Consider the following 72,089-nt stretch of genomic DNA (forward strand, 5'->3'; position numbering starts at 1 on the left):
CCACATTCACATTGATCCATAACCTCCAATTCAGCTGCTACCTTTAGCTCTGCTTTTCCATGTGCCACAAAGAGCACTCCAGCCTCAAAATCACTGAGCATCTCCCATCTACCCAAACAAAATCCAAGAATTGGTCATTCTTCTGTTCCTCTTTCCTCACTGCTTTGACCCATCAAGAGTCTGCAGGGGATCCCTACACACCAGGCACCACATAACACACAGCAGAAGCTACTGTTTTCTTTCTAGATACAGCCACCATAGCAATTTTAGTTCCATTGTCAGATCACCCTGCTAGCATGCAAGAAACTTGCCTGCCACCACCATGCCCTAGAGCTCAAATGCACATTAAGCATCTGCTTTAAAAGCCCCCCAGCCTTTGAAGTGTACGCTACTCTCCTTCATTTCTCACTGGAGTTGTTTCACTTGGACGGGAAAGTCCTTGCTTTTCGCTTAACAGGGAGAAGAAAATTTTGAACTCGACTTCCTACTTTCTGCACAGCAAAGGCGTTTTGATTGCAATGGCCCTTGGAGAGAGAAGTCACTGTGCTCCTTGGAAGCACTGTCTTATTTTTGGTTTCTAGCCTAGTTCACTTTCAGTTCTCTTTCATCCTACAGCAGGGTCAGTATCTGCACTGCAGAGAGCAGATAGACACACTATTTAGGAAACTCTCTGGGAGGTGAGTTTGAGTTCCCTCAGGCAAAAGCAATAACTGAGAGATTTCCCACAACCTGGGGGAGTGCTTTAATCACTAGGCTCCTTTTCAAAAGGCCACCCCCACCTACTCTTCTGCCATGTTTTAGAAGAAGAGAGAGACAAGCTCTGTTTTTGGAATAAAGAGTGTAACAGGTAGCTACGTGCTGGTGAAGATCCCACAGTATCCTCAGCATTTCCTAATAGAAAGCTGAGCACTTGATCCTGATGCACCTCGCTCTTCCCACATACCTGTATGGGGCCAAGGCACTTAAGAGAGGTATCTGCTTACCTTGGGCCAGCCACATAAAAGCTCAGCAATATAACACTCAGTGTTGCAGCATCAAAGTCCCACTTTGGATAGAGCCTGAGGCTGCTACCAGAGGTAATTTATAATGTCAGGATTTAAAACCGTATGTGATGCTCATTACTGTAACAACTGACTCTAGCCTAACAAAAGCAGCAATGCCACAATAGTTATTGTTAAGCAATTTAATTGATCCAGACATTTATGCAGAACCATTTACCTGTCGGGGCTCTAGGCAGAGGCTAGGCTACCCTTCTTTTCATTCCCACATTAGATGACTTATAATTTCTTAACTCAACCTGAAGGGGTGTCCTCAGGTTTCAGGGCCTTCAGCAACTGTTCTGGTTGCTCACCTCCAAAACTGACTCTGCATGTATATTGGTATATTGTGCTAGTCACCACAGATGACACCTTTTATTTTTGGCTGCAGACACTTTACCTTAATTGTGTATGCAAGTCATTGGTCTGTGAGGTTCACCTTACTTCACCTCCAAAGACTTAGTGAGGTAATACTGCACAGTGCACTGCAAAGATTTTTTTAAGGCACAGAGAAATAGTACAGTCTCCTGCCTTCTTGCTTTCTGTTGATCCCAAAGATCTATGAGCAAAATCAGTGAATTCACAAGACAAATAGGGACCACTAACAACAATCACTGCTGAAGTTGTTTAACTTGCATTTTCTTCAGGGAAATAGATGACAAACAGTAGACTGGTTTATGGGCCAGGTAGGAAAACCTCTTGACCTTCTCAAATAAACCCAAATAAAATCTAGTTTTTACAAAACTATTCAAATCCCCAAATTTGCTTTCTAATATAGTTCCCCAGACTAACTGCCTGTAACCTCCATTAGAGCCAATATGGAGAGCAGGTATGCAGCACCAAGAAAGGCTGCTGCATTTCCAGGCAGAAATCTGGCTGAGATAAAGAGGTTTTAGCCTGCCTAACACTGATTTCGCAAACACTCATCCCTGCTGTACATAAAGGAGAGTAGCCACTGAATGCATTACTCCTGTGAGCTCACCAGGTGAATCAATGAATTTTCAAAATGTAGGTACAAATTATAAGCTAGTGACTTCAGAGGAAACTCAAGGGGTATAAGAAAAGTCTCGATTGCTTGACCTATGCACTGAGCAAGTGCTAGCAGAGCTGACTGCCAAGGAAGAAATGGGCATCACTGCACATCCCAACAGTTCATAGAGATCACACTCATTTGATTCCACTTATTTTCCCCTTCTGGGCAGCATGGGATTCTACACAAGTACTTTACTTGTACATGGAAATAATAAAAAGAGAATATCTAATGTGGTAATATTAATCAAATAATCTCTATCATGTTCTAACATCAGTTGAAGTTTCTGTTGTACCTACAACCTTACTAGGCATAAATAAATGTCTTTAGACCCATTCTTCTTATATGGACTATTAATGTCTCATGAAGCAAGTTGCACTTCTTTTATTCCCTTCTAAAATGAAATAGGACTTCTAGGTAGTTTTGTGGCTAAGGCAAAACTCATCTGATGACCTAGTTAAATTGTATTAATATCTTGCTACATTTCTATGTTCTTTACTGCTTTTAATAGCCGCTTACACAGGCATACTAATCAAAAATACATATAGCTGAAAATCTGAAGTCATTTCCTCCCCTTGTCTGTTGATGTAGTGGCAGAAGAACAGATGGTTGAAATTAAAGAGCTGCTTCGAGATGTAGCAGAGCACATTAGAGAAGGAAAGCAGACAGCTCTTCTTTTTGAAAAAAACTTTCCTCTGAGCAAACCAATGAACAAACCTAGGTTACCAAGGAATTTCTTCCTCTAAGAAATTAAATCCAAGTTGGTACCCACTAAAACCAAACCAGGCATTTGACTTATGTGGGTAGAGAATCGTGCTTTCCCTCCCCCTGTCAGGATCAGGTCATCGCATTTTTTAGAAAAATAAGTCTAAAATAAACAAATAATTTCCTTCCAGTAGCTATACTGAAACAAGAACACCCATGCTGTAAATCACTTAATGCCAACCAGATTTATAGCTGGGGTGAATCGGATCCAGAATGTTTCATTCCCCATGTTCCAACAAAATAAGCCATATGCAAAGATGCGTTGGTGTAAAGCATGGTGAGCAAAATAACCCCTTCCAACCCTGCTGACTGGTATCACATTCATCCTATTGTTAGCAATGACGTATTTGAAGATAAAAACAAAGACACATTACGTGTATTATTAGGGAAAGCATGAAATCATGGGGTGGGATGGACAAATTCATAACTCCCCTTTCTCTTCTCTCTCGCATCTTCATATGAGGTGCCTCCTTCCATCCTTCTATTTAGCTCTGTTCCCAGCTCTTTAACTTTCTTCTAAACTATGACTACTCCAGTTGATCCTAATTCAAGATAATATCCTGGTCATACCTGCCATGGAAATGTGACAAATTTATCCAATTTGATACATTTTTTTAAACTGATACTAAAGACTGTACATATAGAATTCCATGCATCAATTTAAAAGCACAAGAAGTTCAACAAAGAAATTATGCTTTCTCACTTCCCATTCTCTGACATTACAATTAATTAAATTACATTTTAAAATTTTATAAAAATTGGGCCTAATTTTGATTAAATGTCCTTCCCTCCTTTACCCTTTTCTGTTTCAGCCTCAAACAGGAGCACAAACCTATTTGCTTCAGCTCTTCTCTTACAGCCACTTGAACAGGTGATTTCTGCAGTGCTCCAGAAATTAGGGTGTATGTCAAGTTCATGAAAGAACGTGCTGAAGGAACAAAGGAATACTTGTACAACAAAACCCAGGTCAGTGATAGAAAGCACTGAGGAAGGAGGAAGGGAAGTCTGGACATCTTCTACATAAACACTTTGAGACTGCTTATGAAACAATTAATCCATGCGCTCAGTTTCACTCTTTGAGCCCCCAAGCCCACACACATTGGATTGAGAGTGATGACTTTTGGCAGCTCTGGTCATTCTGATAACTCCACAGGCACATGGGTGGTACAAGACACTTGCAGCAGCTCTAATGTTTTCTTTGCTCAAGACAGTGTATGGGACACAGAAGTAAATATAACACAAACTTTTCCATAGGAGCACCTCAGGGTGTGGAAGTCATGAGATTGGCCACTGATGTCTGCAGAACAGAAGCTGGGCCAACTTAATTTATTACATTTACAAATACCTGCCAGTTCCAGGTGCAGAGGAAGAGGATGATCTGAGAATTATATAGGAAACTAAATCACCTTGACTTTGGTAAGTGCTGAGTGCCCAATACCTGACATGGGCCTGATTCACTCACGCAATTCAAAACAGGAACAATAAAGGAAGAGCTAGGGCAACAGAAAAAGGCCTGAGACCCCAAACAAACCACGTGGCTCAGGGCCAACTGCTAAAGCTCATTGAAATTATTTAGAATACTTACAACTATTTCAGAGGAGACAGAACAGGTGAATAGTCAAAAAAATAAATTCATCATCACTTGAGACAATGACCAAAGAGCTTTTCTCTCTGAAGGATAATCACATTAAAACCATGCAGAGGAGTTGAAACTATACTCAGAAGGCAAAAGAGATACTGCAAAGGTATTCACTTAGAACATATGAATCTCTCACAGTTCCAGGTTTTGCAAGCTTCTGAGTAATGTCTGTGTCTGCAAAACTTGTTTGACTACAATACACCTTATTTTTGTAACTTAATCCTGTATTTTTTGCAAAGGTGGTTCAATTAAAAGGGGAAGAATCAACTCTTTTCTACATGACTGAAAGACATCAAAGTAAATAAAATGAAATGTTCTACCTCTGTTACCTCCAGAAGCTAATCTTCCACAAAACATGGTACTCTTTGAAGATCTGACATACTCCTTTTTCTCATAGCACCTTCCCCATTATCTATGTTTGTTCCTTTTTCATATATTTTCTTTTTTTATTTCCTGCTTGCCACCTTTTTGCAAACAATTCTTCATTCCTCTTGGAACACAAAACAGTGGTGCACTGCCTCAAAACCAATAGTGTTCAATGTCTGTCATATCCCTGCTCCTGAAAAAGAGTGCCACTATTTTATACCAGCAGAAGGATTTCTCCCACTGCAGCAAGATCAAATAATTCAAAATTGAAATGGAAAAGAAGCTATTTCTCTCAGAGACATAAGCTATTTCATGGCACTATTTCACAGTCTTTGAGTGGACTGTGAAATCTTCACTAGAGATTTCTCATCACCCTCATGCAGAAGGACTCTCCCTGCCATTAACCCAGGAGGCCAGACTCCATCATTGTACTCAGTAAGTTTTCAAACCAGTAATTTAGGGCTTTCTCACACTGCAGCATTTTTCTAGGAGGATCCCTTATGTTCAAAATTGCTGCCTCATTGTCCTTCTCCACAGCTGTCCTCTGCTCTTCACTTGCTGATCTGTCTCCACCTGTTGTCTTTTGTTTCTATTGTAATATCTTTGAGAGAAGAAATGACTTGCACTCTTTTTCTACTGTGCATAGCACAAACCATCTGAGCAAGACGCAGTAATAAAGGCAAGGAGTAAAGAGACACTCTGTGGGTGGCTTTCCTAAGCTTTCTGTGAGGCTTTTTGCTGACCTCACACACATGGATGGGAATCCACCAGTGGGTGCATTACAACCAAACAGGCATCTAACACGTGCCACAATGTAACACAAAACCACTGCATTAAACAGGTGGGATCAGTAGAGGCACTCCAAAAGTCCATTCCCTACCTCCCCATCACATGCAAATGAAACTGAAGTTTAGCCAGAGCTGGATCCCTTGCAGGCTGAAAAGCCACACTTGAGGCTATATTAATAATATTCTATTAATTCTAACCATGAAGAGAACTCCTTGAGTTTTATTCAATTGTACAGCATCATGTTGAAAACTTCTCATAACCTCTTTACCATGAACAATAAAATTCATTAAAGAATAGATGAAGGTGCAAAAGGATTGAGAACATCAGACTTAATGATTCCTTGTGCAAAATCATGTTAGCCTTCCTTGCACGTCTGCATTCTGCAGTGACATGATAGCTGATTTTCCCAAGGACCTCCGCCTTATTCAGCACTCAGAATCGCCAGCACAACCTCTTAGAACAACACTAAACCAGCATTCATGAATGGATTCACAGGATTTTTTTATCATACTTGTCATTAGAGCATCTAAGAGGAAAAAAGAAAAAAAGGAGCAACCTAATGTTAATAGATTTATAATCACAAAGCATGTTTCCTTTGAGAAAGGAAGAGTTGTCCTATATCCATCATATAGATCAGAGCTGAGATACTGGTGCATTTGAAAATTACCCTCTAATGTTGCATTCTCTGCTCAAAAACACTTTTTTCCATGTTTTTGCAAGGTTTCCTATGTTTAAAGCTTAACTGCTACCAATTTATGGACTACTCCAGGGCAGCATTCAATTCCATGGACCTCTTCTCACCTTGTCTCATGTGATAGACACTCACTAGAAGAGAACAGCACATAGACGCGTGATTAGAAATTACTTCAGAACACACAAATGTCACAGTTCTGCTGTAAGACTGCACTGATAACCCTTACTCAAACATGCCCTAATGCCTCAACTCTTAACTTTGCAACCCTCAATCCTTTCAAAGCAACTTTCATTTTTTTGGTACATTCCTCTCTTTGTACAGGCTGTGCTTCTGGAGACATAATATGAACATCAACACTTTTATCCCACAGATCTGTCCTCTTTCTACAGCCTGCAGCTCCAACCTTTACAATTTTAGCAGGGAAATATGGATAACTGGTAGCTGTCTTTGGTACGAGCTGACCGAGGCATCTCTCTGCAGGCATTTCATACAGCTGCTGAAGGATAACAGAGCACTGTGACAAGTTTGGCTCTGTCAAATTTTTTAAAACTTTTTCTTCGGGCTATCTTACCTTCATGTCCATGCCTATTCTCTCTGGTCTTTTTACAAGGTCAATTAAATGCATATGTCTCAGACAGCATTCCATTTCCAAGTTAAGATTCAAGTCTTTGCCCAAAAGCAGTGAATTTTCCTCCTAACTCCATTCTCAGAAATTGTTGAATCATTTTTTTACTAAATGTTACAAAAATCACAACAAAAATCTATCTTAGCCAAAGAGCTGGCACAGAAAATTTGAGTCCCAGTGGTTTAAACTTTGGCAATCTTATCAGCAATTGCAACAAAAATCATATAATGAATAAAGTTAGTCAGTCTTAATTATCTGTGTCATTACCAGGTCTGCCTGTAATAACATGGTAGCTCAGTCTCCTGGTCTCTTCCAGATGACACTTGACATACAATTCTGTGGGAATTTTTAATGTGTTACTATATGTTTATGTCCATCTGTCATCATTTCATTATGAGATTAAAATTATATCCCCATTCATCAGAAATAATGGCCCTTGAATACCCATTGTTGTTGCTGCAAATTGTAAATCATGCAATGAAAAAAAAGAAACAGAACAATTATCAACCTGAAGTTGCTCTAAAAGAAGGATCCCCTTTGGTCACATAGGTGAATACAGTCTTCAAATATTTCCACTGTTTACGTATCTATGTGCAATGCAGCAGTTTCAGGGGGACAAGTGAGATTTGCTAGTCATCACCCCATGAAACACTCAGGTAATGATGAATGTGAGAAAACAAAGCTCTTATCCCACCTACAGATTGAGCATGGAGGCATAGGAAAATTGAATTCCTGACAAAGCTCACAGGCAAAGCCTGTGGCAGAGCAGAGACTCTGAAGTCCTGCATTAGCTCGTTAAGTATCCACCAGCATTTTTTCCCCCCCTCTATGTCTAAGTCTCAGATTTTATTTAAATATTTCTTATTTTAGAATTGGTTTTCAAAAAGTCTAGACAAAAGCTAAAATATATGCTTTACCTTCACAGAAGAGTTAGGGGGAAAATGATAGAAAAACACATTTGAAATGCTCTGATGTTTTGCCAAAACCTGTCTTTTGGGGAAAAATGGCTATTTCTGCTGATTTATGGCAAAATATGATAAATTGGTTCATCTCAGCCCCACAGTGAAGTTGTTTTAGAGAGGCTAAAACAGTAACAAAACAGTAAATCCTTACATTTAGCACCATAACCACTTAATTATAGAGGATAGCATTATGACATTGGTGGTGTTTAATGCTGAGTTCAACTCCATTCTGCTACAGGAGTGGAAACATACACACATCACCTTTCCTGGAATGCTTTTGCTTCCCTTTGGATAATTGTATTTCATCATGTTCAGAGCTAAAGCAATTTGAAAAGCTAGCAGTGTTGCTACAGAAATTGAGGTTAAAACTAAGCTCCCTTCTTTTGCATGCAGAGAATTGCAAGACAAAGTGTTTCATTATTAAAAAGAAACCAAATCTCCTAATTTTAAAAAGTTATTCTAATCTCCAAAGAAACCAAGAGTGTTTCGATATCTGGCATTTCCCAACTGTTTATTTAAAGGACAAGTTCTGCAGCAAGTTTTCTTTTGTCTCTGTAATTTCATCATATCTGGAACTTCCTGAAAATGCATTTTGTATATACAACTCTTAGTGAATAGATCTTTAGCACACATTCAAGGCCTCTCCACCCACACCTCATTAAAAAAAAAAAAAAAAAAAAAAAAAAAAAAAAAAAAAAAACTAAAAGGTGTAAGTATGATACCAAACAACTGAAACATTGAGGCAAACACTCCAAGGACCAGTATTGCTCTTAGGATCCGTTCTGGTTCTGGCTGGGAGGGAGTTAACTTCCTTCACAGATACTCCTGTGGTGTCCTGCTCTGGCACCTGCAGCAGTGTGTCAGCTGTGCTTACAGCATCAAAGCTTTCTCTCCTCCCCACAAGGCAAGTGGGCTGTGAGTGGGAAGGAGGTTGGGAGGGGATGTAGACAGGACACCAAATGAACAAAGGGATACTCCCTACATCTAACACCGTGGTCAGCCTGTAAAAGTTCAGGGAAAAAGGGGGAGGGAGGGGGTCTTTGGCTATCACAGCATTTACCTTCTCAAGCAACTGTTACTTGTGCTGAGACCCTGCTTCCCAGGAAGAAAGTGGATGGGAAGTAATGAATTAATTCCTCTGTCTTTGATTGCACATCCAGCTTTCACTTTCTGTGTTAATCTATCATTATCTCAATCTACAAAGCTCTTCACCTTCTTTCTTTTCCTATTATACAGAAGAGAGGAATGAACAAGAGGCAGGGTGAGTGTTGTGCTGCTGGCCAGGGTTAGCCCTCCACAGGTTCCCATGGATGGGTGTGACCCATCTGGCACTTTCTGTCAGGCCAGGCAAATGCACCTCTTCAGCACCACAAATCAGAGGCCTAAAGGTGATATATAGTTATTTCCACTCTCAGTAGTGTATGATATAGAATGTTTTAGAAATTTGAAAAGATTAACAGCTCATTCTCACCCCTGTATGTTTTTCAAGATAAATAGAACAGCTGACAACTGCTGTGCAGCACTGTGCCCATTTTACTGTCTCCCAAAGAAAAACAACTGGTCAGACATGCAGGAGAAGCCTTTTGCCCTACAAACCAGCCATATCATCTTGACTTTTTCTTATCCATTAGAGCTGGCCAGAGAATTGTTTTCCTTACAGGAAATAATATCTTTCAAAAACTTCCAATTTATGTCTGAACACTAAAGATTTTAACTTCTTGACTTAGAGTTCAATGGTTATACTTCCTGGTACGTGCATGCACTCTCCTTTATCAATGAGACTGGCTGGCCAGACTCCCTCTCTGGTAACACCTGATGGTCTCACTTTCTGCTGGCACATAGTTGTTCATCATAGGGCAGAAACATTTGTCCAAAAACTTGAATTCCAGTGTATAATAGAGCACACTGGAGTACCTGCCCCTGCAGTTCCTGAGGACTATGACATAACATTTTCCATTTCAGCTGATTTGCTGTTATCTGAAAATGAAAACTCTAAGAGATTTCTATTAAACTTTTTTACAGGAAATTTTAAATTCTTCCTGTTTTAATCAAAACCTGACTTTTATCACATTTTTCTTCCTCTCCTTAGCCCTAATATTGCAATAAAAAAGAAGTGAAGGTAAGTTTCTAAGGCTGTTTAGTTTCAGGTTCTGTGTTTCCTTTATTTGCTGACACTAAGCATTAATTTGATGGTTCTATGCATTTCACAAAAGTTCCTAGTAGCACTTGCAAGTAGCATTTCATGCACAACATATGGCCAGTATCTAGTCAATCTCTTCTCCACCAGTTTCAATAAAATCCTTATCTATTTTCTTACAAGGAAAAAGAAAATCCCTTAAATTATACCACATGAAGAAGATCTAGACAAAACTGGCTGAGCTACAACAAACTGAGACTAACCCAAACCACATCTTCTGTGCTGTGCCAGGCACCACCCTGTGATACTCCTCCTTCACCGGCCCCTACAGACTGCTGGGTGTATCAGAGAGAGAGAGGTCTCTGTGGATTGCCATCCTGTAATATGATGAAGAAGCTGTCTGTAAACATGGCACTCTGTTAGAAATTAATCTTGAAATTTGCACAAATCATCATAAGCCTTTAGCCTTGTTACCATCACTGTTGTTTCGCTTTCCCATAAAATAATAGCAAAAACAGCACTAAAACCAACCTAATAAACTTCTTCATTTTGGTGCTCCAAGGCAAAAGCATCTGCTTTTATATCCTTCTTCAGAGATATTTACCCACCTTTTCTAAACTATTTCTTTCCACTTACAGAAACTCTGCTACTACTCCAGGCAATCACTATTCTTATTGCTATTAAGTATTCCTAAATATCTACTCTACCATTTAACAAAATGCAATTAGAGCCTGATATGAACAATAACAGCATAGAATCCTATGATTTTGTACTAGATATAATTATATCCCAATTAGTCCCAGAGTTTCTCATATATTTGAGGACCCTTATTAAACTCTCTCTCCCTTTGAGATCTTCCATTCTTTGGGCGGAAATCCCCAATTCATTCAATCTCTTCTTACCATTAGGTTTTACAGATTTTTGATAATCTCCTTGTTCACTTTGGGTTCTCTCCAATTAGCTCACATCCTATTAGGAAGGCACAGCCCAAAATCAGTTCCAGTGCTCCAGTTGATGCCTTATCAGCATTGAGTGAAGGAGGATTACTTCATGTGTCTTGTCAGCTGTATTCCTGTTTGTATGTCCCAGGTTGGCAATTATTTTTATTTTTCCTTTTTAAACAGCATTCCCAACTCATGTTCACACATGTGATCCAATACAAGCTACAAGATTTTATTATTATGAAGAAGTATTTCCCAGACACTTACTTACATCAGCTGATGAGTTGGTGGTGTTCTTCACTAATAAACAGTGCTAAAGCAACACAACTAAAGAGCAAACTACCCCTCATCAAAACCTTGATGCACAGAATCTAACATGTTACTTCTGTGTGTCCTGGGAGGTTTCTTTGTTTGCTTTTGTTATTTTGCTTTGTTTTAGTTTTATCGGGGTCTTTTTGTTCATTTTGAACGAAGCTGTTGGGCAGGGATAAGATACATACAGAAGAAGGATCATGCCATCAGTAAGTGCTCTTTCTGACTACAACATACCTGCATAGCTGCTATGTGCTCAGTCACAAACTCTTTCACGAGGCCATGAGGACTCTTCTGTCCCTCAGCTCATCTTTAGTAGCTGCTCCCTCTGCCCTGACAGAGTCACTTTTTGCTGACCATTTGCATACAAATTACTCCTCCTTTGTACAATCAGTGTACTTGCACTGGGCATCAATGTATGACCCAACAGAATAATCACACGTGATTTTAAAGTGATAGTCCTGTGGTGACCAGCTTCCTTGACCTCAGGAGAATGTCCTTATTTTCCTAGACTGACCAACATGATCTTAGGTGATAGCCCTCTTCACTTACACCAACTGACCAACATAGCTACTGTATATTTGTGCTAACAGGCTCATTGTTTAAGAATTTCATGGGTAGACAATCCAGATATTTGAAATAAAATTTGTGTTCCACGAACATTCCTGAATTTCAATGCACAGGGTCACTGAACAGGAGAGACAGAAGCTTAAGGAGAGAGGTCTTATGCTTGCAAGGAGAAAAAAAAGTATTCTACAAACCCAATTGTCACTCATAATCAAAGCCACTGGACTGACTGAAGTTAACACCTGGGTCTTAGGTAGAGTCTTCACACCATTTTTCAGTTAGAGAAGTTTAAGGTCTTTAGGACTTATGAGGCTGGTATTTGCATGGTGGGTACCTTTGGATATTATTGAAGAGGCTTGAAAGACAACAAATGGCTTCAAGAAATTTTCAGTGGCCCTGCTCTGTAGTAGAGTTACAGAAGATGAAACTATGGTTCATAACCATGAAGATGAGGGGGAAAAAAGAACCTTTCTCATAACAGGAAAATCTTCTCAGTCTTAGGTGGCCTTCCTGTGTCAGAATGAATACCAAGTTTTCTCTTTTTAAGAGAACTGTGCCATGAAACCAAAAGAATCCTCCCTGTTTATCAGGCAGCAAAAAAATAACCAATGACTTCAAATACGTCTTTAATCTCTACCATCCCTACAGAAGACTTCTTTTTACACATTTCAGCTGGTTTATTGCATAAATATTATGTTAGCAGTCATTCTTCAGTGTGTAGGTGGGATTGCCAGTAGGCAGAGACAGTGATAAATGAGTCTCCAGGTGTTGCTGCTCTTTTTAGAAAATCCTTTAACAAGCATTTGTGAAGATTGAGGTCATTTTGTAAACTTGTAAGAGTTACAGTAAGTTGATTCACAGTCACTTCTTTTTTTAAAAAGTGCTGTCAGAGTTGGTGAACCCAAAGTGGGTTGTATCTTTCTACTTAGCTCTGTTTACAAAACCCAGGTGATTATTTATATGCATTTAGTTTTGAGGATGCATTAAAGAGGTCAGGGATGGGGATTATTAGAGTGATGTTTTCATTAATTTCTTTCCTGGCTGCAAGAAAGCAAATCTTGCAGTCCTGAACGCTCAAACAAATATTTTGTGCACTTGATAACAGCACAGAGATGATGGTCTATGTCATTAAGGTAATTATTGTAAACACCAAGAAGCCAGGAGAGAAGCTGCACAGCTCAAAAGATGAGAGTCTAAAGCCTTCCACCTTCAGACTGCAGATCCCACCAACAACCAGGCTGAACAGGTTCATTCAAGTATCAAACCTACACTGAAGTGTCCTCCCACCCTCAGCACTCATCAAACCAAGTAGCAACTCACTGGCTCACTGACTGACAGAAGAAGGGAAGGACCACACAGGGCAGACACTGGGATGCATCGATCCCAACACAGGCACTGTGCTGGGCTGAAACTCTTCTTGCTGCAATGGTTCTTCAGACAAGATTGCTGGCAGCCTTCCTGAGGAGCAAATGGATGCAAACTATTCTCTGGAGCACACCACAAAGGAAGATGAGGAAAAACAACAATTTCAAAGCAGCATGACACTGTCCTTATCAACACCATCCTCTGGCATGGGGAAAGGCATTCAGAGTGGGCAATTCCAGGCAAACATCACCCAAAATACCAGCACTTGATATCAGGTAGCAAAGAGAAGTGTTTTGCAGTGAGGATTAGGACTTAAGGCCTCAGCTCTAAGGATGCAATAAACACCACATGGAGGGAACACAGCCGTGGAAAACCGTTTGGCATTTCATAATCAAGTCCCCCACCTTCACGCTTAAGTAATATTTTATCGTCTAGCATCGTGCCTTGGCACAGAATTCCACAGGCTGAGATTCTTTTGTAATTCTGTGCTCTACAATGTTGTTCCCCCCCTCCACAAAGAGACCTCTGTCCAAAGGTGGAACACAAACAAGCTCCATTCTGAGTCATAAAAACATAACACATGCGTAAGTGCATGCAATAATCTTTTTATAATTTGCCCCTTAGTCATTGTCTAGTCCTATTATGTAAATCTGAAGCATGCATTTTTGAAAATAAAGGGTTTCAGTAAAATAATTACTGTTGTAATCCTGGAACCACACCCAATAAACAGTTTAGCAATCAACTGGCTCCATATATTTGAAAGCTATAAACAGATTAGTATGAAATTAAACCAGTAAGGGCCAAAATCTCAGCTGCTGGTATAAATTAGTACTGTTTGACTAAATCAAATTAGCAGTTTGATTGACTTCAATTAAGCTACACTAATTTACAGAAAGCCATCATCTCTCCTTTCTTTATGCATATTCATCTCAGAGTATGTATATGTGTGTAAGATATCTTTGTGTTCTTTGGAGACTGTGATCTTTAGCACAATAATCTCATTTCTCTCTCTGCATATGTAGATTCATGAAACTTAAGTATGGCTTCAGGCACCATGGGGAGAAGAATTGAAGGACTACCAGAAAAGACCTGGTGACTCCAATCTAATAATTTCAATAAACTCCTATTCATTTTCTTAATAAGAAATTTGCTTGACTATAGAAGACAGCCTGAGACTGCCCTTAGCAAGCTTCATTCCAAAGGACTCTAGAAAGGATCCATTAACAATTTTTCCACAATTTGGAATAATCGCCATTTTTTTCAAAAACTAATCTTGTTAACTTCACAGTATTCCAGGGCAAGAACTGCACCTGACTTTTCATGTCTCTCCCTACAATTCATGATGTGACTTTGATCTCATAGTAAAAATAAACCTAATTTCAATGGTTTTTAATGTCACAAAATTGGCCACAGTAGGATCTAAAATTGGCCATAGAAGGATCAGATGGTTGGGACCTCCTTCTCATATGGAAAGGGAGCCATTTATATTGCACTTTCATTCTAAGCCTTGTGAAATATGTGAGTCCTTACCACTATGCTCAGGCTGCATGTTGGAAAAGTGAGGCACAGAGTCAAGCTATGTGCTCAGCTCACAGGGTGGGAGAAACAAGAAATCAAGTTTAAGAAACAGATTCTTGTGCCTCAGCCACGTTCCAAAGCCACACTTTTTCCTTAGATCATCCGTACACCATTACACTGCCAAACTAAAAATTGTCTCACCACTACAATTCTGGTGCTCTGCCCGAACAAACCTTTTTATCACAGGGGCAGGAACACAAGGGGAGAGGAGAACTGTGGAAAAAAGTTCTGGTGTCTGAAACACACATTGTATCTGGGTGACAGGAGTGAGCTTGTCCTCCTAAATACCCTTTAAGCAAGCTAACAGAGAAAACACATGGGGAAAAGGAACAAATCCCACACAGCCCAAAAAAGGCAGAATGGAGGACTGAGGAAATGAAACCTTGATTTAATTTATTCCCAAGCCAATCAGACAAAAATGCTTAAACAGATATAAGCTACAAGGAAAGAATATAAAGGTACCTGGAGAAATTTGGGAATCAAGGATTCCCCAAGAATTCCCCAAGGATTAAGGGGCATCTCCTCTCCAGGGCTGAGAACAGGGACAGAAATGTCAATACAGCCAATAAAACTGTCAGCATAGTGGCAGACCACGGCTGCCACTTTGGTATCAGGCACAAAGTAAAACATCGTCCATCTTGAATTTCCACTTAATTGTCTCTTCTGGAACATCAACCAAGAAAGATGAACATTGTAGCCAGAAGTAAAAGGAAACAGGGAAAGCAGCTGCTCTGGAGAGCAAGCAGACATCCTGGTGAGGAGATACAGGTCCTCCTCTGCTTCCATGCTGGAAGCTGCTGCCAGTGGCCATACAGATCCTGGGTCTAATTTAGATTTCTTTTTTGGTACATATAGCTAACCAGAATTCATCTCCACATTGGAGAGAGATGGATTCAACAGGTGGACTGTTAGGTGGATAATCAACTGGTTGCCCAGTTCCATCCAGAGGGTTGCTGTAAATGGCCCAGAGCCCCAAAGGACATCAGTGACAAGTGGTGTCCCTTAGGGGTCCATATTGGGACCAGTACTGTTTAATATATTCACTAATGACATCGTCAGTGGGATCAAGTGCACCCTCAGCAAGCTTGCAGACGACACCAAGCTTGGTGGTGCAACTGAAGGATGGCATGCCAACCCACAGGGACTTGGACTCAAGAAGCGAGCCCATGGGAACCTCATGGTTTAACAAGAGCAGGTGCAATGTGCTCCACCTGGGTCAGGGCAGCCCTAGTAGTGACACAGGCTGGGAGAGGAACTGATTGAGAGCAGCCCTGACGAGAGGGACTTGGGGGTGCTGGTGGATGAGGGGCTGGACATGACCCAGCCATGGGCACTCACAGCCCAGAAAGCCAAACGTGTCCTGGGCTGCATCCAAAGCAGCGTGGGCAGCAGGGCCAGGGAGGGGATTCTGTCCCTCTGCTCTGGTGAGACCCCACCTGGAACCCTGCATGCAGCTCTGAGGTCCCAGCACAGGAAGGACATGGACCTGCTGGAGTGAGCCCAAAGGAGAGCCACAAAGACTACAGCAGGGACTGAGCTATGAGTAAAGCCTAAGAGAAGTGGGATTTTTCAGCCTAGAGTTAGGGTGACCTAATTGCAGCCTCCGGTACCTGAAGGGAGCTACAAGACAGATGGACAGGGACTTTTCACAAGAGCAACATGACAAGGGGGAATGGCTTCAAACTGAAAAAGAGCAGGTTTAAGGATTAGATACTAAGGGAAAACTCTTTACTGAGAGGGTAGCAAAGCAGTGCAACAGATTGTCCAGAGAAGTTGTGGATGCCTCATCCCTTGAGGTGTTCAAGGCCAGGCTGGATGGAGCTTTGAGCTACCTGGTTTAGTGGAAAGTGTCCCTGCCCATGACAGCAGGGTTGAAACTAGATGATCTTTAAGGTCCCTTCCAACAAAAGCCATTCTATGATTCTATTATATTCTATTCTAAGATTCACAAGGACAGAAGGAAACAACCCCACACATGATGGGTTACCTGAAAGCAGATGCTGAGCACAACAGCTGCCATGTTGTGTTGTCATCTTATTGCAAAGCTCTCATACCTTCTGGTGATTTCTCATGGGCAGCTCCTCACAGCACTGACTCATTCTTCTTCACAGCACAGCCAACAACCTCCAACTCTCTTTTGTAGCACTCGTCTTCTTATTGGACACAACTGTGGCCTATTAAGGGCAGGCCTGTTCCTAATCTTTGGTGATTTGTACAGCTGTAACTCCTCAGGTGTGAGACTACCATCTGCACTATTCTCTTACATTCTACCCCTCCACAATGTTGCTGCATAAGTATTGATCCCACACTGCTGAGTGTAATGCGTGCAGCCAACGTGCCAGCAGCAGGTGGGGGCTTGGTTCAGCAGCCTTCATCTCTGGCTCATTTCACCCCTTTGATCTGCTGCAAACACACCGGTTTGACTGCAGTGCCCCAATAATATCTGGCACCTTGAGGCACGTGGAGGAACACGACTCTTTCTCATCATTTTTTCTTTACAGAAATAAGCCTAAGGAGGGGTCTCCCTTGCAGCATCTGTCATTTCACAATTGCTGCTGAGTAGCAAGTTAACAAACATGAAAATCTTTGTTTGAGAGCCCAGCATAGGGCTTGTATCCAGAGAGAGGGTTGTTCTGTATGTTCTTGTTACTGTGATGTTATTTATATATAATATATATACATTTATATAAATATACTGACATGTTCTGGGCTGGGAAGGCAGGGAAAAGAAGCATGTATTTAGCAGCATGTGGCAGGACAGTGAAGAAAATGCTGTGTGTGCTGCTTTCCCACTCTAAGCTCATCTTTCAAAGCTTGGGCTATACTATACTATTGACAGCTAGGATCTAATAAATGTTAACATCAAAAGGAATTCAAAAATATATTTTGTAAAAGCATTTTTTACTCATTTTATGCTATCTGTCACAAATCCTAATAAATTTAAGGGCAGGAACATTTGCAGAAACAAATAATTCTTGTGTAAAACATTGTAAATGCTCAAGGAATGAGAACTTTGAATTAATACACATGACAATATGATCCTGAAATTTTGAAGGGTTATTTCCATCTTTCAAGGAACACAACTGAACCATAAGACTGCCCATAACTGGTCAAACTTGGACTAGGCATGTCACATTTAGGTGACATTACAGAGCTGCTGGCCACATCACTAAGGATTTCTATGATCTTTCAGCTTTACACTCAAGGTTAAGATTTTTTTCCTTTCCTTTTTACTTCTTCACAGAACTTCAGGTTTAGAAAAGCAACATAAAAAAAAACATTGCTGAGTTTTAGAGTTTTCAGGAAAAGGTCAACAGACATTTCTATCTAAGTTTAAACTCCCACATAGCACTGAAGTGTAGAGATATATTTTTTTAAGTCATCTGGATGTCTGAATAGACTGAGAAATACATATTGAGACTGTCAAAATACCTGGCTACTTCTTCCAAAAATTAACAGGTGATGTTTGCTTAGGAACACATGAAAAATCTCATCATCTTATAATCAATATTTTCAAGCTCTTAGATTATTTTCCTAGAAAACAGCTTACATGGAGTCTCACCTCTAGGACTTGCTCACTGGGTGCTGAGCAAACCTCATCACTTTTGGTGCTTGTTTGTCCCCTATGACCACAGTAAGGGTTCTGACAGCCAGAGCAGATGTGCTTTTCATCACAACCCATCTCAAAGTGTACCATACTAGCTGGGTAATATTTGGAAGCTGGCTTCTGCAGGGTAATCCAATTAGGCAGCAAGGCAACACTTTGAAGCTGATAGAATGATTTCCATTGGCACCAGTGGACACCAAATCAGGTCTAACAAGTGGATAGACTTGAAATGATATGTGCCTTTGAAATACCTATATATAAATACACACAGGGACATAACCAGTCCATCTGTGTCTGAATTTCCTCATCTCAGAAATATGGGTAACAACAGCTATTTACTCATTGTTATAGAAGGCTGATAGTATTTAAAGCAATTGGTGTGATGACTAATTAGCTAATATTTGAAATTTTAAAGCACTACATAGCTGCTAAGTACTACTACTAAATTAAGCTAACTCTCAGTAAAGGCAGACAGCCTGATCTTCACTGCTTGTTGACACAAGACCAATTATAAATAACAAGTTCCATGAAGTCTAAAATACGTCATACATGGAAAAATTAATGAAAATTCAGATGAATAAGATGGTACATTATCATCATTCAATATTAAAATTTATTTGATTTCAGACTTTTAATCAGCAATGTCTACAGTAATTTCCCATTCTATATGCACTATACAGGTAATAAAGCACAGATGCCTTTTTGAGTGAAAAATAAGGCCTGTGTTAGCCTTGTGCCATCATGCTAATGTTGATATTGCTAACTTCTGAATCAAGAGACCTGTTCATCAGCTCATTAAGGTCCAGCTAGGTTTGCTGTCTTCCTACTCCAGCTGTAAGATTGTAACAGAATCTCATTTTTAGTCACCTCCTAACTGCAAACCTAATCCATTAATGACCACTCTCTTTCCATTTGGCTCTTCCCAGATTGCACCAGAAGCTCAGTTATCCTGTAGTCAATTAGCATATGCAAATCTTTCTCTGCCACTTTCTTTCCCATCTTGTGCTGCATTTTTTCCTAGGGAACAGCCATTTCCACTATAGGCAGAAACCTTCAGCCATTAAAAATTTAGTCTGTTTTTATTATTCCTGCCCTCACACTCCCTGTATGGGAAGAATTGGACATTATCTCTACCTTGACAATGCCTCCTTGTCTCGTGCCAGCAGAGAATTTCATAAGTCAGCTCCAACCTTCTACACCCAAGGCATTAAGGAAAATGTTAAGAAAGATCAGTCCCAAGCTGGTCTGTTAGGATTTCCACCAAGCTTCCACCAAACTGGCAGAACCTGTGCCATCTCCCTGGTCCCTGCCCACCTTCCTTCCAGCTTCCTCAGCTTAAGAAAGAAGGTACAGTCTAGCTCACTCTTTCTATACATCTAAAAAGAAAGAAGAGAAAGGAACATGAACTGAAGAAGTCTCACTCTTGACTCCTATAGTAGTCTATCGTTGCTATCCTAGCATTTCACTCCTGCTAGAGCAGTTTAGCAAATGAAATCTGAACATTTAAAGCTAGTCTACTTTATGCAGACATCCCTTGTCATGATCAGGGATATAGTCCAGTTTTTCTAATTCCAGAATCATATAAAACAAGAACAGTTACTCTATGCCCAGCTTCAGAAATGTAGAGGTAAGTATAGGTTCTTCATAAAGGTTCAACCAAAACATTACCTACTGTGTTTCAAAAAACGTGGGGAATTATTCCTTTTCAACTGACTAAACAATTACAATTATTGTCTCTATTTTGACAGAACTGGTTTAACACATTCTTAAAAAAATACACAACTTATTCTTTTTGATCATCACAAGTGTCATCAGCCTACCACAAATATTGTATTAAATAACTCTGCACCACAAAGAAACATGATCCCCTAAACGTTGAATCAATGTATTTGCTAAGGAGGTGTGTATCAAGTCAAGCCATCTCAACGTACAACTGATCCCCCAGTGGGAAGCAAACAAACAAACAAGAAAACAGAATATCTCACCTTTGAAATGCCAGTTCATACAGCTCCACAAGCCCAGTTCTTCTCTAGCATATACCCCTGAGAGGCAGCTGCTGCAGGCACAGAGCTGCTCTTGCAAATGGCCTTGTCTACAGCTCTAAGCAAGGGTGTTTGCTGCTCACACAGTCACCAGGGACCCCACAACGCTCCCCACCAAGACAGGAACAACCAGGCACTTCCTCCTCTCCTTTTCCTTCTTGTTTTTAAAGCCACACATAACCCCTTTCTCTTCCTCTCCCTCTGGGAAGCTGGATTATTTTATGATGGCAAGTGGTCATTCTTTCCCTGATCCTCCCTGACATCGACACAACTGTTGTGTTTCAGAAGAATGTGGGTAAAACTGCTCTGTAGGGGCAAATTCTGTCCCTTGTAAGAAAAATCCCCTCCCTTAAGACAAATAATCTTTATTGAAAAATCACATTTTGCCTGAAGGCATCCTGGTTTTTTAAGTCTTATCCTTTCCTTCCCAGAAAAACATTGAATCAGCCAAATGGCTCTTGCTGCCCCTCCACTGGAAGGAAGGAAAGTAACACCCAGAGGATAAAACACAGAAGGAAAAGCATGACTAGTGAAAAAAGAAGTGGTAGCACTGACCTCTTGACTCAAGGGCAGTGTAGGGAGGAAGGCGGCTCAGAGTGGGAGGGAAGTGGCAGAGGGAGAATAGTTTGCATATGTGTGGACACACTTGCAGATACTGATTTACCAAAGCCTAGTGAGGAGGCGTCAGCCTCCCTGTTGGCACCAGTTTGTGCAGCCTGCCTTCCTGCATCTTGTGGAACAGCCACACAGCAGCATGGCTCAGCAGCCTCCCACCAGTCTGGGAAAGGGCATTGCCTGTCCTCAACAAATGCATCAGCATCTACATCTTCACATGGGAAGGGGCCAGTACAATTGGAGAACACTGCACTGCATGTGCTATTTGCAGTGAATGTGCAACACTGCTTATAAGCTTACATAAGGAACAGGATCTGATCCTGCATTTGTTCCACGTCTGTAGCTCCTGGAGACTTGTATGCAGACTGACTCTAAAGCTACAAGCTTGTTTTCCCTGCAAAAGGGAAAAACAATTAGAAAACCTTTGTATTCTTTGCACTTAAAAGGGCAGGTCCCCTTACACCAGATACTGCTCTTTCAGCAGATCTTTGTGGGTGGAGATTTCATATCAGCATGCCTGCCAATTCCTGCCAGAGTTTCATCCAAGCCACAATATATAGAGTCAACATTAATTAGCATTAATTATTATTTATAAGAAGCAATATTATCTGCATTGCTATCATTCACACTTATTTTTATGCCTTACATAGGGTACATATACATGGTATCTCATTGTTCAAATAGAACAAGGTCCCATGGAATCTGCAGACTAAAGCACACTATATTACCATCCTTAAACGATTTTGAAGATGTAATTGTAAAAGCTAGGAGATCCCCTTTTCTGTGCTCCCATCAATTTGCCTTCTACTTTCCATTTATAGCAAGGTCAAGATTTTTCTTCTCTTTTTTCCCCCTCACAAACAGCGAAGTATAATAAAAAAACCCAAACAAACAATTGCCTAGAGATCATAAAATCATTTTCTTTCTAACCAGAAAAACAGAAAAGAACCAACACAAGAAGAGCATTCCCCCACACCATTTGGAACCATCTAAACATAGTGTTTACGGTTCAAAACTTTCAAGTGAGCCTTCTGCACTTCACCAGAATGAACTGGTTTTATACTACAGAGAAAACATGCTCAATGAATTTATGTAAAATTTATTCCTCTATTCATTTTGTTGGCACAAGCAGGAACTTTCTTAAGCACCACTTAATTCTGCTTCAAATCTTGTCTCCAAAACCAGAATTGTCCTGTATGAAGTGGAGTTGTGTTAAGCAATGGGGGTGATTTTATTTAGTTCCCATAAAAGTGAGAAAAATTGCAAATATTACAAAATTCAATTTAAAACAGTTAATTAGCCCAGATAGCTATTATTAGTACCATAGAAGTTATTAGTATTGTTGATAATAACTGCTCATAAATAATGATTAGCATACATTAAATTTAGTTAGAAGAACTTATGAGCATTAGCAAATCCTATAATGAGCATGGTCCATATTCTCCTTCTAATGAAATCTGCTTCGCTTCCAGTTTAAATAATATTTTTTACCACTTTGTTTCTTGCTTATTTTTTTGCTTGATGCAATACACAATAGCAAAGGCACCAAGATTAGTTCAGTAAATTCAATTTAGAAAGCCACTTTTACATAGGCCAAGTTTAATGAAAATACTCTTCAGTATGTTAAAGTGAATTTCCTTAGCCAATCCAGGCTGGTTGGAGAAACTACTAATAATCAGCTGGAATGGCTGAGTCAAAATTATGAATGAGATGGAAACACTGAACACATTTTATGTGCTCCCATTGCTTATACTCTATTTGAGATTGTTGCAATCACAAATTATGCACTGCTCTGAAACACTGCATACTTTGACCAATATGAATTGCAACATTTTGCTGAGGAGTCACAACATGTTGTGTCACACTGCATACACCTTTCAGCCAGAAGTATGAACTGAAAAGAGCAGGAAAACTTTGCATTGCCATTTGCTGTTGAAAGCCAACCTCCATCTGAAAACATTTGTGAGTAGTTTGATTTCTATTGAAATATACATTTTATTTGCTTTACTAAGAAATCAGACTAGGCTTATTTAAATTTCCAGATACATAAGAAAAACAACTTTAAAACCAGATATTGTTGGCAATAGATTATTTTCTAATTTTCCCCATTGTTCACACATGCATTGAATTAATTTGGTCCACAAGTTATCTAATCAGAGGAAAGAAACCACACCATTTTGCTTATACAAATAGCAAGTATGCACATTACAGACATTATAAAAGGGTTCTTTGGTTGTTGTTGATTTTTAGCTAAAATAATTAATGAATAATTTGTATAGAAAGGCACCTGTGAATACTGTTTACAGCACATGGGCAATTAATACACAGAAAAATATTTGCAGAAATTAATCATTATGATTGTCTTGTTTCAATCAGTTTTCTACCTCTGAAATGTTGTACTCTTGGTCATTTATACGAAAAGACAGGAAGAATGCTTCCAGGATAATACAAACATTCTGGATGGGGGAAAAAAAAGTTTGATCTTCCTTGTATCTATAACCAGTAATTATCATGCCATTATATTTATACCAACAGTCAAGCACTTTGCTGGCATAAACAGACACACCTCTTTCAGCAGCAGGGTTGCAATCACACATGCTGGTAGCTATCTTCATCCAAAGTGCACTGACAGTTAAATGCGAAGAATGTATAAATTATTGTCCAGATCTTTAGCTGGTTCATCACACAACACTTCACTGAAGTTAATAATGCTGTACCATCTGATAAAACATGCCATTATTCACAGCTTAATTAAATTGCGCATGGAAAGTTAACAGAAGGAGGTAATCAACCAATGCAACACAAACAACACAAAACTCAATGCGGCAAGCTTAAGCTGGCTCTGTTAAGCAACACATCAGTAATGGTGGAAAGAACACTTTTGGAAAGCACTCAGTGTCAATAAAGACATCCCTTTTAGTATTGATGAAGCAAGGCAGCTATCAGGACACATAAAAACACATCTTAACTCACCTTTTCCTGGAGCAAGCACTAATGTTCAAGCACTTCGCAGAAAGATGTTACAAAATAGCCTGATGGGAAACATTCTTCTGCACAAGTCATAGCAGAAAGGACTATAAGCTAGTGGCAGCCAGGTAAAGGAAGAAAATATCTGCAATGCTTGAGGTGGAACACAGTGTTCAGCTTTTAAGCAGCAAATAAAATTTGAGGGGCAATCCCTCTCACCTTACACAATGTTTTGTCTAGTTCAGCATGCTAAATCCTATATTAATGTCAGGATGAAGTTTGATTTAATGATGAAAGTAACTTTTCTTTTCACAATCAATTACCTTACATAAATAATCTCTTCATAAATAATCTTAATAAATGAGCAGAGTATCTCAAGCATTAAAAACCAAGGAACCTCCATTTTAGGTACTTCATAGGAGAAGACAGACCAACTGAAATTGACCTTAAGTGCTTTTCAGAGCTCTGTAATACATCCCAGGTGGTCACCTGGGAAGACTTAGACTTCCTTTCAGCTGACAGAAATAAGTACTACAGGGTGAAAATCACTTCATCAACTACAGTCACCTGTTTTGGGATGAGATTATAACAATTCCGTGGTGTGACAACATGTGCAGGCATTTAAAATTTCAGGCAGCAGCACTGAGAACCCACTATCTGCAAAGCAGAATCTACATAGAAATCTTTAAAAGTACAAATTTTCAGTCCAAACTGACTATTATATATTTGGTTCTTTGGCTTTATTTTCTCATTGCCTGTGAAATTATCAGTGTTCTCCACTGTTTAAAATAAAACCACTCTTTCTAGTGCTATAACTTTTGAACACTTTAATAACTTAGCCAATAGTTTACTTGTAACAAACTGAAATGGTGTTTATAAAAAAAAAATTAGGCTGCATCAAATCTTACCTCTGAAAAGGAAGACTCAAAATATGCAGAAAAAGACTGCTTTCCTGCAATTTTCTTGAGCAAAACTCTTCAGCTTCACTGGGACAGAAACCCAGCCAATACACCCCCAAAAATACACTGCTGAAGGGAACAACAGTGCTGCTCTTTCCTGTCAAGAGCAGATGGGAGCAATAATACTTTATCAAAGCTTCAAGGTATCAAATGAACACAAATATTCATTTAAGTTACATTTTGCACTTGTGATTGTCCACACTATTTAACTAGTAATAAGCCTCCTGACAAGGGCTGTCCCTCTAACCCAGCACTTTCTCATGCCACACAGAAGCCTTTGGTCAGGAGATAACACAGATGAAGAACAGTTCCCTCTAGACAGCACAGATGAGGCCACTTCTTTTTAAGGAAGAGAATTTAGCCATGCTAAAGCCTTCAGGGGAAGGACTGGGTGCTGGCCTGTTTTTATTAGAGCTAAGGTAGCCCTAAAGACCGATGGGACATTGTGGGCACCTTTAAGTGCAAGATCAAGATTGTATCTGGAAGATTCACCATACCGTGGTGTTTCAAATACTAATGAATACATTCATGCACAAGAGCAATTTTCCCAAATTAATTAGGATTACTCCTATGTATAAAAGTATGCCAGCGTAGGTGTGTGCAGAAGAGGGCCTGGAATGTCAGTCATCATATACCCATCAGTTAAAACACACTCATAAATATTTTTGTTTGAAAGATTGTACTAACCTTAATATAAAATACATGTTTTCTGGGTCTGATGACTCAAGAAGAACTTGCAAGTCTATACTTTAACTTACTCATCTTATATAAATAAACTTTCCTCTTGTGGGAGTCCTATGACATTAATAAATAGGGATCTTTCTCAACCAGACTCAGATTCTGTAAGAATCACTTAGGAACATTTAGACTAATTATTTGTTGCGAATTTTTCACTTGACTCTGTCTCTTCAATCAAGAAGCACGGCACTATTTCTTTCAGCAGCACAAGCCAGTATAATAGAATACTCTCATATCCAACACCATTTAATTAAAGTCTCAACTGGGAATAGTCATGGGTCTTGACAAAGTCTTGAAGGTTTGAATGCAGGCCCACTGGAGTGAAAGCTCCACCTATTCAGTTTGCCTCTGCTCCTCACTGGAGCTATTTTCCTCATGGGGCCAAACTTTAATGATAGTACATTTAAAGGCCAAACTAGGGATAAGAGGGTACTGGGTGTTACATCCTGCCTTCAAAATAAACTCTATCCAAGTCACCAAGATTTACTCACAGAGATGACTATTTTTTAAAGTAGCACTGGAGGAGGCCGTTTTCCCCACACCACTTAGATAACTCTTAAAAAAAATCTTTAATTTGTGTTGGGCCATGTTGAGTTTCTTGGCACTGACCGTGTGTCAGATGGAAAAGGTAAAAATGGACTGTCTTCCAAACCCTTATGGCATAAATAAATCAAGCTATGAATAAGAACTCTCATAAGTGATGAGTAAATATCTCCATTGCCTGATCCATCAATGTCAGGTGCCAGAGCTCATAAATGAATACTGAAGTCTGCAGATCTTTGAATCCCTTTGTGTATGTCATGCTCTGTTTCTCGTTCACAATCTCCTGTTCTTAACAGTTGCTAGAGATTTTCACTAGGGAAAAAAAATAAAAGGAGAAAATATTTTGTACAGAAATTACAAGCAGAAAGAACTTTCAAACTGATGCACCCCAACCCCTTTAGGAATTACATACTGATGTTCAACCTTCACTTTTGCTTTTTTTTTTTTTTTTGTAATTTTTATTCCATGTAAAACAAAACAAAACCAAAATCAACCACAAAAAAAAAAAAACCTCCACTCCTCAACCACCCCTAGCCATGAAAGACTGGAAAAGTATACTCCAAGAGACAAAATGTAGATGAAAGACAATCACTTCCAAAAGCATCATGGGAAACGAAAAGCCAGAGAACTCCCTAGCCTGAGGAAAGCTGTTGAGGTAAGCAGTCCAAAAAATTACACCAGCAGAAACAGTCAAATTGGAGATTGTTGGGCATCCTGAAAATTTTCTGCAGTCTAAATGGAACTGCTCTGCAATGTGTTCTCAGTTGGAGCTCTCTACTCCAACTTTCTCCTCATCTTCACCTCTTCATCTCAGCTTTGCTCCCTTTTCTTTTTCCTATGCTACATTTAACCTGCCTGATTCCCTCCCCCATATATTTCCATTAATTTATTTTTTACAGTGAAAATAAAAAGGTTCTGAAATGTCATTTCCATCATGAAAAAAATGTCAAAACCTCCCAATATTTTAAAAGGGAAAATGATCCATGTAAAAAGAAACCCTAAGCAGCATCTGGTGCCACAGTAGAAATTACGATCCCGGAAAAGTTAGGATCCTGTTTGTGCTAGACTCCCTCATACTCACCCACTCCCTCCTCACAGTCCTGACTGACTTAGAGGGAAGGAGCCATTGCATTAAAGCAGATTTGGAGATGTTTAGTAAGACCTGGTCATAAGCAAACAAATCAGGACTGCTGACAGGTTTACAGGGCAGAAGATACTGGGTGTGACACACCAGAAAGTCACTTGCAGACATTAAACTGGCACAAATCTGTGGACTATGTTTTACTTACCAGTCTTGGGCTAACACCCAAGACTTTTCTCTCCTTGCAAAGGTATGACGTCAGGCACATGGCAGTTCTTGAGATTCTGTATAAGCCAGCATTGCCAGAGGCTCTGTGCAGGTGTGGTTAACAGTTATTTAATGATTCTTCACAATTGCATGTATCTGTCTGAACATAAATACAGTCTGATCATAATCTTTCTTTTCACACCATGAATTTGCCCTGGTGCTTCCACCCTTGCAGGTTCCCAAATGCCCAATGTCTGTTATTACAGACCTGAGATTCACTTCATCATTTTGAACCATTCACGAGCACTTTGCTGTCCTGTTGGCTCAGTAAGGTGAAGAGAATGAAGGCAGTGTATTTAGTACAAATGCTCCAGTTCTTCACTTAAATTCTGGATGTTTGGCTCCTTGATGACTCACGGGACTCTCCTCCCTTCTCCTTGTTTATGCAGTGATGACAAGTATTGTTAACTTTCTAAAAGCAAAATTATCAAAAAGTCCCCAGAACACTGGCAATTCCTGGGAGAAGCTCTCTGTCTTTCCTCTTTCTCAGCAGATGCAGGAGCCCGAGCAGTTGCACAGTTCAATTAGTTAAAATAATTTTGAGTGATAGTTCAACTGTTTCTTTTCCAAAAGGTAATAGTTTTCCTAATTAGTCACTTGCTTTGATAAGGCACTGACTTTTACTCTAATCTAAATTAACAAGACTTTATCTACCTGCATCATTTAAACACACCCTACTTGCAAATCTGGTATGACTAAAAACCATGACAAGTGTTCGGTTTCATTTTACATTTGCTTCAAAGTGCCCCACTTGGAGGTTAATTATTAATCTACTAAAGTATATGTAAAGGTTCAGGGAAACAACAGGGTTAGTAGGTAGAGAAGTAGTGGAGGAATTAGGAAACCCATGTTCCATTCCCATCTTAGATCGTGTAAGTTTGGCCAAGACATTCAAACCCTGTGAACCTTTACTTAGAGAACCAAAATAGCAACACTCTGCACAGAGCACTCTGACATCCGTAGGGAAGAAATTTCATGGGTGTGAGGCAACAGGATGTTTATTCACACCTTAAAGAGACTGAAACTCAGCTAATCCCTTAAGAACTCACCTAAGAACTGGAAATCAAATACACAGTGCATGCAACTTAACAATTAATGATTTTATTACAGCTGCAGCAACAGAAGGACCAGCTCTCCAAGTATTTGCTATGTTTCTCTCAAAGGTGGTGAAAACATGCTCAATTTTTAGAACCAGTTTGCAGGACATAAATCCCCATCCCTCACCCCCCGAGGTACTGCAGTGCATGTGCCCTCGGTATAACTCTGCTCTCCTGTTCCAGGAGTAAGACAGCAGCAGCATGGACCAGATTTTCAAAGATACCAATGGTTCTGGAGCTGTCTGGGGGGGCTGCAGAGAATGAAAACAGAACACAGCAAATGGAGGACAGAAAATGCACCAGAGAGGTACAATTTAGGGGTAGTACTGCCAAATCCTGCCTACCACAGCAAAGTCTGACTGTCAGCAGCCTGCTCCCAAATAGCTCCATTTTAATGCATTTCACTTGGTCTTGGAAAAAATAAAAATCAGGAAGGTTTTCACACCATTATTTATTCATAGATTTGGCTAATGCCTATATAAATCATGGGATTCCACCCAAAAATAGCTTTTTGAAAACAAAGAAACAACTAAAGAAATCCAACCCAGAAGTAAGAATGTTAAATACTTATTGCTGTTCAACTGGAATATTATTGGCAAGGTGATTAATTTGTTGATCCACAGTGCTATAAATAGTACTCGAACTTTGTTGAATTGAAACATATTCTTCATATCTCAAGTCACTGTTTACCCATGTAAAATATATGTGGGTTTGAGTTGGCTTAGGTGTACTCCAGCAAGGGCTAGCAAAGTTCAGTGAGTCTCCATCACATATTCAAAGTCCTTCATCCCTCAGTTAATTTTGCTGTAACTCTCTTCTTACAAGGTTGTTCACTTTCCTCCATCAATGCATGGACTTGAAGGCAGTGAGAGGCTATTGTAACAGCTCAGCTGGTGTTTCCTCATATCACGGGCCAGTGATAGCAAGCCTCTGGCATCAATACCAAGTTTGATGCCAACAGATATTTGGTTCGGCACCAGCAAAAACAAGCTATGATGGTTTCTTTTTAAGTTTGTTTGGCACCAGTAGCAAAAACCATTCACTATGCTTGGCAGAGAGCCACAGAATTTCACCAAATGGCTTCTGCATCATAACTTCATAACAAGCATAACACAGCTTAACTTCTAATTGCGGTGGAGCCTGCCCCTTAGCAAGCAATTCTCTCCTGGCAATTATGTATCCAGGATTATCGATACATGTGCTGCTTTCCAATACCAGTTTCTTCCTTACTGTAAGAAAAATTTCCTTGAAGAGATCCACAAGTCCCTAAGTCCATCACCATTTGGATTTTGTCTCTCGTGGTGCAGTTACATGAAACCCTGTAATCAGCCATGAGAAAAGCCTTTGGGGACAGTTACTGAATTAAGTCATCACAAAATATGTTGTAAATACTGTGTTGATTTAACCTCACCCTGCACTCTTTTATGTCACGTATTTCTCAGACTGCAAACCTGCAATATATTCCAGAGAGGTTCATCTTATGCCAGTGTGGAACCTCATTCAAGCCCTGGAGGCTTAACACAGCACTAGTAAAAAGCGAGAATTAGCTATAAATTATCTGAGTCTCGAGACAGAGCAATCTCCATTTTGACAGCTCCTTGCTAAATAGTACAGCACTTTCCAGTGAGGCCTTGTGGTGGATACCTCAGTGGACACAGCCCAGGACAAGGGCTCCAGAGAGCTCAGTTCTACAGACAGGGTTGCAACTGACTTACCAAATTATTTTCAGCAGGACTTGCCATCATTCCTTGTTGCCTGTAAAATGGGAGAGCTCTGAGATTTGTCGGTGAAAAGGATGGTGTAAGAATCTGGATTTTTTTTCTCCAGTACTAAGCATTAATAACAAGAACAATAATGTCACTTCCTTCACAGGAGAAAATCTGTGCCTGCCCATTCTGTCACAATCCATGGCTCTGGAAAAAAAAAAAAAATTGCTTAGATGCAGACATTTTTTATGGAACATGAAGTGGGCACAGGGAGGAAGTGATACCAAGCTCTCAGCATGGGAAAATTTCATTCTGAGTAATGTCTCCCAAGAAAATAAAGACTGCATGAAACAAAGTTGAAATGGAACTCCCCATTGTAAATTCAGCTCTTAGTACCTGCCAAAGACACGAGAAAATCTCTACCCACAGGGAATGGATGTTCTGAAAAAGTGCCAGTCTTTCCCAATGAGGGAATTCACGCAGACATGCATTCTGCTTCAGTGATCAAACTCTTCCTCTCAAGGTCTAAAGGAATTTCCACTAACCTCCTTTCCTACGGCTTGGTCTCTAGCTGGATTTCCTTCAACTACAAAAATATACATAGTGCAATTAGCCAGCCCTCACAGACTGTAGTTCATTTATGCATGCTAGGCACATCTCCTGCTGCGAGCAGCCCATCCAGAGCGAGCTCTTTGAACTGCTCCATTGTTTCTCACGTCGTCGTGTATTGCATTGTCCAGGCTGATCGCCCATGGCAAGGCAGTGCACTCCTGCAGCCTGCCACAGGAGAAGAGATGATGGAGCACTTTGTCCAGCTGCTGTGCTGCACATCTCAGGTGCACCAATAAGCTTGCCTGCCCCTAACTATAGGACTTTCCAGACACCACAGAGACTTTTACTGACCAGTTGTTCTTATATGACCTTACTTGGAAACCCCCCTCTCTACTCTATAGTTAGTGGTCTGGAGAGACAGAAGGCAGAAAAGAGAAGTAACAAAGAACTGAGTGAAAAAAAGAAAAAAACTAGAAAAAATAATTTTTAAAAAGAATTTGAACCAAGAACATATCGTGACACAGTTTTGAATGATGTTTGCTGAACTAAAAAACACATATCTCCATGGTTTAAAATACCATGGAGACAACATGGATCAACCAAAAATACACTCACAACTACCAGACAGCAAAGCATTTTTCTACATTTAGTAAGGAATATTTTTGTAATTGGTAGCTTAAGCAAATTGCAAAGGACTATACAACCTCATTTCCAAGTACCCATTGGCAGACTATTTCTGAATTAAATGAGTGAAATACTACAAAAAATGGGAAGCAAAGCTGATCGCGTGATTTTCAAGTGACCATTCACGTTTTGCCATTTGTCTTTGACTGGATACTGTTTTGGGTAGGAAAAGAGGGGATTGTACATCAAAAAAAGTCCTGCTCTGCTGATCTAAAGAGGAAGAGACATTTCATTTTAGAACAAAGAATTAGATTTTTTTTACCTTGCTTCACTGGAGGTTTTTGGAGCTTTTTCTTGGGGTGATGGGGGTGGGGTGTTTGGCTTTGCTATAATACAGCACATCAAAGTGCTTTTGATGTGAAGTTTACTTAACAGAATCAGTTTTTCCGATGATTGTGTTAATCTTTATAAACCTGAAGGCGATACTGTGCCTTTTTAAAAACTATAGCAGGAAAAGACTTGAGGTTACATATACTCTCAGTGGTGAGAGATGGGAGTAGTTGGATTATTTCACCACCTCTTACAACTTTGCTTGTGTTTCATTAGCAACATTAGCAATGGGCTTGATATTGCTCTCACTCAGGCCAGGAAGGCTCTGTTTAAACCCAGCACAGACTTTTCATAAGCACCTTTCATATATTTTCTCAGGTCAGAGCCACCAGAGATTTCAAGGTAGAGTTTACAACAGGCACTGGCTCAGAGATAGCAAAGGGGCCTTGAGCCACAACAAGAATCAGTGCTGATCTCAGAAAGGTTCCCTGCTCCCACCCATTAATAGCTATCTTTGTATTATTTTGAGTACAAGCTTCTGTCCCCTCTTGAATCTTGTAAAACCAGCTTTGCCATCCACTCCTAGTTTTGAAGTATGGCTGTGAAAAAGCTTCTGTTATGTCTGACGTGTTTACCTACAGCATTTGAATGACTTTTTAAGTTCTTTGAATAAAGATAAGAGACAATGTGTACATTTTCCACACAAATAGTGGAACGGTAATAAAATAAACATCAAAGGCAAGCTAGCAAATCATCGCTACTTCACTGCTATTTACAACAAAAGCAGGAAGAGGAACAAACCTACCCTTGCCATTGGCATCATCATAGAAAATATGAGTTTTGGAAGGAATGATACCTTTTTCCCATACCCTTAAACACAAACATTGGCACCTACAGCTAAGACAACACTTTATTGAAGGATTTCAGTTTACATCACATGGAGACAACAACAACAATGAACCAAGAGAGGTCTCCCTCCTCTTATTTTTGTCTTTCTGAATTGCCTGTTTTCTCAAGTGGTACAGCTTTTGTGAGAACAGCAAGACATCCAGTGTATTATTATTTCTATTAAAGTTTTCAAGAGGGGGACATAAGAACCTCTCAGTCTTCAGTATTTACCATGTAAACTCATGCAGACTGAAGAAATGGCAAAGCTTTGAAACAAAATACAGGTGTGTGGGGGGGAACATATATTCTGTTCAAGAGAGATCAAGATAGAAAGTAGGGCTGTTTGTTTCTCCTCTTAGTCTTTTAAACCTGCATTTTTTTCATCTTCCTCTCCAATACTTCTTGAGAGCCAGACCACAGTGGAATAGTTCTAACCAGAGTGACTCTGCATTATGTATTTATTCTAAACTAAGGTCTGATTTAGAAAGACTGCTTTTGGAAAATATGGAGCAATCCAACTCTTACTCCAGGACACAAAATTCAAAGCATACATATGAGAAATAAAACATAAGCACCACACTGGATTTCTGCTGATGTTATTGTTATTGTTTTGCAGACGCCAGCGCTACTGCCATATGAAGTGAAATGGAATTTTGCAATGGACGCTGAACAGTGAGCAGAACAGGGAGTTTTCAGAGAAGCTGCTGCCAGCTAGCTCTTGTCATTGAGTTCTTCTACCTAGCATAATGTTGAAGGAGAAAAAAAAAAAAACCTCTGAAGGAGGGCAAGACCCTGACAATTTAAACCTAAAAAGAAACCCAAAAAGGATAACTAATTTTTTTAAAGAAGAAGAATGTCTAGGTAAAATTGCAGAATACATAGTCCCAAGTTTTATGAGAAATTTACAGACTCACAGTGATTTTAAAAATGTTAAAATTACCATTAAAAACACCCGAACCCAAAACCTACACAATAAAAGATTTTACTAGAGAGTGGCAGTTGTAAGAGAGAGGTTACAAACACACCATCCAGAAGAGCTTAAGCAATGCTACTACAGAAACAGTAGCACACGTAAAACTGAGGTTAAGGCTTTGACTAACTCTCTCATAGCAAAACTCCAAAGCATTGCCTACCTGTTCCCATTCTACCTCTGCACCAGGTGTGCTTATGACAGAAGGAAAGAGAAGACCAGGACTGAAACAGTTTTGTCAGGCTACATAAATCATTAGGAATTCACAACTGCAAAGCCATGTATTATTTTCCAACAGGTTGTTGAGCTGTCATATTACAACTTGTTGCTTTGTACGGCGCTATTAAAATAAATCACTGCACGTAACAGGTTCAGCTCTGCCATCTATAAGTCATTCTGCATTTTACACCTGGGAGGCGGGCCGGCTCTGCTTAGTCGCGCCGAACTGCGGCTTCGTTCGAAATACCCGGGGAAGGGGAGGGACCTGGCAGGAGAAAATACAAACAAGTTTCGTAAAATAACTTTCCAACAAGACCTCGCTGTCATCTTGGCTAATTATGGCTCTGATACGGCTTATTAGGGCATACCCACCTTTGCTACCTTGCTTCTCCACCCACCACCCTTTCAGATCTTTGTCCTGGCTCCGCCTCTCGCCGGCGTTATAATGGGCTGGTCTGAAAGTGGTGGAGAGACACACAACCACAGGGGAAGGGAGAGATAATGACAATAACACTAATAACCCTAATAACCCATCTACTGCCCGCCACGCAGCGAGGAGCCAGCCCGGCGTCCCGGCACTGACAGGGCTCGAAGCCGGAGAGAGCGGAGTATCCCCGACGGCCCTCGAGAGCTTCTCCCCGCGCCCGGGGTGCGCCGAACGGCAGCAGCGGCAGCGCCCCCGAGGAGCACCGAGCCCGGGCGGACGCGGAGAAGTGCCGGCTCCGGCAGCCGCCCGCCCGCCCTCTACTCGCACCGGCTCCACGGGGACCTCCTCGCCCCTCTCCTTCGGCCCCATGGAGCAGCGAGAGTAAAGAGCGAGAAGGACAAAAAGGAGGCGAAAGGAGAGCGAGCACCCCAGTGGGGAAGAAGGAGGTGGAAGCCCGGAGGAATCGCCCGGTCCCGAAGGCGGCAGGGCACCGCAGCCCGTCCTCGGCGCCCACCGGCCGCGAAGGGGCCGGCCCGTGCGAGCGACCCGGGCACCGAGCGGGGCTGAGGCGGGCGCCTGCCGCCGCGGAGCTGTCCAAGCCGGCGAGAGGACCGAAAGCCGCTGGGTCGCCTGGCTGCCTCCCGCCTCCCTTGAGGCCGCGCCGAGGGGCGGGGGTCGCGCCCGCCCAGCGGAGCCGCGGGGTGCGGGGGGGCCGGCAGCGGCGCCGCCATGAAGCTGGAAGTGTTCTCGCAGCACTATGAGGACAAGCTGAGCACCGGCAGCGACCAGGAAGGCAGCGGCTCGCTCTCCCCCGCTCCGGCGGAGAGCGAGCTGGGCTCGGACGGTGACTGCGCGGCCAACAGCCCGGGCGGCGGGGCCGGGCGGCCGGGGCATCCCCCGCCGCCGCCCCCCACGCCGCAGCCCCCGCCGCCGCCGCCTGCCGAGAGCGCCAAGGGGAAACCCTACACGCGGCGCCCGAAACCGCCCTACTCCTACATCGCGCTCATCGCCATGGCCATCCGCGACTCGGCCGGCGGCCGCCTGACCCTGGCCGAGATCAATGACTACCTGATGAGCCGCTTCCCCTTCTTCCGCGGCGCCTACACCGGCTGGCGCAACTCGGTGCGCCACAACCTCTCCCTCAACGACTGCTTCGTCAAGGTGCTGCGCGACCCGGCGCGGCCCTGGGGCAAGGACAACTACTGGATGCTGAACCCCAGCAGCGAGTACACCTTCGCCGACGGCGTCTTCCGCCGCCGCCGCAAGCGCCTCAGCCGCGCCGCCCCGCCGCCGCAGCCCGCCCGCCCCGCCGCCGGCGTCCCGCCGCAAGTGCCGCAGGAGGCGGCCGGAGCGGGCGCCGCGTCCCCCGGCGCTTCCCCGCGGTGCTGCTGCGCCTCCTCGCCCTGTCACTGCGCGCCGGGAGCCAAGGAGGCAGCGGCGGGGGGCGGCGGGGCGAGGCCGGCGGGCGGCGGCGCTGCCAAGTTCTCCAGCTCCTTCGCCATCGAGAGCCTCCTGCAGCGGCCGACAGGACCCCGCGCCGCCCCGCAGCCGCCGCCGACCCCGCACGGCCGCCTCCTGTGGCCGGCACCGCCCGCGGCCCCGCACCTGCTGCCCGGCCCGTACCCGCTGCTGCCCTACCCACCTGCCGCGCAGCCCCCGCCCGCCGCCGCCCTCTACGGCGGGGGCCTCCTGCAGCTCTGCGCCTACGGGCTGGGAGAGCCCTCGCCGCCGCCGCTGCTGCTGGGGGGCGGGCGGCCCGCGCTGGCCCCGGGGGAGGCGGCGCCGCTGGCGGAGCGGCCGCGGGCGCCGCTGTTCCACGGCGGAATCCCCAAGGGCGGGCGGGGGCCGCCGCCCGGCTCCCCGCTGTACGCGCCCCTCCGGCTGGCCGGGCCGCTGCCGCCGGCGGCGGGGGGCTCGGCCTCGTTCCAGCCGTACGCCGTGGAGACCCCGCTGGCTTAATGGAGCCCCCCTCCTCCCCTGCGAGGGACCTGCCCGGGGAGGCGTGGAGGGGGAAAGGAGGAGGCTCTGGATCCCGCACTTTAAACTTCAGAGGCGACCACAGCCTCCAAGCAAAAGCCTCGGTGACTGTGCCTTAGTGAAATGACAGTGAGTTTAACTTAAGCCAAAAAAAAAAAAAAAAAAAAAAAAGGAAAAAATAGGAAAAAATCAAACTGTCGGTTTGGACATAGCCATGAGCCTCAAGTGCTTCTTACTGTTCGTTGAGACTACTTGACTTAAGCCAGTCCCTCGCCATATCTCCTTTCTATGCCCCTCTCTTGTCCCCACATCTCCTGCTACCGAAGCCTGGGGCAGCAGGGTGGGGGTGCCCCGCGGAGGGGCGCGGTGGCGGCCGCTGGGGGATGCGCTGTGCGCTTGGGAGGGCGGGGAGGAGGGAGGGGGCCGGGAGCAGCAGCGAGAGAGTAGGGGAGGGGGCCAGGGTCTGCTGAGGAGCCGTAGGTCTGTACTGCAAAGCAATGCATCACTGTGCCAAAAGAAACCTTTTCTCCTGTCCGGCAACTGGCATTTCCTGGGAAGGGAGGATATTAAATTATTTATAAAAGTAGTGTTTTTAACACAAAGAGAGTGCAGCTTTTTAAATTAATTATTGGAGGGGGCGGGAGAGGGGAAAGGGCTCAAGGAAATGTCAGGCGTTATCTCCTGTACTGGCTGGCGTTCTACGTTTATGGCCAAGACCATTGCTACTGGAAAGAGAAGAGTAAATGTTTTCGTATTTTATTTTTGTGTTTGTATGTAATATATGTGCGTGTGCATTTTATTGACGCTCGGCCACCATGTTTTCCTTTCTCCTTTCCCCCGAATAAAAGCTGCCCCCTAAATAAAGGCGGTAATAAGGAGAAGAGCGTGGTGTCTGTGCTGGCGTGAGGGTGGGAAGCCTGTCGTGGGACAGCCTGGGCCGAGAAGCTTGGCAAGGGCCGAGAGAGCAGCAGGGCTGCCCACCCTTTCATCCCCATCCCTGCCGGCGGGTGGAGGTGCCACCTATGGACCCGCCTTATTTTGGTCTCGGGAGATGAGAGGTTCTCCTCTTGGGCTGCCTCCAGGAATGAAAGTCCTCTGCAATTCCTCGAGTCAAATCAGAATTTCTCGCCGGGGCTCAGCCCTGCAGAAATGCTGGCGATTTGCAGGCGGAGAGATTTGCAGGCAAACCGCCTGACGTAGGGGCAGCCTGTGAAAATCCTGTACATCTGCCTTTTTTTTTTTTTCTTCTTCCCCTCGGTTTTTTTGGTTCGGTTTGGTTTGGGTTTTTTTGTTTGGTTGGTTGGTTTTTGGGGCTTTTTTTGTTATTTTTTCCACGAAGGACAGCAGGCGACATGTAATCCTGTTGTCATCTCTCGGTCCAAGGAAAACTCGCTTCAGGAAGGTCACTGGCACTACCGGGCCCCGGTTACTTCTGGTGGAGACATCCCCGGTGGCACTTCCAGCGGGCGAATCCTCAGCGGGTTGAAAGCTGGGGAGATTCTGTTGGTAATAAAAACTTCGCACGCGTTGCCTTCTCCCGACGGGCGTTGTGTTAAGGCTGATTTGTGTTGTCAGAAGTGATCAGCAAAGCCTCAGAAAGGCTAAGTCGGGTAAAAGGAAAGGTTAGGGGGCTAACTGCCTGTCCTGCTGAATTCAAATCAATGTCATCCCCGAACTCGAAGAGTTATACAAATGCTGAAATGATCATTCGGGGTTCGTTTGTTCGGCTGCTTGCTTTAATTAATACTTTTAAAAGTATGAAAATCGGCGGGTTTTTTCCCCTTCAAGTCCTCTGTAAGCACAGGTTACCTAAAAAAAAAAGATGTCAAGGAGAATTTTTAATTACATCTATTTCGGACCTCGGAGTTTCTCTCCCACCTCTTTTCCCCTCAGCGCCGAGATTCAGAGGCTGTCTTCTGCCCTACTCGCAAAAATTATTCCGAATAGCAAAGGTGTGTTGTGAAAGGAAAGCTTTAAACAGAAAAATCTGCGGCCGAAAACACCGACTTGTTTCAATACAGCTCAAATAGATTTCACGGTGCGTTAAGCTCAGACCTTAACATCCATCAGAACATTGCGAGAGATTAGTGACTAATGTATGAAGTAATCCAGCCCTTGAAGGAATTGGTTTTTATGTACACACGCGCACGCACACATACACACACACTATTTCGACATCATTCTGCCTTCAAGGCTCTGTGCAAATATTAATCTACCCTTCCATAATCTGCTCTTTCCTCTGGCTTGTATTTTACCATCTCTTTTTTATAGGAGTCCGTATGACCTGTTAGCATGCAACTCCTAATATCTTTTGCTTCTGTCCATCTGTAAAGGTCATATTTCAGGGTATGTTAGAAGTATATTGATGGAAAGCAGAATTTGTTGTTATAGCCACAAGTGTGTATTTTAATCGGATGTTTTTAAGTGTGAATAAGGATGAATTGTGTGTAAACGTATGCTTAACAGGATGACATTGAGCTTTTTACTTACAAAAAAAAGAAAAAAGAAGAAAAAAAAGCCTGCAGAGTTCGATATATCCCTTGTTTACAAGTATTCTATTCTGTATTTATCTTCTGTGAAACTCCATTTTTTGATACGTCGAGAAACGTATGCCTCCAGCACAGTAACAGGGATATCTGTGTCCTCGCGATGCTTTCTTAGCCCTTGTTTGGACAGGGCTAAGACAATCTCAGACAATCTTTATCATCATCATCAGAGATGAGAGTTTAAAGTGGTGCGGGGCGATGGGAGCAGGGGGCGGGTATCGCCTGCTGTCCGGAGCCCGCTCGGCGGCGGGGCTGTGCGGCTTTCGGTAGGGATGGTCTTCTCCGCCTCCTCCTGCTTGAGCATCATCCTCCTAAGAGGAGGCAAGAGACGAATTTCCCCCTGTTGACCTTTGGGTGGGAATTGTCCCATTCGCGCTACTTCTCAGAGCACGCCGACTAGGTTTCTTCCGAGCGAATGAACGCATGGGCAGGGAGAAGCGGCTGTGCCGGTGCTGTGGCCCCGCACACACGGCGGAGGCACCGCAGCAGCCCCGCCGGGCGGGCGGAGCGGCCGCAGGGACCGGCCGGCCCCGGTGCACAGCCATAAATCCGAGCTGTCAGCCCTGACAGACGGCTGGTGAAACACAGCACCTGTCCAAACACTTTCCAGCAGCAGGTAATCAGAGAACCGACACTTTACATTTTTGTGCGGAACAAGCGCATTAACCATTTCACAGACCTTCCCAAAACAGCGATGTTTGCGTGTCTGGGTACTTTGTCTTTTTTAACGTCTAATAAATCAGGGTGACAGAAGAGAGACAAAGCCTTTTGCCTTGTGATATTTGACACATCAGCAGCGAGCCAACACTTTGGCGCCATGGGCTTTTAGTCCTACCAGTGTCTGCATCACCCACAGCATGTTCGTTGGGTGGGTGCCGTTTGTGATGATACTTGAGGCATTTTTACACGCTGCACAGACAAAAATCAGGTCAATAGCAAAGAAAGCCTGACAGGAACAGGGAGCAAAACAAGTCTGTCACCGTGTGAGAGGACCTGAAAACATCCCATGCTGGCTGCTCCAACTCCACTGCAGTTTCTTCAATGGAAACACCAGCCCGAGCAGAAGTGAGTGTGAATTCAGATTCAGACCAGGCTCTGGTTTTAAGCACTTTTTTGAGGAAAGATTTAGCTTTCCAAATAAATATATTTTGTTCCTGAGACTTTTCCCCTCTATAACTGATTCATTTCTTTCAGGCTTAAATGTTTAAACGTGCTTTAAAGCAGGGGGAAAAAATAATATCTGACAATCAAAATATTTTCATCAAATATTTTGGGCAGCTTCTCCATATCCTGCTCCAACTATGGCAGATAGTGATTAAAATGGTTACCTGAATAATGTTAGTCCTAGCCACTTTCCTACATCTCTTCAGATTTTAAACTGGTGAGCAGCAGAACTGCATAAATTTCTCCTGAATGGAATAAGACCAAATTAATGCAAAGGAGATGTTTAAGCAGAATTTTGTGTACTTGAGGAATTAATGGCTGCCAAACAGGAAGTCCTAGAAGAAATAAGCTTGCAAAAATGATCTGTAGATAACAGCTTGCATATATTAGATAGAGTCCACGCAGCAGGATAATACAATAATACTGTGCCTATTCTCCTCTGCAGTGGAGGCAAAGTGTTTAACTCCTGTATCTCAGTGGAGGCATGCCAGCAGGACAGCCTTTTGATTGTTATTTTCCCGTCAGATTAATTAACCCAAATTTTCACTATCTCAATTTGATGAAGCCTGAAATTTGCTTTCAGTTTACCTTCCAAATCACCCATAAGATGGCATAAGTATCCTGTCAGTATCCATAATGCTACTCAGGAAGGAATCCACTGAAATCAATTTTATTCAACAGCTAGCTCAGCACAGCAGTGCTAGCTACAAAACTCAGTTTAACACAGATCTTTAAAGAAGGCTTCTGAGGAAAAAAGTGCTGCCCTTCCTATCATACTAGATGCTGAGAAGACCAAAAAAAGTTGGGTAGAATTTTGTCTTGGGAATTTGCAGGTTTTTCTTCCCCAAACCATTTTTCGAAATGGTGATTCTTAAGAGCTGGATGTTTCAGGAACAGAAGACCCTTAGAAAAAGAAATTCTGCCCCAGAAAAGGCACATACAAAGGACTCAGATTCACAGGGCCTTCATTTTTCACACCATGCCTTAAAAAGCCCAAGGTGAAACTTCCTACACAAGAGCAAGGAGAACAACCACAGCCCTGCAAAGAAGGGTAGTGCTTCTAACAAAAGCCCACGTTTTGCACAACTCTTCACTGGGCTGGGGAGGTGTTTCATTTAATAACAGGTAAGAGAGTCAGTCCTTTTGTTGTGCCAGGTTTTTGCCTTTTAAGTCTGAAGTAGACAAAAACAAAGTTGAAATCCACCTCCAGCCAAATTCGAGGCACTAAGTTGTGATTTAGGCAAGAGTGCTTGTTGCAATTTTGCTGAGCACTACAGTAGCTCTTTAATGATGGGGTGAATACAGTTCCATCTTTCGTTTACAACCTGAAGAGGAAACATTTTCCTCTTGACTAAATTGTCTTCATTGACTCTCAGAAGTCTCAAAACCAGCTTGAGAAGACATCTATGGAGTGCAAACACCCTATCATAAAATCAGACAAATAGCTACAGAACACATAGTCCCTTCTAAACATGCAAACATATTCATGATCATTTTTCAGGTTATCTATTCTGAAGTTTTCTGACAGCTTCAGAAAGCTACTAATTCAAATAGTTTCCAGCCCTGCATAGGAGGTGAACATTGCTGTTGCCTTCAGGAAGTTATACCTCCACACATCTGGATGGACTAGGACTTTGTCCTCTATTCCAGGGCCAGAGGGGGAGAGTATGAGGAGGGATTGAGAGAACACAGTCATTACACATTTGTGCTCTTGCACCATGCTATTGTTTTCTTTCTTATGACCTGTTTCAAAATGTCAGAGCTCTTTCAAGCAGCATGGCACACTAATAGCCTCCTCTGCTATGGGGAAAAGCAATGTTTTTGTGGGTTCTTTCCCCTCCTTAATTGCAGAGAATATTCAAGATGTAGCAATACAACTCTAGTCCTCTGTACAAAGTCTTGAGCAGAGAATGTGGGACCCAGGACCACAAGGTAGAAAAAACATGTAAGGGGGAAAAAACAAGAAAAATAGCCTGACACCCAGTTCTCTGAATTCTGCTGTAGTTGCTTCCTGATTGTAACTATTCACAGAACACATGTTTATATGCAGTATGTGTTCATAAATGTTTTAATAAGTATAATTTAGCTGGTTTAGGGTCCAATGGGTTTATTTTAGCTGTGTTTGAATTGCTGTTGTTATTTTAAGTCATAATTTGGTACTGGAGTATAATTCCAATAACATTTGACAATCAGCTAGTAACCCTTCACATAAATAGTACCCTTCTTGTTTATCCTTAATATTGCTAAAGTATTTTTAGTCCACTGTAGAGAAATAGTGTTAATAAATAACATACCTGAGCCAAAATAGTCTTAACTACAGGCACTCTGTGGGTCCATGAGGTATCCCAGGATACTTTACTGGGAGGACTCTTCAACAAGACTGCTTCTGTGAAATTCATTTTTTATTTGGTAGATCTTTAACTTACCTGTCTTAAAGATCCAATGTTTCAGCAGAAACCTGGGACTCCCTTTTCCTGGCCTATTACTTTATCCAGTAGCTGTTACAAACAGGCAGATGAACTTCAACATTCCAAGTAGAAGCTGCCAATCTTGAATTTTTTAAAAGAAATTTTCTGTAAAACCTCAGAGATTACCTATGGTCTTTCAAACCAGACATATCACACCAAACTGTCAATTTCAGTTCCTTCCACAGCATTTACTGTTTAAAATCACAGGATCTTACTACAGAAATAGCTTCACTAGATTTCCAACAAGAACGTATAAAAAATATGGACATGAACATCTTCTGGAATCGCCCAGTTACTTTCCCTCCAATTCAGTTTCTTTCAGTTTATTTTTAATAACTTCTGAAGCAAGGCATTATTTAGTAGCTATGTGTAAAGCATCCTAAGCAATGAAGAAGAAACCCTACAAAGATATTATTTTCTTTGTGAGACTAGTTAAGTTGCATAACCAGGTGACAGCAGATTTTTAGTATTATTCCTAAAACAAGAGTATAATGCAATTCTCCTTCAGCATCAAGCAACTTCTGTTGCTCTGGGTACTTCACAGAGCCATCTTCAGTACAGTGGTAAGTGCTCAGCACTCATCCTCATACAACACCAGAGGAATTCCCCTCACTTCGGCTTACACAAGCTTCAATTAGTTGTATGTTATCATCACATTCCCCATTAATCATTTAGCAGAACTCTACAGATGTACAGCAGCAACTTTCCCAATTCTTTCCTCGTAAGTCAGTCCAGGAAGCCCCCAAGTCATTTCTGTGTTTCTCTGAACTTCTCTGGATCATCTCTTTCTGACTAATTGTAAGAACATGGCAAAGGCATAGCTTTCTGTGTCACAATACCTGGAGTCATATCAGGCTCTTCCCATGCCCCCCAGCTCCAGAAGAAGCAGGTTAAAAAAGGACAAAGAAGTTATAAATTATATTCAAAGCAGCCAGGCTCACATGACAACAGAGTACAGACTGCAGTTACTCAACCTTCTCAGCAATAATCATCAAAAAAACCCACTTCAGTGTAACATTTCAACAACCTTGTTCAGTCAGAGAAACAGCCTTCCCCTTTCATTTCCCTCTGCTCTCTTTTCTTGCTTGCTCTTATCCAAAGCTAACCTTAAGCAAACGTAAACAATTTTGCCCTCAAATGTAGTCTACAAAACACTGGACACAACATGACATAACTTGCCATAGACTTTTCTCATTCCTTAGCATCCTCTGCTAAGAGGACTTTGCCCCAAGTCTCTAACAGACAGCATCTGTCCTTCCAGATCCTAAATTTGGAAGATAAAGCAAATAAACTGTATTTTGTCTGGTCAGAGCTCCTAAACCAAAGCCCACTCATCCTGTAGCAATGTCACTGCTGAGACCTTGGCCAAAGCAAAACCACAGTATAGCACTGCTCATGCCAATTTCCCAAGGATATTGGGAAATCCTTGGGTCTTCCCCAGCTAACAAGCTAACAAGATAAAATGCACATCAGAGCTCCCAAGGAGAATTCAGGTTAGAATTTTCCTGTTCCACAGGAACTAGGTACTGCTCCCTGTTTCTTTATTCCATACAAAGAAGATTGATTTTATTCTTTGCTAGGATCTCCCATCCCATACTGTTACCAGTGGATGCAAGGGAGAATATCCTCTTTGCATTATTATTTCTAGCACCACAGATGAGAAGTTCAAATTGAGCAGGTGACTTGACACAATTAACTATCATCTCATTGTTATAACATCTTCCTCTCCACTACAAGCAACCAGAGCAACGACTGTAAGATTACCCAAACTTTAATTAATGTTAGCATCAGGAAAATTTATGTTAGACCTTTTTGTTCCTTGCCCAACTGAAACCTCAAGACCAAGAGATGATCTGTGCAAACAGAAGTGAAAGGTATAAATTTTCATAGCTTGATTTAAATGTTGGGGAATTGTGCTGGGGTTTCCTACAGGGTGGAGATGACTCAAACTAGGAAACAGCTGAAGCAGCTAGAAGTCAGTCAGGTCACCCGCAGGTTTGTGAACACTGCAGTGCTGCCAAAGGCCTGTTGGAAGAGTAAATCTGTATAACAGAGAAGAGCATGGGATATAGTTCTAGGGCTAGTACTTGTGCTAATTAGCCAAAGCTGTAGTTTACTCCCTTTTTAGTCAGGTCACAGTGTGGTATCAGCAATTAGTAATTATTTTCACATTTATATGTATTACATTAAAAAAAAAAGCGCCTACAATAAAACATCTCAAAGCAAATACATTTTAAAAGTGGACCAGTGTACACCATTATTTTAGCACCTTTTAATTCAGTGTACATATCACTGTAGTGAACTATTTAAATTAAAGGACCACACCTCTTCCTCTAGGATTGCTGCACCATCCAATATAACTAGTTGTTGTGGAAAGGAAACTATCTTGTGGAGCTAAAAGCAAAATTATTTTCAGGGCCCTGACTCAGTGGAAGTCAGGAGGTTTCTCCAAGTGAGAATAAAAACCTCTGAAAAAGAATAAATGTTTTAAATATTTAAGTCATAGTATTATAGATGTACATGAACATAGAAGAACTAAAGTCTTTAATTTCTTTTTAGCCAGCTTGGTGTCAGGATACATAGAAACCTGTTGTAAACAAAGACCTTTTTTTATTTGGAGTACTTCTGATAGTTGGCTTTTTCACGAACACACAGAGTTGTATTACTTTACCAGAATCCATTCTAATACAAGGGATGCTGCTGTGGAAAAGCAGGGCTCTTATGGACTTGCACACTCTGTCATAGTATCCTTATGAAATGAGGTTTTGCAATTTCTGAGGAGTCACAGGCACCCAGACTTGAATCTAACTCAGATAATAATCTAAGCCGTGGGACCCTTCCCTTTGGCACAGTTCTGCTCTTCCTTACCAGCACAAGAAGTCTGGCTTAGCAGGCTGGTGCCTACAGGTCTCCCAGATGTGATGAGGGCTGACAAAGCCATATCATCATATTCATTCTTATTTAATTGCTTGCAAAACAGGATTGAACACTGCTCGAGTTCAATTTATTTTGGTTGGCTGCTTTTGTAAGCAACATCCATCCATATCCCCTGACACAGGGCCAGCAAGTAACATCCTATGATCAGGGATTGTGCCAGTAGCCTGGATCTATCAGCCACCACTACACAAAGTGCAGCACAGGACTATCACAGGATCTCCATCACAGAAAGAACTTTGGTGTCATGCACTTATTACTGGAGTATGTTCCTCTGAGTGGCACATGCAGCCCCCAGACCATGCCTACACAATTTCTACTCATATCAGTCACATCCTAGCCACAAAAGCTTGCAGGCAGTAAAGAAAACCTCACCAATCACTCAATTTCATCACTTCATAACAACTGTAAAATGTTTCAGTTGTATGGATATTTCCCCTCAAAAGGGCTGGGTTAGGATTGGTTGCACATAGTGAAGTTACTTCTAGTTATTTGATAAATTTCCCATTCAATGACATAAATAGACCGAGAAAAACAGAAAACATTTCCATAGATTGACTCAGAAGTATGTTCCATTTGACTTCAGTCTCAAAATACATTTCACAATGGTGAAAAAAGTAAAAAAGGTCCATTTATTTTCAAGATAGGCACATATCTAGCTACATGACAGATGACTCCAGCTGATTTCAGCAGGAGTTCTCATGGACATTAAATATCCCAGTCACTCAGCTCTTGTTGGGAGTGGCTCAAAACCCAGCTGAGCCAGGAACTAAATGTGAGCAGCTATACATTAATCTTAATTGCTATTCTATAAATAGCCTGGGAAAGAAGGAAATGGGAAACCCCAGTCAAATTGAGCAACCAGAGGCATGAAGGGGTATTTTTGTATCCCCTGCATTTTTAAAAGGCCAAATAGGTTTTCAAATTAGAAGGCTCAAACACTGACATTGAACTCTGTTTTGAGCAAGAGACTTGTTTTGGCATGAAGCCAAGAAATCCTAAAAGTAAATTTTACCTGATCATTTATTACATATTTTCATATTTCTCTGTTGCACTTCTTTAAACTTGCCTTATAACAGCCAAATTTGAGATCTCAAGATGCTGAACAGAATGATCACTTGCATAGTAACTGTTTTCCTGGATCTTCAACTTATTTCAAAGAGCCTTATGGCCACAACCTTATGGCAGTGAGCTGGGAGGAACCAGAGGGATTTCAGGGTGCTGAGCTTACCATGGGCCAGGCTGCATCCTGTTCTTCTGAGGTTCTCGGCATGGAACAGAGAATTCCACCTCATACAATGCCACCCAGAATTACATTCAGTGCCATCCTTACCATAGATAGAAGTTTTACTCCAGTGGGAGGTGAAATCAATGAGCAACACCTGGAATGTCTGACAGACCAAAGCCTTGCAAGGGCACATCCCCTTAATGGGAAGAACAAAACTGCTTAAGCCTTCAAGATACACACTAATTCTTCAGGGAGAGTCATGATAGGCAGGAGTTAGTCAGATACTCATGGACAAAGACACATCATCCTTTAACAAAGAAGGGGAAAATCTATGAGAACTAGGACCTTAGACAATCCTGAGGTCCAGAGGGTCACGGATTCCTGTTCCAACTGAAACCACCCCGCAGGATATCTGCAGAGATAGAAGCTTTGTCCAAGCCCTGCCAACCCCTGCTGCCTCTCAGGACAACCAACTGCCAAACACAGCAGCTACTGGAAGGAGCCTGGGAAAGGAGGAGGAAACAACTCAGTCTCCTGAAGGCCTTGCTGCAGCTCTGCCTGACACTATATCAGTCACAAGTCTAGAGGATTATGAGCTTCCAACCTAAACACTCTTATCACCATGTATGGCTCTGAGCCCTGGGGGTTCCCTCCTGCCCATCAATGCATGGATATGTTATCATTTTCTATCATGTAAACTCAACTACTGTTTGAGTTGCACTGATGCATGATAACCATACAGTGTTGATCACCCATATCAGGCTGAAAACATACCTGAACTCTGAGGTGTTTATATGTACAGAATGGTAGAGAAGCTTGACTGGTGGCCCTGCTTGCATAAGGTTTCTTCTTGCTCTGCTAGTTCTACAGACTGAACATACAGGAAAAACTAAATATTTAACTAGAATTCTTTTTTTTTTTTCCATTAAAATAAAGTTATAGTGAGAATAAAGCCAGAATCTGATTTTCAGTCAGGAAGGGGAAGAAATATCCTATTTTAAATTATTCACATTTCAACTTTGGTTTCTTTTTCAGAGACCTGATCAACATTGTCAAAACTACTTTTCATTTGCTTGATTTACTCCAGTACCTACTTAGTAACTCCACACAAAATAAGGAGAAAAAAACCCCATTTTTTTAAAAATATCATCCAATAAAAGTAATAGCAAAAGGCCCATCAATACACAACCTGAATAATACATCAAAATATTATCTACAAGTAAAATTGTCAATTATTTGGCTAATCACCTTTTACACTTATATGAAAAAGAAAGCATAACATTTTTAAGGCTGCAGAGATAAATATATATTGGCATTCACTGAAATAACAAGTTTGTGTTGGTGAACAGCTGTGCAATATGACAAAGTTGAAATATGGATTAAATGTGGCCATATTTGCACTATGAACACAGAGATAAATGCTAGGAAAAAATACAGGTCTTAAATCTCCAAGTTTCACTGATGTAAACGGGAACATGAAAAAATAAAGGTTTTGTATGAAGAAAGACCTGCAGAGCCAGTTTCTTATTCTGCAATCAGAGCGAGACCCACATGCTACAGAGAAGAAGGAATCCATCCTTTTGATGTGGGCAAGCAAAGGAATGTGTCCTTCTGGACAGTAGCAGGCAGCTGCACCACAAGTGGCACGGGTAGCTATGCTGTTCATCCCCCAGGGGCCCGCATGCTCCACTTGAACCTGTGAGTTCTGGAACATCTCCCAGCCTGTTCCTGCATGGGATGCTGAAAGACCCAAGCAGGGAGGACAGGCTTGCTGGACTACCACCAGCATGGCCTGCCAGGTGAATTAGCTTTTCCCTGGCTGCTCTGTCCAGGAGAACTCCAGCACATTCCATGCTGCTGAAATACATTTTACTAAAAGTTCAAATTTACAACAAACATGTATAGAACTTTCTAAATGACCTGTAATTGGTGCAAAAATGTCATGAGGAGCACCAAGCTCGATTGTGACAATTGTTATGCATCTTTTCATAGGAAGGTGTGTAATTCCAAAATCCTTTCAGATATGTCCAAAACTCTGCCAGTCCTATATCAAAGAAGAACTTTGGTTAGCCCAAGGTCCTGTCTCCAGTACACCTATCCTCTATGGCTTAGGGAATGGTCAACAGCAGGTAAAAATACTTCCACATTTTTCTTTATTCTACATGAAGATTAGGGTACTCCTAAATCAAAGCAGGATTTTTGTACTTCATAGCCCTGAAAGTCTTTTCTTTAGCAAACCTGTCCTATCACTTCTTGAGCCCATTCCAATTTTTTCAGTTCAATTTCACAGTCAGTTTTGTGTCATGTAAAGAAGGACCTCTTGCTATTTTGTTACAAAATGCCTCCTGATAACAGGCCACAGGATCAACTGTAGCTGCCATCTGGGAGAAATTTGCAACCATTGCAAATGGTTGAAGCTCTTCACTCACAACTTCAGACTCGCATTTAATCCCCTTACAAGGAATCTCTTGAAGAGTTTTGATAAATTCATCCCTCATATTGATCATACCTTATTCTACCTTTACTATACCTTGCTTTGAGAAGTAGAGGTGGTTGGCAAAGGTTCAGGGCTGGGAGGCCTCCAACCACAGACAGGATTTGAGAGTTGAGTATACCAAGGACTCATATTATGCAAACACAAGTGAACTGGTAATCATGAACAAAATACCTTTACTGGTTGCAACTGTTTTTGCCAGTTGCAGCTCAATCTGGACTTTCATTTTTCATTAGGAAAATCAAAGCAGCACTCCTGTATGGGAAGTGTTGTTTCAGAGCCTACCTGAAGCTCTTTTTTTCACCATTAAAATTGCTCTCTTTCAAAAAGCCAGATATACTTCAGCTTTGGTAGGGAGGATTGGACCTGTCTATGCCATCAGTATTGGGCTGTGCAGCTCTGTCCCTTTGTCTTTGATCAAGTAGCATGCAGACCATGCAGCACATGCTGTCCCTCAGGTCCCTGTGAAGACCACAAAAGTTGGTGGGGGAGGGTGAGGCTAACAATAAGTCACATTTGAAATCCCTCCAGACAATCCCCCACCATTCTATCCATACCAGGATCTTTCATAGTTGTGCATTCCATTCTTGAAGCCTCGTCTACCACATGTAAAAGCAGAAGCTCTGTCCTGCCAAAAACCAACTCCAGTTCTCCACAAAAGTTTTCTGGTTTTGATCCGTTCTTCTGACCCTGAAAACAGACCACAGATGACTTGAATAAGTAACTAGAAATTTCTTGGGTTTTGACTAGAGCTGTCAAAGAAAGAGCTCATGGTTAAGCTGGATGGGGCAAAGTCATCAGGGACAAGAGCGATCTTGTCCACTTTTTACAGCAAAGGTTGACCAAATTCTCTCCGTCCTTTCTATGAGTCTGGATACTTTTCGCAGTCAGAAGACCTCCTCTGTTTTAATATTCTTTGTCTAGAGCTTTAGTCTTTAAGAGTGATCTGTATTTTATACCAAAGTATTCTTTATATCAAAACTTAGTCCTCACCACTGCCCAATCTGCTGAGAAGTACAGTGCTGTGTGTTCCTGATTAGCTAGAGAAGCACACAAGGAAGGTTTTGGAAAAGCTTTCTAGTTCATATTTGTATCTGTGAATGAGCCAAAAAGTATTAAAACAAGGAAAAGGATTTTCAGAAGAGCAAATCATCCATCACAGCTTTCCCCCTTTCCTCCAACAACTACTTTTGCTTAATGCTAGCTTCAGTAACAACAACAACAAAAAAAAAAAACTCATTACAAATTACCCAAGCTACAAGATAGCTTAAATATTAACAAGCATGTAAAGCCACTGGGGGTAAGAGCCTGAAGCTGTATAATAATAAAGCAAGACTCAGCGAGATTCCATAATTATTTGTTACACAACCCAAGAAACTAGCTAGAGCATTTCTAAGATTACACACCTTGCTTATGATGCCTAACCATGCCAGAAATTACATAAGGCTTTTTATAACATAATCATTTATCATTAAAAAGGCAAAACAAAGGGTCATTATGACCAGAGGTGACAATCCAAGAATTAGTTTACTTAGGACCTGATCCAAAGCCCATGATAGTGATTTGCATACATTTCAACATGCTTTGGATCAGACATTGAGTATCCATGTTGTTCCCTTTTTTGCTTCTGTGGAACTAAAGGACTTGAACTTGAAATTAAAGTGGACATATATTCCTGTCAGAGCTGAGAAATCAGAGTTGGCACTGATTTTGGTGGTGGTAGTATCTGTTTACATCCTTCCAGGGGAGGGAAAAAAAAAAAGAAAAAAAAGCAGGCCATCAATTCATATTCCTAACTATAGGTTTGAATACTTTCTAGGTATTTCACTTCAGGAAATGTTCTGACCTGTGCAGACAATCCTAGCAAGATTTGCAGGAAGCATCTGAAGCTGTTGAGATACAAGTAGATATATCTATTCCTAGGAAGTTTTATGTCAAGAAAAATGCAAAACACATGACCAGCTGTACTGTTATAACAGGAAAATTACATGTGCAGCATGGAAATGGAGTCCTCAGCTGTAAGTCTAGCTCTATCCATCAGGAAGTCCTTTTGGATAAGAGTGGACACTCTAGTGAGACAATTTATCTGTAAAGCTGCAGGTGAGGACTCTACTTGTTCCCTTCCTCCAGACTTGTTAAGGGCTGTGGGGAGTACACAACTCTGGGGAAATACTATGAGAAAAAAAAAAAGAAGAAAAACATTCTCTCAAATACAGTCATATATATTGACCTAGAAAACCTAAGACTTCTGCATAAAATCAAAGCAAAGACTTTGAACTTACTTGATAGGTAATAATCTGCAGGATCAGGCTCAAAAATACCTTGCTGTGGAAGTGCTGCTCTGTAGCAGTTAAACATAATTAACCCAGAGTCAACAAGTGAGTGGGGGAACAGAAATCTACAGTCTTGAATATTGGGGTGAATGTAGACAAGGCCCAGTTTTGTTAATTGCTAAATTTTCCTAAAAACTTAACCGCCATTAAATGAGGCTTGCAGGATCTAGATGCCTTTTTTGTTATAGAAAAAAAAGAAAAAGTTTAATAACTCCCAGAGAAGTCTCCTTGCAACTGAGCAGGACAGTCCACATGGGCAGACTAACCTGGGACTTGGTTTCTGTGCCTCTAACTCATTTAGCAATTTCTGTGCCTCTAACTCATTTAGGCAACATGCACATCTCCAGATCACCATCTGACAGTGACACTACTCAAGACCAACAGAACACCCTTGGTCTCTCCAGATTCATAACTTCTCCTTTAGCCCACAGCTCTCTCAGTGCAGTTTGCAAGCCTAAGCTTGGCATCAACCAAGAGCTGCACAGTGCTCCAACATCCATTCTTCCTTTTCACGGACACAGTCTGGTAATTTAATCAGGTCAACACAACAGTGGGTACCTCTCAGTGGGGCACAATTTCTTGTTGTTAACTGCTTTCTAGATAGAAGGATTCATGGTGCTGACCCTTGCAGCCAAGGATCCCACCAAAGCATCCAAATTCCATTTCTAAATCCTTTTGATTCTCACTCAGCAGAGCAGAGACCTGTAGCACAAGGAGGTGCTGGTCTGCATGTCTTGACCTATGTCTGCAGAGGGACTGAATCTACCAAGGACTTGCCCAGGAGCTCACCTCTATAGAGGCACTGGAGATGCCCCATTTTCTGTTTCTGTGATGTCTACATCTGATCCAGCAAGTGCGATACCTGTGCCGTGCACTAGGTGAAGTCACTTTGCAGTCAAGGATCAGAACAAAAACCTTCACACCTTCACAACTCCCAGTGAAGAGGAGATTCCTCTCTTCCCACTATCCGAATGATAATTGGGTCAATTTGCCTTTCCCAAGGTATTCAGTCTTCCATGTTCTTCAGCAACAAGTCCTGGACATACTAACCCTTTTCTACACAGGCTGAAAAATCTCAGATTCAAAACTTTCCCTTTTCTATCATCCACCCTTACAAAAGGAGGAACTATTCCTACAGAGCATATTTGGGCCTCACTCTATTCTCGAGACACATGCTTTCCAAAGAAAAAAGATAAGACAGAATTTGATAATACTTCTTGGACACAAAGCTAAACATCCCTCAATATGAGGGAATTTGTAGGTACTTGTAGGAAAAGGCACTTTCTAAGCCAAGATGTGTTTAGCTTTCACCATTTAGCAGGAACATCAGCAACCCTTACAAACCTTGTGTCTCTTAGATCTGCTTGGTAGGAATAGACACATTACTATTAGAACTAATGAAACACCCACATTATTCTTTCTCCCCAATTAGCCTGAGCAACACCATTTAAAACGTCTCACTAGCATTGTCTTAGTTTGGAGCCACTTTGCTGGCTTTCTCTTGACTCCAGTTTCTACAGCTGGTGATTAGTACACCATTAAGAATAAAAACAAAGCAGAGCCTCCGTGGAGGTGTGCAGATAATCAAGGCAACACTGCAGCCTGCAGGTGTGTTTTAAGATAACACCAGGACACACCTGGATACTCCTCAGTTCTCCACTTCCTGAGGACAGGACACTGGCAGTGACAGACTAGAGGATCTTCTGAAGTCACTTCAACGGGCTATGTAGTGGACCAAAATAAATTATTCAGGCTGTGTTCATAACTAAAAGGAAATAATGATTTACCTTTTCTTCCCTCTCCCCCCCAACCCCCACCCTTCTCAATAATTGAAGGACTTGGTGAAGGTTATTTGTAGAATTCTGTACTTACCCATGGATGTTTATGTGCATGGGAAACTAAAAACCTCAAGATGATGAACAATAAATATAATTTTACACAGAACTGGGACCATAAGAAAGAAATAGAGACTTGGGACTGAGAAGGAACACACAATTGGGGGCCAAATCAGCTAACACTCATTACCTTTGATTTAGCAGCCAGATGCCTTGTTAAAGTCCCAGGAGGCAGCCTGGTGAGGGCAGCTTTATTAAAGTCTATTGTCCCCTTCCATTGCTTTAACATATTTCTCTCCTTGGAGCTCAGGTGCTTTACCACCATCATTTTCAAGCTATTTCAGATGATCCTCTTCACTTAAATTACCTCAGAACTTCAGATCCTCTGTCAGCTTCTTAAATAAGAGCCAGAAATAACATCTTTTACTGCTTTCTCCACATTCCTACAGTTAAATGTTCTCAGCACACTCCAAAATTTTGATTAGCTTTGTCCTGCTATATTTTTTATTAAAACTCCTCCATGACCTGCCTTTTAAATTCTTCTAATAATTACTCAAACCAGATTCTGCTCTAATGCCTCCATTCAGTTTTGTGACCTCAAAAGGCTTATGGATCTTTACTTCTATTTCCCAGAAGCATCCAGTAAACTAGGTACTCATCTCTTCTTCTCTGGAGAAAGTCTAAAATTCTTGGCATGTACTACAATCTCTCTCCTTCATTCCCCTGTCTCCTTCCATGGCAATTTATTCTGATGTAGCAGTCATAGAATCCATCTCCCAAGTTTCTACAATAACTGTTATAACTTATCTTTGACTGTAATCTAATGCTTTGGACATTTTTTTTTTAATTGCCATACCATTAGCATTAGTGTAGAGAGATCCCAAGTGCTCAGTTCACTGCCCTATTATTCTCAGTTCTGTTTCTGGGATGGCTTTTATAAGGCTCCTCATTCCACCCCCAACAGGTGTTAAGATACTAATTTAGCTGTGGACTCTTGCCAAAAGTCTTTTCAAACCTAGTTCTGTCAATAAATGCTTTCTCCCTGCTTAACTAACTGGACATCATGCTTCACTTCTTTCTCAGAGCACACAAAGTTCATGATCAGCAGACACAGAGACTCTACCTGTTCCCTTTGCTCAGCCACACACTCCCCTCTGGCACTTACCTGTTCCTGCCTGACTCTCTACTTACAAAGACAGGAGCTGTGACTCTCCCAAGCCCCAAAATTGTTTCCCATTTGGGTAGGGTCACACCTGGCTGTGGCTTCTCTGCGCTGACATAACAAAAAGCAGTCAGAGAAATGTAAGACACTTTAGTGCAATACAACAGAGAAATACTACCACAAGTCATCTTCTCATCATGTCTCCAACTTAAGTACTTCCTACTGCACAAAACAGGGGAAGCAGTCTGAAGACCATTTCTGCACCCTTCTGAAGCCTGCCACTGACCATCAACAACCTCTCTGACCACCAATGATCTCCCATCTCTCAATTTTATTTATTTAGCATCTATTTTAGACACTGTACTTGTGGCACCTTCTGCCTTTTCATCTAGATAAAGTCTTTCACAGACTCACATACAAAATTATAACTTGTCTTATCCACACCCTCTGCCTCAATGACTTCTAATTAACAGCATATCAATAAAAAAACCACACAACTTTAACTTCAAAGATACCAAGAACAAGCCCATGTGTTACAAAAGGCAAACAAGCATACATTGGATCACTTTCTGCTAAAGATGACAACTCCTTTTCTCCTGTCTCTCCCAGGTTACCCAAAGGGGATTGCAACAACTCACACTGCAGCTACTCATCAGATTTTGGTTGGTCTAAAAAAACACATAGCACATAGGACTACAGCAACTTCCCTGTTTACAACCCCCAGAGAATACCCACTTGCTACCATCAACCCAGCCTGTAGGTCACCCTTACTTTTATGGTTGCCTTAATCAGCAGTATATTGAAAAGAACTGTGCTGCTCAGGCTCAGAGCATTTGTATGCACTCAGCCTGGCCCTACGTTCCCTCAAAACAGCAGGCAGGTGATGGTCATCACCCTTCAAGTGGTCTCTCATGTCTGTACATGAGTGGATTTGGGGTGGATGTTAGGTTCTTTGTCCCCAGTGCAGCTCCTAGTGCCATGGTATCTCTCCTGCAGCTGTCTGACACAGGCACAACTCAAAGTGATGTGGTGGGCATTAAATATTGGAATGGCCTCATTTTGGCTACTTTTTCTGTGTATAGATGGATCCCTCACACTACTTGATGCTCACCCCAGTGGTGTTTCTAGGATGGGGGCCAGGCACACACAGAAGGAAGGAGACAATATGAAGCCATGATAAAAAGACAGAATGATGCAAACTTCATAAGTTCAGTTTATTATATACATTTTAATATTCCAGTAAAAGCTCCTTAACTTTCTGTACCATTAAGGTATACCTAGATGTTTTCAAAATCTGTGTGATTTTTCAACCTCTCCAAAACTGTCTTCTTCTGGCCCAAAATTTCACTGTGCACCTAAGGCCTTTTTAACAGTAATGTTTGAGTGTCAATCTGTAAGCAATGTGTGATTTCTAACATTATCCACATGACACAAATGGGCAAGAAATTGTAGCAGGAGTACTAAGTGTTCGTATTATGCTGTATTTTCAGTGAACAGCAGCCAAAGTTAAGATTGAGTTTGAATGTTGTGTTTAGGAAAAGCAAAAAGCCATAGAAATGTCACTCATTTCAACCAGAACCAGAACTTTTTTATGATTACCACTACTTTAGAAGTAAAAAAAATTATTGTTGGAGGTTCTTCCTTGTTTCTCATACTCAATCCAAAGCTGTTTACATTAGTGGAAAGTTTCCAGTTTAGAATATTAACTGGGTTGCTCTTTTACAGGTATATTTTTATTGAGAAAAATCAGAAGGTAAAATACCTGTGAAGACAGTGAAATTATCTCAGTGTAAGTACATTGGGGTAAATAGTAATAATGTAGTTCTTAATGAAGCCCCAAAAGGGCCCTCAATAATTCAAGTGAGTTCTTACAAAGGGGCTTTTTTACTCGTCTAGGAAGAAGAGCAGAATGTAACACTCACTCCTGCACTTTATAATAAAACCCTCTTGAACCACAAAATAGCAGAAGAGAACAGAGATATTGTCTGTCTTTTGACAGTGTAATGCTGGCATCTTAAACAGCCACATGGATACTGTTAGCTGGCTAGAGACAGGTTCTGTGCTGATGGACTCACAGTCCAAATAGGTAAGATAAAATGCAATAAAATAAAAGCAATCTTCTTATCCCTTTTTTATGGGTGGGAAACAGAGCTCTGAAGAAATTAAGTGCCTTGCTGCTCAAAGCCATACAGGAAATCAGTGTCAGAGGAAACAAATTCAAACCTTAGTGTCATGGTAGTTCCTTCCTCCTGATACCACTTTGACCATCAGGGCTGCTTTCAATTAAGCCTTTTATTGAGGACATCTCTTTCCAGCTATGCAATTTTTTTTATTGCATATCCCACATGGTGGACCTGTAGAATTACAAGTGTCTCCAGCCAGGTCCTTTACTGTGTTTTATGAACCTTAATGAGCCCCCTCACGGAAAGCTGAAATACCTGCAGGGAGGGGGCAGGGAGCAGGGAAGCAGGAATAGGGAAGCAGGAATAGCAGCATTGTATGCGGCTTTTGGTGTGCGGTCCTGGCTCACCCAGTGGTGGGTAAACAATCCCATTTGCCACGTTTAAGGACAGGCACAATTTTAGGAAATCCAAACACCCTGTTAGCCTACTGACCTCCAGATAACCTGCTTCAGCAACAATGAAACTTACAGTGTGCCGGGGAGGCGGAGGGGCAGCGCTGGGAAGATGCTTTGCTGCCATAGGAAATGGGCCAAGGAAAACTCTGTCATCTTTTTGATGTTCGTCTGATGAGTCTGTAAAAGGAGAAGAGTATCAGCTTTCTAAAAAAACTATTTCCTGACAGAGATTTGAAGTGAATTTTTCTGCCCTAGCAGCACCAGCTAAGTGGTGCTGCCTCCACTTGCCTTGATCCTCTTACCTGACAACTCTGCTTTTCCACAGACCAAGGCGAAATGGAATCCAAAGAAAAAGTAGCTCCACGCTGTACACAGCTTTTCAACCTGAAGGCACAGAGGGACTGAGCAAATCAAGCTCTTCTGCCTTAAATATATAGTCTCAGTGTGGATTTTGGTCATTCATACAAGAGGACACCAGAAATGAAGTGCAGATGCAGAATTGAAAATGAAGGGGAAACTAGGGTCAAAAGCAGGAATGGGGGTTGTTTTCATGGCCATTTGACAGCAGCACACATTCAGCAAGCAGCTGATTGTATAAATACCTTCAGTTCACCTTGCCTAGGTTTCTTTTTCCTGTGCATAGTCAGGTGTTGGTCACACTGTCATGAAATCCTTTCTGTACAGGAAGGGCTGGGAAAGGACATTACACAGTGAGGATGCACTACCATTTGCATTTTTCACCTAGGAATGATGCCTGCTTGCATCTTTTGAAGTGCTTTCTTGGCTAATTCAACTGTCCCCACCCTTTAGCTAGTCTGCTGCTCAGAAATGTACATGAAAGTGGCTTGCCCAGTGACTGCAGAGGACAGAAGGGATGTTTCTTTATTTTCTCTAACCAGGATCACTTTTAGCTGCTGGGAATGGCTCTAGTGATTAAAAGGAGATTGCATGTATCAGTTTAATATCTAGTTTATATATCTAGTTTAATTTGTTTGTGTTTCTAAAGCTTGGACTTACTGTGGGAAAACTGAGGAGAAAGACCTTTACAGCTTCATCAGCTTTGCGGTGGAATATGAAGGAACCTAAAGCAGCACGGTTAGGTGGGCTCACCACAGCACTGGGTGAAGAGAAACACAGGCTACACAGAATAGTTTCATTGCAAGCCTGTCTCTATTCAATCTTTTGAAAAAATCATTTGACTCTTTCTCCTCCCAGTCCTTGCTTGTGACATACTGGAGTATTGTTACACCCAGCACTTGGATAAATAAAATCACCGCATGTGGTTCATGTAGGAATAGCAACAGCCTTGAGTACAGTACTGTAAGAGCAAGAGATTTTGTTCTTTATCACCTTGTTACATTGGTCCTGCAAGCCTAGCCATAAAAAACACCTTGTAACCATACCTAATATCCAATATGTCTGCAGCAAAACACATTTTTCATGTATCGAATCCGGGCACGGCACAGAAAGAATGACTTGGAACGGGAAGAAAGACGGAACATTGAGCTCTAGGAAAACTCAAAGGAACATTTTATTGTAACATTTATAATAGAAGTTGGGGGGTTTAGTTTTGCCTCAAGGTGTAACTTGCTCATAAAAGTTCTGGAAAACCTGCTGTGTATAAGAACCCTGGCCTATGATGTCAGAATTCATTATGCACACAGGGGCTATTTACAGCCTTGTAAAGTTGTAGACAAGGAAATTGTTGCTGAAATATTGTTTCAAAAGTTTAAAGGTAATCATTCTACTGATGTATACACCTCAGCTATTGAACAGATCTTTTAAACTGGTCTTGTAAACTGAAAAAATCATATGGCTTGAGTTGTAAACATCCACTCATTTCTTCATATGTGCCACGTATAGAATTATATATATGCACAGGGGTAATTTTGAGATATTTATTTTTATGCAAAAGTTATCTGCTAAATTATAAGTTAAGCAAATGCATCGGGTGGTCAGAAATAAGAAAAACTGAAAGCAATTTTCAATGCCCTCTTTCCACTCCTCATTCAGACTCTTAAAAAGAAAAAGAGGAAGAAAACCAAGAAAAGAGGGACAGCAAAGAATTAAACCCAGAAAGGAACAAAAACATTTTCAGCTTTCTAAATCGAAAGATATTTTATCAAATAGTCTGAAGTATTAATTGAAATATGCATTTATTTACAGAACAACTGTGGATGCATGAAACCCCATCTAGGATCAAGCAGAATTTGATGCAAAAGCCATGGTTAGTTTAATGTGTCAGGAGAGTCTGCAGGAACCACTTGAGAAAGCAGTGAAACTGTGAAACAGTGAAACTGTGCTTGTTACAACCAGGACTGGCACTGCTGTGCTAAAAACTGAGGGAGAAAAACTGTTGACTGTAAAGTATGCTCTGTTTCATTTGATTGCTGCATGCTGTTTTATTCTTTGGCTCTAAGCGTTTTAATTGCTGCTGTAGTGATTTTTCCATCACCCTGAACAGGCTTTGTGACCAGATGTTATTTGTCAATTGTCCCACAGTAGCTGGCAATAATATAATTGCAGAAATATAGAAAAATATGCTTAGCACTGGGGATTAATAGCCAATCCAAGCATTTTTCTACTGAATAATCTTTTTTCAAATATTCCTTCTCACAGCAGTCCAAATTATTTTCTAGCTCTGGATGAGGTAACTTCCCAAGCATTCCAGTTATATTTATTTTTTCTAATGCACTTGTCAGCTACTTCAAACTCCACCCCACCTCCTGACAGCAAGGCCAATTGAACACCCTCTCATGGTGGTTGCATGGAGGACCAGCTCACAGCCTCAGAAATGGACTGCACCCAATGGCAGGAGCCCAAAAATAACCCCGCCACTTCCACTTTTTTTCAATGTGCCTGCATTGTTCCAGTTGCACTGAGATATTACTGCTGATTAATTTTGCTGTACAAAAACATGCAAAATGGAGGAAAGCTGTAAGCTTGTTTTTTTTCCCCCTGCTTTTACTCATGTTCACTGTAAAATTTCCATTGGCTTCAATAAGCTCTGTATTCCAGACTAGCACTAACACAGTTTCATTAACTTATCTGAATTAATCCTTGTTTATTGCAGTGGAAGTGAGTGGAAAATCAAGACCAATGGGATAAGAAGCAATCCTATTATCCTGTCCATCAAGATTGCTCTGGTTTTGGAAGCAAGGTTTAGTTTTATCATTGGCTTTTTTGGTCACATAAGCTTTTACACCTTTCCTTGCTTTCCACAGACATTTTGGTAACTTCACTCTTGTGTCAGTCTCTCAATTCTCCTCCCTCCTTCTGCTGCTGGGCTTCCTTCTTTGCCAGATCTATCCAAGGGCACCAGACAATTTGTAAGCAGTTCAAGGTACTTATTGATTGACTCAGATGGCAATAGAAAATGAGTGTCTAGTTAACAATAGTCCTCCAGGTCTGAGAATTTCTCTGTGCCATCAAAACATGCAAGTCCCAAAAGGCAACAGTGTGCATGGAGAAGGGATCAAGGCAAAAAAAAACAGGCAAATTTCTATCACATCCCTCCAATCCTGTAAACCAAAGGCATCACCAAGTAACTTACATGAAGAATACTGCCACATCTTATTCACCTGCATCAGAGATCACCAATACATCCAGACAAGTGCAGTGATATCAGATTTACCTCATGCATAAATACCATTTGCAAAATGGGATGGCTAAGATTTCACCTCTGTGTTGGCCACCCTGACATTACTGAGTAGTTCTGTTGGAAATTGATTGAGCCACAGCTGAGAGAAACATCATGGAAAGAAAGATAATTGTGTATGGATACATGAATTGTACATGGATAATTGTTCCTTTAACAAACAGCCTGTCTGCACTGCAGTTACTGGTGAGTTTATGCAAATGCTTTAGGTACGTGCTGTATGTATGCCTATATAAAGATACAAAGGTAAAAGTTGTGTGTGTGTGCAAGCGTGTGTTTATACCAATATATAAAAAATCTTTTATGGTTTTCCATTTAGAAGCTAAGCAATTGATGACAATCCTGTTGCTCCTAACTCTCAGCTGGGAATGTGCCACTTTGCAGGGCTAGGTCCAGTCTCTGGGAAGAAATAACTTTAAAATAAAATTATTGATGGTTTGAAAAGACGGACAAACATTAAGACACAATCTGGATGTGAACAAATATAACTGCTAGTTATTTCTACATCCAGACATCCTGGTGAGATGAATGTGCCAGAGTGCTACAAGTGCTCAAATTTTTAAAGAAAATTACATATCTTCACCCTCAGCACTAGATTAATTTTTCTGTGTGAAGCTCAGAGACTTGAACCTGCTACCTTCTGTGAGGCAATTTCCCCTTGGATCCGCACTGCAGATTTCAAGAGTTGGAATAAGTTATGCTTTGGAGAATAAATTAGTTACTGGCAGGACAACTTTGGCAACAGAATAATCTCCCAATCAGTTGCTCTGCTAGCATTCTTCTAGCTGGGAAAAAAGGCCATGTCCTCTTACTCTTGGGTCTGGTGTTTCTTGGAATGAATTGGTAATAAGATTCAATTTGGAGAGTAAAAGATGTCATGTTTTCTGTTAAACAGATATGCTCCTGCTCTATTAAGGCACATGGGATTTTTTTTTTTCCTTTTCTTTCTGTCTCTTTTATGAGAACAAAAAGAGTAGAAGGGTTAGTAGTAGAAGAGGGGGGAAAAAAGCCTAATTAAAATTAATCAGGATTTGAATAGCTGAATTTGAGTAAATACAGGACTTTCTATCCTCAGTACCATGAGAAGCAGCAGAGCTGCCTTCCCTGGGGGGAATCTCTACCTCTCATCCTCTTCACGGCTGTTGTTCCACTTATTTCTTGGCTCTGTCTTAGATGTCTTCAGAGCCTCCAAGCCAGTATTTCTGATCTGTTGAAACAATCAGATGCATGGTTAGCCATAAGACACTTAGGCTAATGTCTTCTCAGAATGCAGGAAATTAAGCCTCTATCCCATGAAGATGCACGCTGCTGTTCCAGTGCAGAGCCTCTGGAAAAGGGGGGACAGGACATATTTCTATATTTCTGTTTACATTGCCGCCTGAATCAGGCACTCCACACAATTTCCCTAACTGTGCGTTTGTTGTGCTGCAAAAGCATCTGTCAACTCCCACTGCACATTGTGGCTGCATTGCCCTGGGGCTAAACATACAACAAGGAGAGGACTCCTGAACACAGTGAGTATGGAACCTATTTCCTTGGACATGGCATGGATCTCTGTGATGAGATCCAGAAATCTGTAAGCTCCCAGAGCATTAATTTGCTCTCCTCACATCTATAATGCACGACACTGTATTTCTGGGGTGACAGCAGGAGATGGAGCCAGATTCTAACCACCCTCCCTCCATCCTGAGGTCTGCTGGCCAGACCTCCTTCCCACACCTCTGACCACTTCCTTGTGTCACTCAGCCTGACATATTCCCTCAGTCAGCATACTTGTGGGTGCCCACCTTGCTGCCTTTGTCTGACTCCACAGCAGCTCCCTTCTGATGCAGACCCTGCTTTGCTTCTGGGGAGGTCTGACTTCCTCATCTGCAGGGTCCCTCATCAGCAGCCCTCAAACAGGGTGGGAAGATTAAAGTATTTTCTTTTCTTTCTTTTCACTTCTTTTCTTTTCATGAAGAAGAATGAGGACAAGGGAAAGGAAATAAAGAAAGGCTAAAGAAAAAATGTCCCTCAAATCCATTTTATCCTATTTTTATTTGCCTTTTTGTTTTTCTGAAGACTGAAGACAAGGAAGAGAAGGGAATTTAACTATATCTAGTGCTGGAAGAGATCCATTGCTTTGCATGTCACATGCAGCTTTAAAGGCTGTCTGGGTTTGCAGAAGAAGAATAGTAAAATGCCTTCATGACTGCATCAACTTGGACATTTTTCTGCTTCTTCTCTGGTGCCATTCAAATGGTTTTTCACACCCAAGCGGCCACAAGTGTTTCTTCCTTCCAGCCAGAGTCAGTGCCAAGCTGCCCTTGAGAGACCTCTGGGAAGAAGCAGCTTGTGCCCGTGCACTGCCTGTGGTGCCTGGCACCCAGGTTCCCCCTTTGGCCACGGCAGAGGGAGCCCCGGGCTCCCTGCTCACCACCCACACCCAGAGCAAGAGGTTCATTTAGGTCCACATAACCAGCACCATCCCTCCCAACAAATCTCACCCTTCCTCTCTCTTCGGTCCAAACTATAAAAACTTCTCTCGAAGTTTTAATAAAGACGAGCATATAATGTATGTGTGATGTCAGCCTCGTGTTTAAAAGGCATAGCAGGTCTTTATAAGCAGAGGATATTGCTCTGCCCTGGGACAAATCCGAGGCGAGAGCTTTCGCTTCTGGAGTGATGAGGGATGTTTAAACGCAGCCTGGCTGCGAGGAGGAGCGAGACCCGCGTGGGGGCCGCCCCTCTCCGCCTGTCAGCTTGGGAATTTATTTTCGTGGCAAGAAGCAGGCATGGCTGGTGTTATCGGTAGGGATGACATGAGAGCCAAACAAGGGGCCCTTTGAAACCGGAGGGGTCCCCCCTCTTTCTCTCCACGCAGTGGTATAATTCATCTGAGTAGGAGGAGAAAAATATCGATATAGACGTATCTGTAAAACTGGGCGGTTCGGGAGCTGTTGTGGGGAGGCGCCCAGCGGGGGCGAGGCTGGCAGCCTTGGGCTGGGAGTGGCGGGGTCCCCGGGCTCGGGTCCCGGCAGGTGAGGGATGCCCGAGCCCCCATTCCCAGGATCCCAGCGCCACCCAGCGGAGCGGCCGGGCCGCCGCCGCGGAGCCGGGGGTCCCCTCCCGGGGCAGATCGGGCATCCCGGTGGTCCTCCGGTCCCTCCCTCCTCTCCCGAATACACCGCGGGGAGAAGATGGACAGCTTGCGAGGACATGGTTTTAAAACCTCATGTTGTATTTTCGTATTTTTGCTCCTCTGCTGCGGTGGAGGAGATGGATCTGCCAAGCTGCAAAGCCTTAATGAATTTGGGAAAGCAAGCAATAATGGTGTAAATGGTGTGGCAGTGAAAGTTTAAAAAAAATAAAATTAAAAAAAAAAAAAGGAAAAATAAATCATGAGGAGGGTTTTTTGGCCTGGACTCCATAATTCCGAAAGGTCAGTGGTATCATTTTGACGTTGATTATGTAGCTGTTCTGGTCTCAAGTCGGCTCCCTTCCCCTCCCAGCGTGGTGTGCGAGGATTGTATTTGAAAGGGAGGAAGCAGATACCGAAAGTGATGGCTGATGAATTGTCTAAACCCTTCAGGGACATTTCGTGCGGGGGCTCGAAGGCAGCTCATCAATAAAAGCCTCCCGGATGGAGGAGGCAAAGCGAGAAAGGGTGATGGAAGTGGGGGCGACACGGACCCCAGAGGCACAATTGCCCCCCCTTTCCCTTTGATCTGGTGGACGATCGTAACAGACATAGGGCTTTGGAGGTGTCGGTGTAAAAAGGTGTGTATCGAGGGAGATGCAGCCGGAAAACCCACAGCCCCCCGAAAAAGAAAAAAAAAAAAAAAAAAAGGCAACAACAACAAAAAAAACCCCAAAAAATTTAAAATCGGTTTTACGGCTTCCTGCTCCCGCACCTTGAACCGGCCCTACTGAGGGTCACCGAGGCGGGAGGTAGCGGGACCGCGGCCACAGCAGCCGTGCCCGGCCCTGGCAGGCTCGCTGCTGAGGTGCGATCTTGGATTATTACTTTTTTCCAAACTATGTTCGTAAATCATGTAATAATCCGGCACTCAGTAACTCTGCCCTACCTTTGAGTGGGTCGTTATGTTTTATGGGCTTTACTTAAAAATTAATGCAAACCTCTCACGAAAGGAGAGGGGGGCACGGAGGGGGAGGCGGCGAGGAGGGAAGGAGAGAGCGGGGAAAGCTGCTCCTGATTAGTGCCTTCCCCAGCTCGGGGCCGGGGCTGCGGGCACCGCCGCGATGCGGGTGAGGGGCGCACAGGGTCGCCCGGCGGTGGCTGCGCGCATCCCTCCGAGCCCTTCTTCCTCCCAAATTAAAACACCCTCACACACCCTGCGATGCTACCGACACGCCAGCCGGCCCCTGAGGGCTTCCCCCTCGCTGCCCACCCGACCAGCCCCGCTGCCTGGCGCCGGGGGCGTCCCGCGGAGATTTACACGCGGGTTTCTGCGGGAAGAGGATGCTGTCCCGCCGGGGGCGGCGGCGGCCGGAGGGCTCGGAGCGAGGGGGGAGTTCCTGGGGCGGGAGAAAAGCGCAGCCCTCCGCCAGGGCCGGGGGCACCGCTGGCTCTCTCTCACCCCACTGAAACTATTTGTCTGCTGCAAATGGTATGGAAAGTAATTAAGGTCGGCGCATGTATGAAAATTATTGACAATGTGTAAAGTTAGAAATCTCATTTGATCGGAATGCAAACTTGGGCGGGGGAGAAGCCAGTCAAAAAGGTGCCGTGTGTTCAGATCTCGGGCCAAAGCGTGTTTGCCCTTATTCGCGGCTGTCAACGGGGTATGCAGAGCAGGATCGGGAGACGGGGGGGCTCTTCCTACAGCCTTGCAGAGACACGATGAATCTCTACAAGAGCTGCCTCTAACATTTTCTGCGCTGGCGGGGCTGGCACTTGCGCGACCTTTACCACCGAGAAGCCTTTAGGATGTGAACGGGTGGAGGGCATCGGATCCCACCCGCGGGTCTTTTGCAGCCTTCCCTCGGAGGTCTGCCCGAGCCCTCATCCTGACTCCTTCCCGGGAGCGCGGTAGAGCCTCCACCTGCCCGGAGCTGCCTGCTCTGCTGCCGCCGCCCGGCTGCCCGCACAGTGCCGGCACCTCGCCTCTCCTGTGATCTCGAAACATCCCGCTTCTTATTTTACCCCGCGCCTGTCACGTTTTATTTACACCGACAGAGGATGCTCGGAGACAAAAGAGTATTTTTTTTTTCTACGTCAAAGATGTTTTATATTTTTGGAAGGGTTGTGTTTCCTTTTAGAGAGGTGACCTATATCCTGACCGCTGTAGGGGGCTTATTTTGATGCTCCGGGAAGTTCAGTTGGAGCTGTGCAGAGATGGGAGGGGATAAAATCTTTAACATTGTCATCTGGTATAGGAAACTCAAAGTCTACGCACAAAAACACCCGGTTGGAAGTACTCGGAGGCTGACACAAAACCAGCGCTGTTACTACACGAGGAGAGTGTCTCTGGGCAGGTTTATCGGCTGCGATGTCCGCGTAGCTCCGGCCGGTGGTTGAAACACCCGCGTTATTTGCAGGGCAGCCAGGTCCCCTCCATCTGTCTGAGCCCCTGCTCTACCCCGCATCTGGGGACCACCCTTTCTCCCGTGTCCCACCATCCCGGCACCGCGGGGAGAGCACAGAAGGGCGTGCGGTACAGGGTGCCCGTGGGGCCCGGCACTCCACCAGCGGGTCCCCTGGCACAGCCCCGCAGCTTGGTGGGATTCGGAGTGGCCGAACCCTGGGTTTCGGGAGCTCAGATGGAGCGCGGGTACCTCAGGCTCGCAGGGTGTCTGTGTGCCACGGCTCCCGGGCAGTGAGGAGGCTGGGGCGGGATGCAGGGGATGCGGGCAATCTTGGAGGGGGAGAGCTGGGGGGTTAACAATGCGACAAAATCTTAGGCATAGGTGTCTCCCGGAAAGTCTAAACGGTGAGAAACTCTTTTTCAGCCCGCTGAAGAGACCAAATGCCTGTGAAAGCAGGACCTGTCCGGAGGCGGAGGATGGGATGGGCGGCGGGGGGCGGATATTTCTCGCCCCTGGTTTCAATGCTCGTACTTCCCCTCCGCGGGGTCCTCCGGCCCTTGAGGCCCGCGGAGCCCCGGCTCCCAGCGGGACGCCCCCAGGAGCCGGGTCCTGCGGGTCCAGCGGGTCCAGCGTGGGAGAGTTGAGTAGAGTCTCTTCTCCCACCTGCTGAGGCCGATTTTCCCCTGGAACACACTTCCCTAAAGGCAACTAGATTCTGCCCTTCGGCTGGCTTCTCGCCCAAACTTTGTTTCCCGCCTGGTCTTTCTCTCCGTCCTCTGAGGACTGGGAGGCTGAACTAGGCTGCCCCGGCCCTGAGAGCTGTGTAGCAGGGAGGAAAGGGAAAGGTGCGGCCCTACGATTTTACGATCACCACATTCGTATAGGTGTCCTGTGCCAGGCTTAGCTTTCTGCCACATTCAGACACTGACAAAAAAATTCTTAAGGTATCTTCACGGAAAGCCAGCCCAACCCACGTGGCGATTCCCCAGGTGGATCCCCTGTAAAATGCTACTAGAGGTGCCCGCTCTCTGCAAGGAGAGTGTCTGGTGATGCTTTCGGAGTCAGGCTGGTTTTTTGGGGTTTTTCCCCAATACGGGAAAATGCAATGCATTTGCGCTGAATGTCCTTGTCTGCCCTTGAGATGCGAGACGTCTCAACCCCTCGGATTGCCGCGATCATCTCCCCTTTTCCTCTGCTTCGGGAAAGGAGGGAGAGACCGACTCTTCAACAGGAGCTGGGAAGAAAGGTCCTGATGGCAGCCTTCAGGGAGACTTCTATAAAAAGAGTCACGCCTGCTGCCCATTGCGTATGCAAAGAAGAAAAAAAGGAAGGGGGGGGGGCGTTAAAAAAAAAGCGGAAAAACCTCTCTAAACAAACATCGGGATCGCACGGCTACTGCCAGAGGTCCCGAGAAGTCAAGAGGTCCCGGGAGCAGCACAAAGGACGGGACAAGACCGCTGGGAGTCCCTTCCCATCCTGGCCTTTTTGCTCCCTCCGCCGCGGTGGGATTGCCCCCCTCCACACCCTCCAGGTGGTCGCCCCGGGCCGCCGGGGCCGGGAATTGGGCGCTCCACTGCGGCAGCAAGGCTCCTTCCAGCTCGTTAAAATGCCCGCATGCCCCTCATGCGGAAAGGGATCTCTGTCAGTCACTGTAGATCGAGATCTAAATCCAGGCACCCTGAAACTGACAGTTGGAGGAAAATCCTCCAGGGCTTAAGGAAACGCACTTTTACAATACTGGAGGGATTTGTTTAAGTTTCAGTCTCGGCTTTAATTGAAAAAACGCTTCTCATCTGCAGAACCTCAGAGGAGAGGAAAGAGCCTGAAGCACACAGTTAAAAAAGGGAGGAAAAGAACAGAAAAAGAACAAAAAGAGGCGGGGGGGGGGGGGGGGGAAGAACTCCAACATAACCGTAAACATTTATCTTTCATATTTGTCTTCCATTTTCTTAACTGGTTTAGTCTAACTTATTTCATTTAACTCACGAAGCAGAAGGGACTGTGTTATGAACGTGAAACTGAAACCGCAATAATGAAGAGATTTCCTAGAATAAAAACTATGATTATACAACAACATCTGAGTAACCAAATCTGCCAAAAAGTTTAATTTCCGTATACTTTGGTAAAACAAACCAGTTGTGCTCCGAAACTAGGATCAGCTCAGAAATGGATACACCAACCAAAATAAACATCTCCACAAAACAGCAAAAGCACTTCTGTTTAATCATAGGCAATTAAAATCATCTTTTAAAGTATCGGGATCATGTCTTGGAGGCTTTTTAATGCTGTGTTTCAAACAAGTATCTGCTGCGAAGAAGAGGACGCTGCTGACAGGTAGAAGATTGAATGTGTTAGCCCCAATTCCCGTGTCAGAGCTGTGTCAAGTCAGGACTGAAGCAGCATTCGGCTGTGCCACCGGGCTGCCTCTCCCGGCTTTGCTCCACTGCCTGTCCTGTCTCGCACCGCCGAGACACCAGTGACACCCCAATATATTGTGACACCTTCTGTTGGGAATAAAAGATTTTTCTCGCTCGACTAAAAGTAATGATCCAAACGAACAGACTGAATCGGGGGCAGGTTAGAGTGATTTACAGGCAATGATACTCCCCCTTTCCTTTAATTCCCTTGGTCTCCTGAAGATTGCAGAGATTAATTACTTCAACGCGTCATCCGAAGATGACATTTAGACAGACATCCCGCCGAGGAAGGTGAAAAAGCACCCTCGCTCGCCGATCTAGAGCAAGGAAAGATGTTTTTTATATAAAACCACGTATATTAAAAAAATAAGGGGAAAAAAAGGCAAATTAGGTCGTTACAACGAGATCAGGAATCTCACATTGGCCTCCCTGCCTTTTCAGGGAACAACAGAAAAAAAAAAAAGATAAGAAGACAGATGGGTTGATAGAATTTTTCTTTTTTTGTAATTATGGGAACAATTTAAATCGATGCCTTAGGAAAGGTAAACATGGGTCTATGGACCGACCTATTATTTTTTCTATTAAAATGTGTCATAAACATAGCAGGGCTTGGTAGTGTTTTTCTTAGCTTATCCTCAGATACAATCAAGCCATTTTCGGACACATTCCCATGTATGTAGCAGTGGTGATCTGGAGGAAGCTGTCGACGCCTGTTCAGTTAATTTAGGTTTTCTTTGTCTAATTACTGTGGAGCTTAGGGAAAAGGAGCTGGGCTCAGGGCAGTAAACTGACACTTGGGCTCTGTGTGTGGTATCCAGGCAGAGTTTGATGGAAAAAGCCTGCTTCCACTCAACTGCAGGTCACTGTCTGGGACCAGCCCCACCCCCTCCCTGCCCGTACCCACCAGCGAGCTCTCGGCACGGAGCTGCACTGGAGACAGACGGACACACAGACACACACTGAGAACTGCAGGCACGCCGCTGACACGGCGTCCCGCTCTGCCCGCGTCCTTCCCACCCCCGTTCCTTCGCTCCTGCATCACTGTCTGCTCTGCCTCTCACCCTGCCGCCGTCCTCCTTGCGTCTCCAGTTTGATTCTGGAGCCTCCTCCATCATTCGTGAGCAGGCCTGTGCCTCCGCCGGCCCCTCTCCTCCCTGCCCCCTCCGGCGCCCCGTTTCCTCCGTCAAACGGCGCTCACCAGCACGCGTGACCCCCCCTTTGCACGGGTGGAACATCCCCGGGGCGTGCAGGGAGGGCGCATCCCTGGTCCTCGGACTCTGCCCCTGCTGCTCTAGAAAATGAATGACATTTTAGAGGGCCATGGGAGGTGGCAAGGGGTAGGGAAAAGTCTTAAAAAGCAAATGTCTTGCAGGCTTGAGGAGTGGTAAACACTGCTGCTTCGGGCTCCGCAGGGTGGGCCATCCCCTCACACGCGTGTCCCGCACCAGAGCCCCTGTGTCACGGGGCGCACCCGCGGAATTCGGGGTGCTCGCCTCGCCCCGGGGCCGTGTCGGGAGCAGAGGGCAAAGGGGTGCCTGTGGGGCCCCTGAGGGAGCCCCGGGAAGGCGAAAAGCGGGACCGGGGCTAGTCCGGTAGCGGGAGTGAGCCGGGGATGGTGCCGCAGCAGCAGCGGCAGCAGCAGAAGCAGCAGCGCCTCTTGCCTAGATGACGGGTGGACAGAGGCCAGCTGGAAAAGGGGTGGTCTCTTTCTTCCCCCTCTCGCTCCCCCTCTCCCTCTATCTCTGCTGATTTCTCGGCCGGATTTAGGGGGGTCTGCGGGGAAAGGGAAAAAAAATAATAGCGAGATTGAAGGAACTGATAGGCGATCGCGCTGTGCCTTTGACGAAAAAAAAAGTATATATGAAAGAGTAACAGTGCGGAAGAGATTGCGGGGCGGGGGGCAGGCTTTTGCGCTTCCTCTCCTTGCCGGATCAGGCAGCGGGATGGTCCCCAGGTGGGGGGCAGAGGAGGAAGCGGAGCGGCGCTGAGCGGAGCCTCCGCGGGCTGCGCGGCGCAGGGAGGGAGGGGGCCGGACCAGGGCCGGGGCCGGGGCTGGGCCGGTCCATCCCGCCTAGTGCCTGGCTCCGGCGGAAAGCAGAGGAGCCATTGCGCAAGGGACCGCGGGGAGGGATGCGCAGGGTGCTGCCGCCGCCCCACCGCCGCCCGCCGCGCTGAGGAGGTGCCCGGAGGACAGCGGCTCCCACCGCCTCCCCCGCTCTCCCCCTTCAGGGCACCCCCCGCCCCGGTACCCACCCCGCCCGGCTCCCCCCCTTCCCTCCCAGCCTCACCCCACCCTGCCCCATTCCCCTCCCTCCGCCAGATGACCACCGAGAGCGGGCAGCAGCGGCTGGAGCCCCCCGTCCCTCTCCGCTCCTGCAGCCCGGCTCCCGGAGCTCTCCAGATGAGCCGGCCGCCCTCCTCCGCCCTGGAGACCTCCACCTCCTCTTCCTCCACCTCCACCTCCTCCTCCTCCTCCTCCTCGGCGGCGGCGGCGTCCTCCAAGAGCAAGAAGGCCAGCTCGGGGCTGCGGCGGCCCGAGAAGCCCCCCTACTCCTACATCGCCCTCATCGTCATGGCCATCCAGAGCTCGCCCTCCAAGCGCCTAACCCTCAGCGAGATCTACCAGTTCCTGCAGGCCCGCTTCCCCTTCTTTCGCGGCTCCTACCAGGGCTGGAAGAACTCCGTGCGCCACAACCTCTCTCTCAACGAGTGCTTCATCAAGCTGCCCAAGGGCCTGGGCCGCCCGGGCAAGGGCCACTACTGGACCATCGACCCGGCCAGCGAGTTCATGTTCGAGGAGGGCTCCTTCCGACGGCGGCCCCGCGGCTTCAGGAGGAAATGCCAGGCGCTGAAGCCCATGTACCGCATGATGAACGGGCTGGGCTTCGGCGCCTCCATCCTCCCGCAGGGCTTCGACTTCCAGGCGCCCCCCGCCTCCCTCGCCTGCCACTCCAACGGCTACAACCTGGACATGATGCCCAACGCCATGGCCAGCGGCTACGAGGGACTCAGCGGCGGCCACCACGTCCCGCACATGTCTCCCAACCCCGGCTCGACCTACATGGCCAGCTGCCCGGTGACTGCCAACGGGGACTACGGCCCCGACAGCAGCAGCAGCCCCGTGCCCTCCTCGCCGGCCATGGCGAGCGCCATCGAGTGCCACTCGCCTTACACGAGCCCTTCGGCTCACTGGACAGCCTCGGGGGCCTCGCCCTACATAAAGCAGCAGGGCCTCCCCGCCGCCAACGCCGCCTCCTCCGGCATCCACTCCAGCGTGCCCTCCTACTCCCTGGAGCAGGGATACCTGCACCAGAGCCCCCGCGACGA

General features: G+C 43.6%; 2 protein-coding genes and 1 long non-coding RNA gene across 3 annotated transcripts in view; 2 read left to right on the top strand and 1 right to left on the bottom strand.

Annotated features, from left to right (window-relative positions):
- Positions 1–28,711: 28,711 nt before the first annotated feature.
- LOC136553753 (uncharacterized) lies at positions 28,712–34,662 on the bottom strand. The gene is made up of 3 exons (XR_010783217.1): positions 34,385–34,662; positions 33,957–34,277; positions 28,712–30,636 (listed from the first exon to the last, which is right to left on the bottom strand). It is a non-coding gene; the product is annotated as an uncharacterized lncRNA (long non-coding RNA).
- A 506-nt stretch (positions 34,663–35,168) lies between these two features.
- FOXQ1 (forkhead box Q1) lies at positions 35,169–36,756 on the top strand. The gene has a single exon (XM_066545500.1). It carries the CDS (start codon positions 35,169–35,171, stop codon positions 36,396–36,398), a length of 1,230 nt encoding a protein of 409 aa, XP_066401597.1. The 3' UTR covers positions 36,399–36,756.
- A 34,136-nt stretch (positions 36,757–70,892) lies between these two features.
- FOXF2 (forkhead box F2) overlaps positions 70,893–72,089 on the top strand; it is a 6,095-nt gene continuing 4,898 nt past the window's right edge. Inside the window, 2 exon segments of the mRNA XM_066545520.1 lie at positions 70,893–70,916; positions 70,918–72,089. The exon segment at positions 70,918–72,089 is cut by the window's right edge and continues 8 nt beyond it. Coding sequence (XP_066401617.1) covers positions 70,893–70,916; positions 70,918–72,089 — 1,196 coding nt within the window.

This window comes from Molothrus aeneus, chromosome 1, assembly GCF_037042795.1.
Source record: "Molothrus aeneus isolate 106 chromosome 1, BPBGC_Maene_1.0, whole genome shotgun sequence".
Classification (NCBI taxonomy): Eukaryota; Metazoa; Chordata; class Aves; order Passeriformes; family Icteridae; genus Molothrus; species Molothrus aeneus.

What these genes read in the sequence shown, in the direction of transcription:
- FOXQ1 (XM_066545500.1), top strand. Translation starts at nt 35,169, where the DNA reads ATGAAGCTGGAAGTGTTCTCGCAGCACTATGAGGACAAGCTGAGCACC.